The sequence below is a fragment of the Pleurodeles waltl genome, chromosome 1_2 (genome assembly GCF_031143425.1).
Source record: "Pleurodeles waltl isolate 20211129_DDA chromosome 1_2, aPleWal1.hap1.20221129, whole genome shotgun sequence".
Lineage (NCBI taxonomy): Eukaryota > Metazoa > Chordata > Amphibia > Caudata > Salamandridae > Pleurodeles > Pleurodeles waltl.
The window spans coordinates 763,664,602-763,736,690 of record NC_090437.1 but is presented as its reverse complement, the minus strand read 5'-3'; positions in this window follow the sequence as shown (position 1 = coordinate 763,736,690).

Sequence of the window (72,089 nt, the reverse complement as noted above, 5' to 3'; positions counted from 1 at the left end):
TATTTGTCATTTTTGCATTCGCAAGCGGACGATTTTTTGTGATTCGCACTGTTTGCGAATGCAAAAAAGTTTGATACATCTGGCCCTTTGTGTCTGAAAAGCAGATAGATCCCCAAATACTTCACTAAGTAGTTGCAGTGGACAACTCAGAGTGCCTGTGCAGAGTAGTGCTGGTTCCCTTTGAATGTGGGAGGGGTGTCAGGTTCCTTGGAAGTAGTTGTGAGTCCAACCATGCATGTAGATTGTTTGCTTGGCAATGACCTGGAGGATTCCCCTTGGAAGGAGGTGGAAAAGTTGGGTCTGCCTGGATGGGTATGCATATCTACATGGTCAATGGAAGCTTGTCAGGGTGGTCAGAAGCCCCTGGAGCCTGTAACAGTGGCCCAGAGGTACACCAGTAAGAGGAAGGGCAAGGGGTGTGGGAAACTGGCCCCAGAAGTTCCCACGGTCTGGGAGGAGGCTGAACCTGAGGGTGATTCCCCAGAGCCTACAGGGGAACAGGTGGCTGAGCTGGGGGAGGTCCCTGAACTGACACAGTGGCAGCAGAAAGGGGGCGCACCAGGGAGGCATTCTGTGAGGCACAGAAAGCATGCCCTACTGCGGTGGAATTGCGGCAGCAGGCTGCAGAGCTGGCAAAGATCCAGGATCACACCTAATCTATTGGGAGGATAGCCTCCTATATAGAGAGCCTAGGGCTGCTGAGCCTGTGTCAACCTGTGTGCTGGTGGTACCCTAGTGCTTCAGAGCCTTCTTACTCGGTCTGGCTTATGATGTGCCTTTAGCTGGACATTTGCGGCAGGACAAAATCTCTGAATGGCTTGTTACCCACTTTCACTGGCCCCTGATGTGAATGCACTCAGATGTCCATTGTAGGTCTGGCCAAACTTGTCAGGCAAGTAGCAAGAGCAGGGAGAATGCAAGGCTCCCTTCCAACCATTTCATGTGGTTAATATCCCCTTTCAAAGGGTTGGTATTAACATTGTGGGGCCTCTTGATCCCAAGAAAGCTATGGGCAACAGGTTTATCCTGGTCTTGGTGGACCATGCCACCCTGTACCCAGAAGCCATTCCTCTGAGGTCAATCACCTTCCCTGTGGTGGGGCATGCATTGATGGGGGTTTTACACACATGGGGCTCCCCAAGGAGGTGATATCTACCTATATGAAGTCTCTGTGGCAAGATTGTGGGGTAACGTGTAAGTTCATAACTCCTTACGACCCCCAAAGCAATGGTCTGGTTGAAAGGTTCAACAGCACCTTGAAAGGCTCTTACAATGCCTTCTGTTCGCCTGGAGAGAGCAGCCGCAAAAAGGACTTGGATTTAGTCCTTTTGAGATACTGTATGGCCACGCTGTCAGGGGACCTTCGACTGCCCGGTTCAGAGCTCTCGCACAAGACAACCTAGAAGCAAGCCAGGAAGACATGAAACAGTGGTATGACCAGAATGCCACTCTGGTCGAGTTTCAAGCTGGACAAAAAGTATGGGTGATGGAGCCTAGGATAAGTGGACTGGGTCATTTGAGGTAGTGGAGCGCACAATTGAAGTCACCTACCTGGTGAACTTGCGCACTCCCAGGAACCCCTTGAGGGTCTAGCATCTGAACCGCCTCAAGCCACACTTTGGCCCACATTTAGACTTTTTGACGCAAACCAGTGCCGGTGCTGGTTTGCGTCAAATATTTTACCTACGGCTAATGCCATTCCTGCGCGCCATGTGGGCGCCTTATTTAAGGAATGACGTTAGCCGGCGCTATGGACTGGTCAGAGTAAAAAGAAATGACTCAAACCAGGCAGGGCCAGTGTTGGGGAAAATAGGGGTTGTGAGTAAAAAAATGGTGCAAGTCAGGTTTGAGGCAAAAATCATGCCTCAAACCGGACTTGCGCCATTTTTTGATGCACAACCCCCATTGAAATGACTCTTGTCTTAGAAAAGACAGGTGTCATGCCCCCTTGCCCAATGGCCATGCCCAGGGGACTTCTGTCTCCTGGGCATGGTCATTGGGCACAGTGGCATGTAGGGCGGCCCAAATTAGGCCCCCCATGCCACTTAAAAAAAAAAATATATATACTTACCTCAACTTACCTGTACATACCTGGGATGGGTCCCCCCATCCATGGGTGTCCTCCATGGGTGGGTGAGGGTGGCAGGGGGTGTCCCTTGGGGCAGGGAAGGGCACCTCTGGACTCCTTCCATGGTCAGAGACCATGGAAGTGAGTCCACAGGTCCTTTAACGCCTGCCCTCACCCAGGCGTTAAAAAACGGTGCACATAAGGCTGTGTGACAGTTTTTGAGGCCCGCCCCCTCCTGTGCGTCAAAATGATGCAGGAGTATAAATAAGGCGCACAGGCCTTAAAGTCATTTTTAAGCGGGAACGCCTACCTTGCATGTCATTAACGCAAGGCAATTTCCTGCATCCAAAAAACTTTGACGTCCGCGGGCTCGGGTGTCAAAGTTTTAATATGGTGCACGGTTTGCGCTGAATGTGCGTCAAACGTTTTGACACACATTTGGCGCAAACAGAGTATAAATATGCCCCTTTGAGCGGACTGCATTGTCCATGCTCTTAGCAACAGGTGACATGGTGGAGGAAGAGAGTGAGTCTTTTCCTGACATTGAGAAAAGGATGGGTCTGTGGAGGGAGTGTACCTCTCCCCCTCCCTGACCTCAGAACAACAGAGGGACTGTCACCAGGTGTTGGGTCAGATCACCTCCCTGTTCTCCTTGATCCCAGGGGTCACACACTTTGGACACGTGATGTGAACACTGGGGACAGTCCACCTGTTAAATAGAAGGCTTACAGGGTGACTGATAAGGTCAGACCAAGCATCAAAGATGATGTATCAAAGATGTCAACTGTAGGAGGCTGGCCTGGCTTATAGTGGGTACCTGATGGTACTTACACCTTGTGCCAGGTCCAGCTATCCCTTATTAGTAGATTAGTAGTGTTCTAGCAGCTTAGGCTGATAGAGGTAGCTATAGCAGAGCAGCTTAGGCTGAACTAGGAGACATGGAAAGCTCCTACTATACCACTTATATCATATAGGTACTATATCATAAGAAACACAATTACTAAAAAGAAAGGTACTTTATTTTAGTGACAATGTGCCAAAAATATCTCAGAGCATATACTCCCTTTGGAGGTAAGTAAAATACACAAAATATATACACAAACCAAAATCAGGTAAGTAAAACAGTCAGGAAATAATGCAAACAGTGTAGAAAACAAAAAGATGCAATAGGCCTAGGGGTAACACAAGCCATATACTAAGAAAGTGGAATGCGAACCACGAATGGACCCCTAGGCTAGTGTAGTGTATAGAGGGTCACTGGGAGTGTAAGAAAACACTAAGGGTGTCCAAGATACCCCACCCCAAGACCCTGAAAAGTAGGAGTAAAGTGCTACTACATCCCCAGAAACACACTAAACTTGTGATAGAGGATTCTGCAAAGACTACAACAGACTGCAAAGCACTGAAGATGGATTCCTGGACCTGAGGACCTGGAAAGGAAGGGGACGAAGTCCAAGAGTCATGAAAGTGTCCAGGGGGTGCAGGAGCCCACTAAATACTGGATGAAGGTGCAAAATGGCTGCCTCTAGATGGAAGAAGCTGACGATTCTGCAACATCGAAAGGTGACAGGAACTTCTCCTTTCTGTAGAAATTATCCTAAGGAGAGCTGGAGAATGCAGAGTTTTATTGTCGGAGAAAGACTGCAAACAAGCCTTGCTAGCTGCAAAGGTTGTGGTTGAGGAAAAAGGGTGCTGCCCGGGCCCAGGAACGACCAGAAGGTCGCCACTTGGGAGAGAAGACAGAGGGGGCCCTCAGCAACATAGAGACCCCATGCACAAGAAGGCAGCACCTGCAGAAGTCCTTGAACACGGTTTCAAGAAGACTGAGCATGGCAGTTGTCTCAACACTACAAAGGAGGGACCCACGAAGCCGGTGGTCAACTCAGTGAGTTGAGCAATGCAGGACGGAGTGCTGGGGACCGGGGATAGGCTGGGCATGAAGGATTCCTTGCAAAAGTGCACAGAAGCCCTAGCAGCTGCAATTCACGCTGTGCACAGGATAACTGTCTGGAGAGGAGAGGCAAGGACTTGCCTCCTCCAAATTTAGACAGTTGGACAGCTGGACAGTCTGGGTCACTTGGGTCCACCACCTGTGTTCCAGGGGCCACTAAACCCCTGAAAATCAGATCACTAATGGAACCAAGAAGAACCTCTTCCAAGGAGAAGAGCTGAAGAGGTGAGGAGAAGTGCTGCCCCTGCCTTTGACTGTGCTTTGTTGGGATATCCTGCAGTTGCTGCTTCTGCCTGTGAAAGGGTACAAAGACTGGACTATGTTGTGCATTCCTGCTTGTGTAGAATCTCCAAGGGGTTGAGTTGAGCTTGCCTCCTTATTTGAAGTCTCAGGGCCATCAAAGACTTCCTTTGCAAACATCTGGACTCTCTGCTGAGACTCCTGCCCTGCCAAGTGGTGTCCTATCCAGTCTCTGGACCCTTGAAAGGTGAAGATGGCCGCCAAGAGCTGAAAATCTATGCACAGAACGCTGAGCGGGGAAATTTTCGATGCACGATCTGCAACGCGGCTGATAAACGATGCGCCATCAGCTTTACAGTTAAAATCAATGCTCCAACTGCATCGTGGCTGGGAGATTGATGTAATGTGGCTGGAGAAACGACACACAACACCCACTTGTGGCTGCTGATAGCGATGCAAACCCCACTTAGCTCGGTTTTCTGACACCAGATTTTCCACGCATCATCCCTGGGCGTCAAAGTCACCCCGACTCTGCGCTGATCTGAGGTGCCCAATCTGGAAATCAACGCATCGCTCTCTAGTGAGGGAATACACAATGCATCACTGACCTGACCTGAGAAGAAACAACGCACGACCTCCCTTGTGAGGAAGGAACCAACGTATTGCTGTATTTTCCAATGCACGCTTGCCCGTGCGGCTTTATTTTTTACGCTAACCAGGTACTTTTTGCAAAATCAACATTTCCATTGTTTTCAATAGAATAAAACTCTTATTTTTTTTTTATTCATATTTTAACGTGTGCATGTTGGATTTTTATCGTTTGGATCTTGTTTGATTTAAATAAATATTACCTAGTTTTCTAAACTTGTGTGGTGTCCATTTTTATAGTGTTTTCACTCTATTACTGTGTGTTGGTTCAAATACTTTATACATTGCTTCTGAAGTTAAGCCTGCTTGGTTGTGCCAAGCTACCAAGGGGGTGAGCGGGAGTTAACTGAGTGTGATTCTCCTTCACCCTGACTAGAGTGAGGGTCCTTGCTTGAACAGTGGGTAACCTGATTGCCCATCAAGACCCCAATTCCAACACAGTGTTCTCTATCTTCACCTGTACACACTTGATCAACTTTATGGTATTCGCTAACATTCCAAAGCGTACCCCAGGAAAGCTTTACCAGGTGCCGCTTTCAGGGTTTACAATTGGGAAGGTCATGTGGCTTTTTAAGCAGGGGCCTATTCTTACTGTACCGAGTTCTCCTGAGTCAAGAGTTATGTAAAGGGGAGAAATGAATTTCCTGTGCAAATATGTATTGCAAAATTTCTGCATGGAAAATATATACCTCCTTTGAAAGGCATACTAATCAAATCTAGGGATGATTCATTCCTCTTTCCAGCCTGGAAATGGACGTACGCCTGACAGTAGTAAACATCTTACCGTTCCAGGATCTTAAGGGGTATACGAAGAGTGTGTAATTTAACACAAAAGTTTGTGTTTGCGGCCATTCACAAACTTCCAAGCCTCAATACACATCGTAATGCCCTTTCTCTCACTCATTGAGTGAAATTTGAAGACATAGAAATTTCTGCACTTATGGTCGAGATCTCTGCCTACAAAAATTGACTTACGCCTGCTTGTTAAATTCCTCATAAACTTAAAAAGAATAGTTAAGTAATATGTTTGTTTACTACTGAATTTACCATTGTTAAAAGGCCATACCAGTTCTTGATCTTCCAACCTGTATTTCTTTCACACTCCTTTTGTTCTTCTTTGAAATTAACTAATGTTTCACCTCAATACAAACCTCAATCGTTATGTGAGTAAAACCTGCATCCGGTCAGCCATGGTGCTCTGAATTTGAAAGTATAATTTGCTCATTAAGCATGTGCCTAAGAAAAATCTGCCACCTGTAGCAAACAGGGGGACAAAAGTGTGTTATTTTCCGTGTTATTTTCCACATCGGATTTTTAAAATGTATTCATTACGCTTCAGTTGGCTGCTGTGTAAGGGTGCTGGTTCTTGGAATCATTGAGCACATACATATTTGCAAACTGGTGTTGTTGATAACTGATTAATTAGTATCAATGCGAGTTTTATGTCTCCTCCCTATCTGTAGCTGTATAGATCGATGGAATATCTAATTTCACATGGAAATTGCAAACTTTAAATTAGTTTGAAGAACTCTTATTTAAAATTCGTTTTTTCATCAACATTGATAAATTGCAATGTTAACTCAGTCAGACAACCAGGTCCATAAATATTCTATTTAAGGGGCAACCTAGAATTGTTGTACCCATGAGATTTCATTAAAACATGCCACACCCTGCAAATGACTGTTATCAAAAGAGATAAATACTGTCTTTTCGCTAAAAGATCAAGTCAGACCACTGTCTCTGAGTCCCCCGGTTTGGTAACCCAATTCCTTTTATGGGCCTGATTATGAGTAGGTCAGTTAATTCCAAACTGTGCGTAAACCCCTGTTTACACAAGAGTGGGAATTAAAATGTTATTTAACGCATCTAATAATCATCAGATGCGTTAAATAACTCAACCTTCATTACATTTAGGCAGGGTAAATCTGCTGAAATTTAACAGGGGATATTGTACGGTATTTACTGTACCATAAAGATTTTGGTGTTTTTAACCCTCAAAATCTGCACAATATTCCCCACAAAGTAATAATAGGTGTACCTGGTGCACGTGGTATTGATATTTATCATGTGCGATAAATAACACCTAAACCCGTAATCAGGCCCTCAGAGTCTCAGATTTTGCTTATTTTGATGAGGCAGTCGGGGTGGAATAAAAAATAGTGGTTGTTAACAAAGCAAAGAAGATAAATCTATGTTGTAAATTAGAAAAAAATATAGGTGGTCATTACAACCCTGGCGGTTGGTGTTAAAGTGGCGGTAAGACCGCCAACAGGCCGGCGGTAAAAAATTTGCAATTACGACCGTGGTGGAAACCGCCAACAAAGACAGCCACTTTAACACTCAGACCGCCACGGAGGTACAAACAAACAGCTTGGCGGTCACCGCCAACAGACAGGCGAGAGACAATGTACCGCCCACACTATTATGACAGGCCAATCCGCCACCTTTTCCGGGGCGGATTCACCGCGGATAAAAACACGGCGGAAACAGGAATCCCGAAAAGAAAACGCTCATCTCTACACACCCAATGAGGAACGAGGACGCCATGGACCCGGAAATCCAAATTCTACCTGCAATAGTCTTCCTGCTCCTCTACCAGGAGCACGAACGCCGGTGGCGAAGACCACAGTGAGTACTGCACCTACGACACATGGGAGGGGGGAGGCAAAAAACAGGGACACACACATGCAACACCCCCACCCTCACCCACTACAACACACACACTAATGCATTTCAATACATCACAGTTACACCACCCAGACCCCTGGAAGAATGCAAAGACAATAGAAAATGAGTGTAACCATTGTAGTATATTAAAAGCAAGTAGGCAGAAATATATATATACACCATGTACATAATATATACCAAGCATAGTAGTCCAGGTAGGGCTCTAAGAAAGTCCGTGGAACACTGGGACCACACGGTATGGGCGAGGCCCACACAAGATCCCCGACCATGACGGAGAGAACACTGCAGGGGCATCAGACAGCAACTAAACAGGCACCTCAGGGGGAGGGAAATGGGGGGCACCTCAGCCGGATGAGTGCACAACACCAAATCCACGAGGGGGCCACATGTCCACTGTTCCATCCTGGGGAGTGCAAAGCCACAGTCTATCAAATCCCAAAAGTGGGTGGTTTGCCCACTGTTCAATCCTGGGGAGTGCAAAGACACAGTCTCTCAAGTCTCTACAGTGGGTGGGTTGCCCACTGCCATATCCTGTGGAGTGCAAAGCCACGGTCTCACAAGTGGATAACAGTCTCCACTGGTTCTGGAGGGGGCATGGTGCCCAGAGTGCTTCATCCTGCTACGGACAGAGGTAGTGGATGCTATTCTCCACTGGTTCTGGAGGGGGCATGGTGCCCAGAGTGCTTCGTCCTGCTAAGGACAGAGGTAGTGGATGACAGTCTCCACTGGTTTTGGAGGGGGCATGGTGCCCAGAGTGCTTCATCCTGCTAAGGACAGAGGTACTGGATGTATTCTCCACTGGTTCTGGAGGGGGCATGGTGCCCAGAGTGCTTCATCCTGCTAAGGACAGAGGTAGTGGATGACAGTCTCCACTGGTTCTGAAGGGGGCATGGTGCCCAGAGTGCATCATTCACCCCATGACGGACTCAGTAGCGTCAGTGCCCTTGCCGCTCATGGACTAGCGGTGCTTGAGTTGGCATTGCCCTGTTCAGCGGTGCTTGAGTTGGCAGTGCCCTGTGCAGCTGTGCTTGAGACGGCAGTGCCCTGTGCAGCGGTGCTTGAGACGGCGGTGCCCTGTTCAGCGGTGCTTGAGTTGGCGGTGCCCTGTTCAGCGGTGCTTGAGTTGGCGGTGTGCTGTTCAGAGGTGCTTGAGTTGGCGGTGCCCTATGCAGTGGTACTTGAGTTGGCGGTGTCCTGTGCAGCGGTGCTTGAGACAGCGGTGCCCTGTTCAGCGGTGCTTGATTTGGCAGTGCCCTGTGCAGCGGTGCTTGAGTTGGCGGTGCCCTGTTCAGCGGTGCTTGAGTTGGCGGTGCCCTGTGCAGCTGTGCTTGAGTTGGCGGTGCCCTGTGCAACGGTGCTTGAGATGGCGGTCTCCATTGCAGGGTCTCAGCTGCTGGCGGTCCTTCATGGCCCAGCAGGGCTTGTGCTGGCGGTCCTTCATGGCCCAGCAGGGCTTTTGCTGGTGGTCCTTCATGGCCAAGCGGGGCTTGTGCTGGCAGTCCTTCATGGCCCAGCGGGGCTTTTGCTGGCGGTCCTTCATGGCCCAGAGGGGCTTGTGCTGGTGGTCCTTCATGGCCCAGCGGGGCTCGTGCTGGCGGTCCTTCATGGCCCAGCAGGGCTTTTGCTGGCGGTCATTCATGGCCCAGCTGGGCTGGTGCTGGTGGTGGCCTCCTGGGCAGGTGGGCTGGTGCTGGCGGTGGCCTCCTGGTGCAGCTGGGCTGGTGCTGGCGGTGGCCTCCTGGGCAGGTGGGCTGGTGCTGGGGGTGGCCTCCTGGGTGGCGGTGGCCTCCTGGGCAGGTGGGCTGGTGCTGGCGGTGGCCTCCTGGGCAGCTGGCCTGGTGCTGGCGGTGGCCTCCTGGGCAGCTGGGCTGGTGCTGGCAATGGCCTCTTGGGCAGCTGGGCTAGTGCCGGCGGTCCTGTCCTCGGCAGCTGGACTTGTGCTGGAGGTGGGCCCCTGGGCATCGGGGATGATGGCTGTCTTCTCCGCTGTGCTGCTCTTCCCAGACTTGCCGGGTTTCTTGTGGCCCTTCCCCACCTTGGAAGGTTTCACAGCTGACTCCACACTCCCACCAGGACCCCTGGGAGCAGCTTTGGTGGCTGGAGTCTTCCCCCTCTCCCGCCGGGCACTGGCCAACTTCTGATGCATTACAGGTGGGGGACCGTCTGTGCTGTTGCTCCATGCCACACTGGCTGCCCTGGTGGCCGGTGCACTCCAGATTCCGGTGACTACAGGCACCACTGGTCCCGGAGATGTTGTGGATGAGGTTCTAGTTCGGGACCTAGGAAACGGACGGGGTTTGGGGAGGTGTGGGAAAGAGGTCAAGGGTGGACAGGAAAGGTTTTTGGGACACCGTGGGACGGGTAGCTGGAGGGTGTTTGGGAGTTGAGGAAGAGGTGGTGGTTGTAGGAGGTGTATGTTTGGTGACTTTGGGTGAAAGTGCATGCGCTCGAGGCTGTCGTGAGGTGGATGGCTGTTGGGTGGGTGTGTGCCTGTGTTTGTGTATCTTGGGAGGGGGCGTCACAGACACACTGGGAGAGGATACAGGGGATGTGTGAATGGTAGTGGGGGTGGTGACTGCACATGAGCAGGGTGTGGTGGTGGGTGTGCTGGAGAGGAACGTAGTGGCTGTAGAGGTAGTGCATGCAGGTGTGAGTGTAGACAAGACTGGGAGGGAGGAGGGAGATGAGGAGGAGGGGGACACAGTGGAGCCAGTGTGGTGGGTGGTGTGTCTGCATGTGTGTGATGCTTGCGTGAGTGCCTGTGGGATATGTGGTGCTTATGTTTGCCAGAGCTTCCCTTGTGTGTTGAGGTGTGTGCATGCTGGTCTGTAGGTGTGCTTGGGATAGGCTGAGGTACAGGGGATTGGGTCTGGGTGGAGGAAGTTGGAGGGGGGAGCCTAGAGACGGGGACATTGGCTGCCATCAGTGCTGAGGCCAGAGTCTGAAAAGCTCACTGAAGGGCCGCCTGACCAGAATGAATGCCCTCCAGGAGTGCATTGGTCTGTTGCAACTGCCTCTCTACACCCTGGATGGCATTCAAACTGCCCAACAGTGAGGGACCTGAGGAGGTCAATGGCCTCCTCACTGAGGGCAGCAGGGGTGACTGGGGCAGGGCCTGAGGTGCCTGGGGCGAAGGTGATGCCCACCCTCCTGGGTGAGCGGGCACGGGGCAAAGGCTGAGGGGCTGCTGGGAGGGCGGTGCTGGTAGGGGGGGTGGCGGCTGTACCTGTAGATGCGGGGGCACAGATGTGCGTTCGCCACCACAAGGGAGCTCCCATCAGAGGACGAGTCCGTGTCGCTGGTGTCAGCTCCTGACTCCGCTGTGGAGCTCCCCTCGCCCTCCATCCCACTGGTGAACTCTGAGTCTGTAGTCTCACCCTCCAGGGCCATGTGGGATGCAGCTCCCTCGTGCTCCGGTGCCACTGCTCCTCCGCCTGATGATGCTAATGCACACAAGAAAAGGGAGACCACAAAAAGGGGGGCGACAGAAGAAAGACATGTTGAGTGCATGCATTACCGCTACCGTTGGCGGACACGACAGACACAGAAACCCCCCCTGCACTATGCCGCGCCCTTGGGCTCCACTGTTCAATTCCTGGGAAATGTCCTACAGGGCTATGGACGACATCTGCACACATAGATGACACAGGGGCATGACTAGGTGTACTTGGCACTCTACAGAGGTGGGGTGGGGTGCCACATGGCCTGCCTTATGGAGGGGCCTTGCCTACGGAACTCGCCCTGGCTTAGGGAAACCCACAGCTCACCTCCCCCACCCAGACACCTGCACTGCGCGCAAAGTCAGCAGAATCAGAGTGTACTCTCCCCCTTGTGTCTGCTGTGATGCCCTCAAGCGCCCATCCAACTCCGGGTAGGCCACCGCCACAATCCTGAACATCAGGGGGGTCATGGTGCGACGGGCACCCCTCCCACGTTGGGAGGCCATCCCCAGCTGAGCCTCCGCCGTCTTCTTGCTCCAGCGGCAAATGTCCTCCCATCTTTTCCAGCAGCGGGTGCTCTGTCTGTGGTAGACCCCAGAGTCCGTACGTCCTTGGCGATGGCACGCCAAATATCTTATTTCTGGTGGGCGCTGACCTACATGAAATGTACAGGGGAAAAAGATAAGTTTTTACCAACTGCACTGTCAAAGTGATTGGCCCCCATCCCTACCCTTGCCATGTGGCACATGCATTCACTGTCTTTCATGCATGCAGCACTCTCCCCCCTTCCTTCTTACATCCAGCCCTCTCCACACAGGCATAGCCCATACAACATGCTCCCTGTGTACTTACCTGTTTGTCTGGAGGACCATAGAGTAGCAGGTACTGGGGGAGGACCCCATCCACGAGCTTCTCCAACTCCTCCGATCTGAAGGCAGGGGCCCTTTCCCCAGACACTCGAGCCATTGTCTCTTCCAGACCGAGGTCACAGCAGCACTTGCAGTGTAGGTCATCTCCTGTCGAAGATCAGGTATCGAGTGATTGAACAGATAGAAAATGGCGGTCACGTCTGCGGCGGTGTGCAACGTCACCGCTGGCGTACACTGTCATTGGCTCCGGGGACCCATAGGGTCCAATGTTAACCAATGCAGTATTGCGCCGCGGTCTTCGACCGCCTACCGCGACGGTGTACAATGCCAGTGCAGTTACCTCACATCCAATTGTCCCACTTCAGAGGTCAGGCAGCTGCCATTTCAAGGGCCCACATGGTTTAATTTTTAACTGTGTCACACATACCTAGGCCTAGCCTCAACACACATACAGGCCACTTTTCGGATTATGATTTGTGTACTGTGTAAGCTGTGTGTGTACGTACCTCTAAGTTGTTTGACTCTGTGCTCGCTGTTGTCCTTCATAGGCACCGTCTGCTGGGACATGTGAGGAGATGGCGGCATCCTCCGGTGTACCGACCGTTGGTGGACCTGTTGACAATGGAGGAGCGACATGTGATTATCACATACAGGCTTGACCGTGCAACAATCCAGGAACTGTGTACCCAGTTGGAGACAGACCTGGTGTCAGCAATCCGCCATCCCACAGGAATCCCCTCTCAAGTGCCGGTGCTGTCAGTGCTCCATTTCCTTGCAAGTGGGTCTTTTCAAACTACAGTGGCCATAGCATCAGGGATGTCCCAGCCTACGTTTTCCAACGTATTGTCCAGAGTGTTGTCTGCCCTTCTGAAACACATGCGGAGCTACATCATTTTTCCTCAGGTGGAGGATTTGCCTACAGTGAAAGGTGATTTCTATGCCCAGGGACACATCCCCAACATCATAGGTGCCATTGATGGGACCCATGTGGCTTTGGTCCCCCCCCACAGGATTGAACAGGTGTACAGAAACCGGAAGAGTTATCATTCGATGAATGTACATCTCCCATGTGAATGCCATGTTCCCTGGTTCAGTGCATGACGCCTACATCCTGTGGAATAGCAGCATCCCTTATGTGAAGGTTACAACTCCAGAGGCACCGTGTGTGGCTATTAGGTGAGCACCTGGAAGCAAGAGAGTGGCAATGTTTGTCTGGGTCGGGGGATATCCCTCCAGGTTAGTGTGTGTCTAACAGTTGTCCCTCGCCATTTGCAGGTGACTCTGGTTACCCCAACCTGTCATGGCTACTGACCCCAGTGAGGAATCCCAGGACAAGGGCAGAGGAACGCTACAATGAGGCCCATGGGTGAACTAGGAGGGTGATCGAGCGGACCTTTGGCCTCCTGAAGACCAGGTTCCAGTGCCTCCATATGACAGGTGGATCCCTATTCTACTCACCAAAAAAGGTGCCAGATCATCGTGGCCTGCTGTATGCTTCAAAACTTGGCTTTGCGACAACAGTTGCCTTTTCTGCAGGACGATGGTCCAGATGGCGGTGTTGTGGCAGATGTGGAGCCTGTGGACAGTGAAGAGGAGGAAGCAGAGGAAGAAGATATGAACAACAGGGACTCAGTGATCCAGTAATATTTCCAGTGAGACACAGGTAAGAGTACAGACCTGCCTACTACATGTACTTTAACACTACTACCTCTCTACTGTCTGTCGTTTTCACCCAGTGTATGGTCACTGAGTTGTCACTTTCCCTTATGAATTCACAGCTGTGGGTTCCACTGTGTGACATCTGCTTAGATTCCTCATGTACTAGAGCTGTGTGACATAGGTATGTTGACATTACAATTGAAAGAGCATTTTGTCACTGTAATTGCTAATACACTATTTCGAAATCACACACAGACTCCAGATTGTTTTGTGCTTTAAGTGTGTTTATTTAAGTGCTCAATATTGGAGGGGGTAGTGAAATGGTGAGAGGTGATGGCGGAGGAATGTCCATGGCAGAGTCCAGTCTATTATTCTCACAGGTGCATTGCCCATATGGGCATAGGAAGTGGAGCTGGGGCAGTTTAAGGGGGTCATTCTGACTTCGGCGGGCGGCGGAGGCCGCCCGCCAAAGTTCCCCCGACAGAATACCGCAGCGCGGTCAAAACACCGCTGCAGTAATTCTAAGTTTCCCGCAGGGCCGGCGGGCGACCGCCAGAAGGCCGCCCGCCCGCCCAGCGGGAAACCCCCTTCCACGAGGATGCCGGCTCCGAATGGAGCAGGCGGAGTGGAAAGGGTGCGACGGGTGCAGTTGCACCCGTCGCGATTTTCAGTGTCTGCTATGCAGACACTGAAAATCTTTGTGGGGCCCTGTTAGGGGGCCCCTGCAGTGCCCATGCCATTGGCATGGGCACTGCAGGGGCCCCCAGGGGCCCCACGACACCCGTTCCCGCCAGCAAGGTTCTGGCAGTCAAAACCGCCAGAACCAGGCTGGCGGGAAGGGGGTCGGAATCCCCATGGTGGCGCTGCCTGCAGTGCCGCCATGGAGGATTCCTCAGGCCAGGGGAAAACCGGCGGGAAACCGCCGGTTTCCCTTTTCTGACCGCAGCTTCACCGCCGCGGTCAGAATTGGCCTGGATGCACCGCCAGCCTGTTGGCGGTGCATCCGCGGTGCATCCGCGGTCCCCGGCCCTGGCGGTCTATGACCGCCAGGGTCGGAATGACCCCCTAAGTATGCACAGGGTGACAAAGTGGGACAGTAGGATGACAATCAGGGTGGTCTCATTTCTTGGTGGGGGTCTTGGCATTGTTCTCTGTCTTTGTCCTGGATCTCAGGGACCGTTTGCCGGGTGGTTCTCCATCTGCAGGGGGTGGAGTGCTGGTGTGGTGGTCCTGTGGCGGGGCGTCCTGTCTACTAGTGCCAGCGGAGGTGGTGGGCAGTTCATCGTCCATGCTAGTGTAAGGGACCCCCTGTAGTGCCACAGTGTCCCTCCTGGTGTTGATTACTTCCTTCAGCACCCCTACGATGGTGCCCAGGGTGGAGCTGATGGTTCTGAGTTCCTCCCTGAAGCCCATATACTGTTCCTTCTGCAGGCGCTGAGTCTCTTGAAACTTGGCCAGTACCGTTGCCATCGTCTCCTGGAAGTGGTGGTAGGCTCCCATGATGGAGGAGATGGCCTTGTAGAGAGTGGGTTCCCTTGGCCTGTCTGTCCCCTGTCGCACAGCAGCCCTCCCAGTTCCCCTGTGTTCCTGGGCCTCCGTCCCCTGGACCGTGTGCCCACTGCCGCTGCCCCCAGGTCCCTGTTGTTGTTGGGGTGGTGGGTTATCCTGGGTTCCCTGTAGGGATGGACACACAGCTGATTGACGTGTCCTGGGGAAGGAGGTATGGGCCCGCTGGATGGTTGCTGTGCTGGTGTTTCCAGAGGGGGGAAGGTCTGTGGTGGCCTGTGACTGGGTGAGGGGATCCAACTGTCCCGAGGTCCCCAATGGGCCGGGCTGGTCATCTAGGTCCAGTTGGACAGAGCTGCTGTCATCACTGTGGGCCTCTTCTGTTGGTGGTGTGGACATGTGTGGACCCTCCTGTCCGGTGACGTTGGGTAGGGGTCCTGCAGGGGTATAAACGGATGGTTATTACATCTGTGTGTGCCATGGTGTGCAATGGGTGGGTGACCGTGTACCCCAGTGCTTGCATTCCTGTGTGGGACCTTGTGTGATGATGGTTTAGGGGGTTGTATGGGTATGTGCAGTGGGCATGCTTTAGTGATGGGTGTCCATGCTTTGTTGTTGCGCCGGTGGGTGGTTTGTGAAGTTGGGACATATGTGAGGAGTTGGGGTGCTGGGGTGAGGGTGGGGGTATGTGCTGGCATGCAGGTAGGGTGGGCGGTGTAATAATTAAGCTTTGTCTTACCAGAGTCCATTCCTCCACCTACTCCTGCGAGGCCCTCAGGATGCAGTATCGCCAAGACCTGCTCCTCCCATGTTGTTAGTTGTGGGTGAGGAGGTGGGGGTCCGCCGCCAGTCCGCTGAACCGCCTGGTGGTGTCTTGAAACCACGGAACGCACCTTCCCCCGTAGGTCGTTCCACCTCTTCCTGATGTCTTCCCGATTTCTTGGGTGCTGTCCTACTGCGTTGACCCTGTCCACTATTCTTCGCCATAGCTCCTACTTCCTTGCAATGGAGGTGTGCTGCACCTGTGCTCCGAATAGCTGTGGCTCTACCCGGACGATTTCCTCCACCATGACCCTGAGCTCCTCCTCCGAGAACCTAGGGTGTCTTTGCCGTGCCATGGGGTGGTGTAGGTGATGTGTGGGGTGTAGTGTGTGGTGATAAGTGTGCTGATATGTAGTGGTGTGTTGTGTGAGGTGCGTGGAAGTTCTGTGGGTGATGGTGTTGTGTGCCTGTGGATGCTATTGTTCTTGCTGGTGCTGTCTCTCTCTGGCCTTCTTTCTGAATTTTTTGTCATAGGGGTTTGTGGGTGATGTGGGTGTGTGTTTTATATTGTATTGGGTGTGTGGGAGTGGTGTGTGTATGTGTATCAGGTGTGTGTATTTGGAATTGTCCAATGTGGCTGTGTTTTGTAAGAGTGTGTGTATTTTGAGCACGGCGGTGTGTACCGCCAATGGAATACCGTGGTTGGAAGACCGCCGCATGGATTCGTGTGTCGTGATAGTGTGGGCATTTTTCTGTTGGCATGACGGTGGAGGTTTTGTTTTCGCCAGTTTATCACTGGCCTTTGGTGTGGCGGACTTGTGTGGGTGTCTGAATATTGGCGGATTCCGAAATGTGGGTCATAAAAGCTGTGGCGGAATTCCGCGGCCGCAGCGGTGTGTTGGCGGTCTTCTGCACGGCGGTAAACGGCTTTTACCACCAATGTTGTAATGACCGCCATAGTGTGCCATGATTTGGATGTGTCACTCTATAGTAAAAGTGAATATATGCATGAAAAGTGCAATAATGAAAATCAGAATTTACCTTATAAAATGTCAACCTTTTTTTACTGAAATTTGTAAATGTTTAGGATTCAAACATATTTCTGTCTTCCTGTACAAAGAGGCACTGGTGAGAGTTCCTCCTTTTCATTAACATTACCCCAGAATTGAAACTATCTACCAGAGCTGGAGGGGTAGCTTTTTAACATACCCTAGGGATGAAGTTCTACTCTGTATGATGTTGGCATCCAACCCACCTCCTTTAGAAGAATCTGGTCAAAGTAACATTTCTGTAGGTATAATGCCCAAGGACCGCAGATGATCCAGAGACCTACCGAAGTAATTATTTAAACATAGGAACCTGCCTCTCCCTTATTGTGTGAAAAATGACATATGATGTGATGGCTCCAAAATCTACAGATCCATGATTCTTGAATTCATGTGAGTGATTTCAGAAGACTACACACATCTTCATTGATAAATTTCTCAACAAAAAAACTTTTCAAGAGGAGCTGGTTATAGCTCCAGCACCTGTCCACAACAATTTATGATATAGTTGGCCTTTGCACAACTTCAACTTTGTTGGAGCATTTAATTTTTCACAAATCTTTTCCAACCATGATATCCTGCCCACTTTAACTGAACCCGCAAAGTTGTTCCTTGATGCAACCTTGACGAAAAAGGTAATGGAAGAGAGTAAGGGCCTGTTTTTTACTTTTTTAGCGCTGCATTTGCATCAATTTGTGATGCAAAAGTGGCTCAAACTTACAAAATATAATTGAATTTTGTACATTTGTGCTGCTTTTGCGTAAAAAAATTATGCAAATGCAGCGCTAAAAAAGCGTAAATCAAGCCCTAGGGGCCAGATGTATCAAACAATTTTGCATTCGCAAATGGTGTGAATCACAAAATTCGTCCATTTGCAACTGCAAAAATGCCTTTCAAGATGTATGAAAGGCATTCCAAATGCAATTTCAAGGAATCGCTAAAATAGCGATTCCCTGAAATTGCGACTCAATTTAGAGAATCAAAAATTACGGTTCTCTAAATAGGAAATCAAAAATAAGGAATTCCTATTTCCGATTTCCAAAGCACATGTATCAAGCATTTCCTACATGTGAATTGGGCATTTAGGAAATGCAATGAACACCAAATACAGGTTGGTGGTAAGCATGTGCAATTTTTAAAAAGGCATTATAAATGTGTTTTTTTTTAAATGACATGTAGCGCACACATGCCCTTAGGGCATTTGTGCCCTTTCATATGTCCACAAATATGTTTTGGGGTGCATCATAGGGGGTCTTAGGCCCCCAGCACCCTGGGGTTGCAATACCTAATTGCAAATATGGAAATGTAAAACCATTCACATATATTAGGCTACAGGCCCATGGGGATGAATGGAGTCCCATTCCCTAATTGCGATTCGGTAATACCGATTGCGAATTTTAAGAAATCGCTATTACAGAATCGCAATTTTCATACATCCCATTTTGCATTTCTTAAATAGTGATTTCTTAAAATTCGCTATTTAAGGAATGCAAACCGGGAGCTTGATACATCTATCCCTAAATGCCTTAACACGTCTAAAACAAATTTTTGTCTGACTAATCAGCTACTCTCTATTTGAAAAAGTGCACTTTTGCACTTTCCTTCCTTATGCCTATTTCTAGATAAATTAACCTGTGATAACAATGAGACATTGTCATGACATCATCACCACTTCCGACCGTAAAACACAAGTATTTTTTGGTACCTAATATGATTAATTTCCATTGAAATAGTTGAATTTATTTTTCTCTAGTTTTACTTTATTGATTTTAATTCAACTTTTTGGGCAATTTGTTAATACATTTTTTCCCAATATTAACTTGGTTTTATTGTGATGGTGGCGTTCATTTAAATAAACAGCTTTTTGAGCTGTTGATGCCATGTACTCTGCCCTTCTCTCAGAAAAGGTTATGAGCTTGGTTCAAGTTACTTGACAGTGAGAAAAGGATACCAACATTTATTAAATCTTGTGGTTTCTCGTCTAGCCATCCAGTTTGATTGATCTAGGAGTTCTGCTAGAGTGTATATATCGTCTTGCCCTCTCTGCAGGGTCACCCTATACTTTTTGTCTTTACCCCTTCTTTTTGGCTGAATTTGTTTTTGTTGACTTTAGAGCTCCATGAAGTTTGCTACTGCTAACCAGTGCTAAAGGGATGCTGCTCACTCCCTAAAAAATGGTGAGATTGTCTTACACCTGGGGATGTTGCCATGTTAGAGGACCCTTGATGGCCAGGGCCCTGGCTCTTGACACTGACAGCTGTCAGTGGCCTCTATTGGTTGCTGTCCTTATGGGCAGATTTGTTCTTGGGTTGTAAAAAGAAAGCTGATCCAAAAGGTGGAATGGCCGCATCACTTTATGTGCAATGGCGGTGCTGTCTGCCTACTGAGATGCATCTGTGAGCAGCTTAGGGTTCAGTGCTACACAGATAGGGTCCACAAGTGAGGATAAGAGTTCATAATGGGTCAGTTCAGTGGTTCAGGAGAGTGTAGACAGGAATCCAACTGAATTCAGAAAGGCAATGAATTAGCAAGGGCCTCTGTTATAAAGAGCCATTGTCCACGTTTATTGCCTGAGCTGGAAAGCCCATCACAGTACTGGTTAGTCTACCTTGCATTTAGGCTGGAAGGTGGTTGTGTTGGACCAGCCCCTTTCTGTAAGGTCACTCCTAAACCTTTTACCTTCACCCCTTCCTAATTCTACTGAATTAATTGTTGTTAGCCTTAGAGGTCTGTGCACTTTACTACTTCTAACCTGTGCTAAAGTGCTTGTGCTCACTCCCTAATACATGGTAAAATTGTCCTAAAACTAATTGACATATTTTATTTACTTTTAAGTCCCTAGTAGAGTGATGTGCCATACCCAGGGCTGGTAAATTAAATGCTACTTGTGGGCCTGTAGCACATATTGTGCCACTCACCTAAGTAGCACCTTAAATATGTCCCAAGTCTGCCATCACAGCTTGCATGCAGTTTTAAACTGCCAATTCGATTTGGGAATACAGCTGCCTTACTAAGCTATAAACTCCCATTTTATTTCATGTATCACCCCAAAGATAGGCCAAAGGTTGCCCATAGGGCAGGGTGCATTGTACCTAAGAAGGCGGACATGTGCATATAAGATTTACATGTCCTGGTAGTGAAAAACACCTAAATTAGCTTTGCACTATTGTGAGGCCTAGCTGTCCCACAGGATAACATTGGGTTGCCTTTTCACATTTAATAAGTGCTAATTTTTCATAGGGAGCAGGTAAGCAGTTCATGTTTGGTGTCTGAAAATGTGCAATGAAAAAACTTTTCAATGGTAAATTAAAATTTTTAGTTACTGTTTTGAAAATGCCACATTTTGAAAGTTGGCATTTATCGGCCCTCTTTGGTGCCTGCATCCTGTTCCTCAGCCACATGACTGGGTGGAGTACACAGTTTGACTTTCATTATTTCTCCCAGACAGTCATACAATAGAGAGTTTAGGTGTGTCCAGGTAGGCCATCAACTGCTTGGATGGGGTGCCGAGCTGGGCTCAGTCCCACTTGCAGCAGAATATCTATGCTCTGCCTTCGCACAAATGACTTGTCACCACTGTGTTATTCATGCAGCCAGCTTGGAACTAGGGCAGGGTAGGCAGGACACTTCAGGAACTGTAAAGGAAATTCTCTAGAACCTTCTTCTACATCTGACCTCCTGTTTTAAGCTACAGGGACATAACAAGCACAAGAGTCTCACTGGAACTACCCACCTAACCTGCTGCTTAGACCTGCAAGAAAATGTATCTGAGCTCTGCTGACCTATGCTGAAGTGAGTTTGTGATCCCCAAAAAGGTAAACCTCAGGTCCCGGACCCTTGATGTGGCATTAGTTGAGCTCTCCTCTCAGAAAAAGGAGAAATCCTGAAGTTTTGGGCTCTTTGTGAATAAGAGCGTGTCTATTCACACCCAGATCCTGCCGTCTGAGCCAACTGCCAATTAATAATTCTAGCAAGCCAACTCTTCATGCCATGGTGACAACTGACGATGCCCGATGGTGACCACCAGTGCAAAGCACCAGCAATGCCTGTCTCTGACACCCCACAGGATCTTTGAGCCTCACCAACAACCATCCATAATGCTCTCCCTTCTACCACAAATGGAACTCTTGTCCCTGAACTTTGAAGGTAACTCTTTCAGCAAGACTAACCTGATCCCTATATCCAGCCTGTACTCCATTAGAGTCAGCCTGAATTTGTGACATTCATCCGGTCTCGCACGACCGGGTAAGCGCAAGTGACCCTTTGTGCATTTAGGTGTTTTATTTACGTGAAATTTTTAAACATCCATAACTCTGATTATACTGATTGGATTTTCATAATTTATTTAAATGTACTTTATTTTTCTAACTTGGTGTGAGATCTTTCTGTGTTTTCACTTTATTACTGTTTGTGTGGTGCATAAATACTTTTCACATTGCCTCTAAATTAAGCCTCACTGCTTTTTTTGCAAGCTACCAGAAGGTTAAGCACAGCTTAATTGAGTGTAATCTGTAGTTCACACTCACAGGGATTGTGGCTGTCGCTTGAACAGGGGTCATCCGCATTTAACCAACAACCCAATTCCTCACCATGTACAAATTTCTAGACATTCATCAACCTCTTCCTTTTCAGGGGGACAAGGCAATGAGCTATTTTCATGGGCTCATCAGGAGACCACAATGTGAGGAGCACTTCTGCTGAAATTAGTTAATGGTTTTATTGACATCAACCATTAACAGGGTTTGAAATTACATTGTACTCTTTTTGAAAGTTAAGATAGTCTGTCTTTAGCATAAACAGGTATTAATGGATGCCTCTCATGATTAGTACTGTACTGTGAAAGTTATGAATCTGGCAAAAACAATCTTTCATATTTTTGATTTTACACTTCCCATGCTTTTGCTTGTGCTTTGGAAAAACAGACTCTTCTCCCTTACTAACACACATTAAGAAGACATGTAATAAATGAGGCATGTTAAAAACAAATCTATCTAACTATACACAATGCAAGAAAGCAATAGGCACATTTGGTCAGATCTAAAAAATATACTAAATTGTGGTAAACCAAAGGGAATTAATGATCCGCATTGAGCTTCATGCTCAGGTGCAATGGCATAGGTTGATTTTTGCCAGCAGACATACGCACAAGGTGGAAACATCCTGAGTGTGGATCTTAAAAGAGAAATGTAAAAATCCTGGTAGTAACTCTTCTGGTGTTAAATGTAGGTAGCTAATGCAAATGCTAGCAAGAGCCACTCACCCTTTCATCCTTCTGACATCTGTAATTTGCTTCTGTTAAATCAAGAAATAGTAACACTTGCTATTTATAACTTCACAAATTCAATCTAAAAGCAAATTATTAAGTTGGTCTTTTCAAAACCAGGACACAAGCAGAGGGGACATGCAGGTAGATGGGATCTTCCCCCTTTTTTTACAGGGTAAATGCTGTCTACCCTGCCAAGAAGTTAGCCCCCACAGAAATATTCTGAAATCATCCCGGTATCATTTAAAAATAGCAGACACATTCAAAAGCGCCTGCACATTATCTGCTTTCATTCCAAGCAGGAATGTGTAAGCAGGGAATGAGTCTTATCAGATTTCAGCTTGGCCACAAAAAAGGCCAAAGTTTAGGGGCCATCAGGCCTCCTTTTGTTCTAATATCCTGGTAGGGAGCTATCTGGAGCCTCACACGTAAAGGTAATGGTGGTAAAGCAAAGGCACAAAGCTTGTTATTAGTTCAAAAAGAACTTAAAAGCGGAAAGCTTTTGACATTGTTCAGTCCCTGAATATAGAAAATATGAATGCACTATAAGAATGTCAGATGAGCAGCTTAGTCACAATATTTACACAAATAACTTAAATACCACTATTTTGTTTTATTTCTTTTAAAGTGTTACTCATCCGGATGTAGGGTGTCAGAAAACTTTACATCACGGGTACACATTATACATTGACCATGGATCATGTGTGTAAATCAATGTATAGGATGTATTACATAACACAGTGAGGGTTGCAAGATCACATTTTCTTCATTGCTCAATGTGCCACATTAAATGGATTACAGTTTATGAACTGTAAGTAACAAAAGGATCTCAGTGTTCAATACAGTAACCCACTTACTAGCTACATAAAATAAAAATCTTTCATGCATATTGCATGATGTGATTTGTAGGTGACATATAAACCCTCTGTGTTACTTTAATTCATAACTGGAACTAGGTAAAACAAAGATCTCTCCTTCAAAAGCGCTGACCTCCAGAGTGATCTTTCCATTATTATTGTTCTCTGAGATTTTCTTGGTGCACAAATATCTCTACAGCAGGTGCCTTAACCCCATAAAATATGTTAGCATGCAGACTTCACAAACATTTGAGCAGAACAGATTAAGGGGGTCATTTTGACCTCGGCGGTCATTTTTAAAGACCGCTGAGGGACCGCCGTGCGGAAGACCGCCAGTCTTGGCTGTTTGCCGCTCAGCCTATTATGACCGTTGGCAGCTCTCCGTCCTTTTACGGACGGAGAGCCGCCAACAGCCATACTGGCGGAGGTGGGGAAGTGGAGGTTACTCCACCTCCACGCCAACAGAACACCGCCCAGCGAATCACGTACTGTGATTCGCCGTGGCGGTGTTCTGTTGGCGGTGTGGTGTCGGCGGAGCTGCCCCCATGGCTCTCGTCCCCTCCCGGAGGATCGACGGACAAGGTAAGTCGATCGTCCGTTAGGGGATGGGGGTAGGGGAGTGAGGGGGGTGTTGTGTGTTGTGTGGGTGCATGGGGGTGTGCGTGTGTGTATGTAGAGGGGGTGTGTGAGTGCGTGTATGCTTGCGGGTGTGATGTGTGTATGGGAATGAGTGCGTGTATGTCTGTGGGTATGTCTGTATGGATGTGTGCGTGTATGTTTGAATGTGGGTGTGCGTGTCTGACTGTGTGTGTGGATGTAGGCATGTATTTCGGCGTGTGTGCGTGTAAGTGTAAGTGTGTAGGTGGTGCCTGTGTGCGTGTCGTGTGGGTATGGGTGATGTGATGTTGGGGGTCGGGGTGGGGAGAGGGGCCCTGCCACCTTTGGGGGGTGGCAGGGGTGGTGGGGGAGTAGGGGAGGGAGTCGGGGTGGGGGGTGGGGGAGACCCCTATCAGTGCCAGGGAAGGAATTCCCTGGCACTGATAGTGCTTACCGCCATGGATTTCATGGCGGTTCAAACCACTGGAAATCCACGGCAGTAAGCCGGGTCAAAATACCGCCGGCGGTATAGTGACTGCCGCCCAGCCGCTCCAGCCCAGCGGTCGTCTCCGACCTGGCGGGCGGAACGGAGAACCGGCGGATGCATGGTCATAATTCCACCAAGTAAGACCGCCAGCCTGTTGGCGGTCTTACCGCCGGTTCTCCGCCTTCCGACAGGGTCATAATGACCCCCTAAATGCCATGTTTTTCCTTGTTGGCAATTTCTATGTGGCAGAGTTTTAAAAAAATGAATGTCTAAATTGAGGTCAAGATTTTGCACTGAGTTTGCATTCCTTTTCTGGCACAACCCCAACACAAAATATCATTTGTTATATCTCGTAGAGCTCTCAAGCATAGGTTGTGATGCCACTTACTGTTATGTCAAGCACTGTCATGTAATGTGCCATGATGTCACTTGCATACTGCCTAACTTGGTTAGTCACCCCACTTCTTTGTTTTAGGACTTGTGCCTTGTTCAAAATAAATTTATGCAACTGCACTCGTGGGCAAAAGCGCTGCTACCACGTGAGCTGCACAGCATGCATGTATTGGGATTGTTTTGAGATGGGGCCACTGCCTGATAAAGCAAAGCAACCCCAAATTCATGGGCTCTATGCCGGGTAGAACGTAGGAGTGGTGTGACTGTGAAATCTTGCAGTGACACTCCAAGAAGGAAAAACTCCTGTACACAACGGATGACCTGAAGACGGAATCACTGCCCCTCTCACCCAACCACAGCCACACCAGATGAAAAAGCAGGCATTTCTTGGGCTAACACGCACCTTTATGACTAATTTGCTCACCTTTGGGACTCGTTTTAGGCCAATTAATCTTTTGACCCTGATTGAAGACACCTCAGGACGAGATAGCTAATCAACATGTCAATCAATACGTCAATAACGTCATCAATGTTTGTTATAAAAATACAATTCACTTTAGTCAAAGACATTAATAAAACTCAAAACCCACCATGACCTTTCAGTCATGAATAACCACACCAGTTTAGTAAGATTATGTGATATTTATTCCCTATTGATTACAATTCTAATAGCAAATGTATTAATCTCAATAGCAAAAAGCTCATCAACATTGTCATAATTTGGCAACTCGAATAAGACTTCATCAAAGCAAGAATCACAATTATTAGAACATAACACGGCGTCAACATAGGTTAACTTCAGCAGAGTATCATTAACGCGTCGGTTCAACAAAGCATAGATTCAGTCATTTGTCAATTTGCGTCAGTTTTGTGAACCCTCTTAACTAACCTCGAATTAGCATTGGCATGTTGGGCTTCATGCAAAACAATTTAGTAACACTAATTTGGAAAAAACATCTAGCTATGGTCTCTGTCAAAAGAGAAGCAGTTGGTACTTAGAAAGGAAAAGCAAACAGACAATTACAATATCATTGTCATATAGTTACCCTCTGTATTTGGATCATCAGTCGATTCGCCATCAGTCAGGAACTCAGCTCAGCAGGAAGGACAAAGGCTACTTTCCTCATGAGGAGGTAAAGTATAAACGGGCAATCTAAGGGCAAGGAAGGTTCTAAGAACCAATCTAGCAAGTCACCAAGCAAAGTGACAAAGGGGGTTATTACAACTTTGGAGGAGGTGTTAATCCGTCCCAAAAGTGACGGCAAAGTGACGGATATACCACCAGCCGTATTACGAGTTCCATAGGATATAATGGACTCGTAAAACGGCTGGTGGTATATCCGTCACTTTACCGTCACTTTTGGGACGGATTAACACCTCCTCCAAAGTTGTAATAACCCCCAAAGTGTCTCGATCATAGCAAATCACATCAGCATCTCCCCATGTCTCTGGTCTCTGGTCTCTCTAGTTCTGATTTACTTCCTGGTGTCAAGGGTTTTTATCCCATTTTCGTTTGTACATTCCCCTAAAATCTGGTTGGACAAGGGGTTACACCCCACTATCTCTACCCAATTAACTTCAAATTAGCTCATCAAATTTGTCACCCCATAACAGTTCTCACGTGGTTTATTGGTCCATATGATTGACGTCTTCAGGGGGTAGAATGTCCAGTATGATTTCATCCTCTCGTGGTATTTTGCACATCTTCAGTCAGTGGCTCCATTGTCTGTACCGGTTCAGGCGACCTTGTACCTACGAGTAATCTACAGTGTTGCATTCGAATAAAATGTTTCTACAAGCAAGTCAAATCTCATGAGAACGGATCTACTACAGTTACGTTCAGCTTCTAGCTTTGGAAAAACAAGAGTTCATGTCCTTTAGCAAGTCGGCACACTGCATGTTAGAAAAACACATTCAATATGAGAGTCAGGCAGCTAGGCCTCAACTCATGCTAACTAAGGCCTAATGATTTATTAGCAGAAGTCTAGCATATACCCTTTCAATATTAGTGTAAAATCACATTTTAATAAAACATTTCAACATTATTAGTCAATTTCATTAGTCTCCGTATACATTAGTGGCCACTCCCCGTGGGCACATTTCAAGCACACATTATTGAAAAATACATATTAATACATTCTCTATGCTGCATTATTATACATTAGTTCATAAACATTTCATGTTAATATTAATTATATAAGCTACACTCTCTCGCTTGAATTAACATGCCACAACATAAGCTCATAGACTTGGTACCAGAAGCAGGCCCCTGCCTCACAGCCCACAATCCCAAGTTTTCACACAAGAGTGGGATGTCCGCCAAGGTCTGACAGAATACGTTGCTTGCTATGAGAAAATTGCTGAGAAGCAGGTACTAGCAAAACAAATTGTCATACTAATTCTCACCTTAAAAATGCAAAGAAACAACGTCCATTGTTCCAGGCAGGAAACCAAACAAAGGTGTTAATATAAGAATAGAACTGGGTCTATCAAGGAAGGAGCAGTACGATATAAAAAAATACATTTTTTCTTCATTGGAAATATGGTTAACATAGCCGTGTTTCTCCTGCTTTGGCAAATAATATTACGATTTCTGCGAAAGCCCACATTTTCACTTTCATAAACTCAAGGACGGACACTAAAAAGATAGGCCATTAAGTAATGTAGCTGCCTGCTTAGAACTTTTACTTGTTCCGACCTCGAGTTGAAGTTGTGGAAGCCATGTCAGTGGGAAAATGCATTCAGCCATAAGGGTGACTCTATGGCAGAGCCTGCTGAAAAAGCAGTCTTTCACAAATATTCAGAAATTCTCAGATTCCTCATTAGAAACGTGGTTATGTATACTTTGAGGCACACTGACCAATAGTCCTGTAAATCTAACATTTGTTCATTTATTTTGCATTAATGTAGTACAAATTGCATTTGCACTATCGCAAAATATGCTTCTCAATTTGAAATTCATTAAAGAATCGACACGAAAATGTTCAAAATGAGGTAGCAAATGAAAGCATATTGACACTCACAAAATTATTCAACGCGTTTATGATTTCTTAAAACCAATTGCAGTGTTATAACACTCGGCTAGAGCAGAAGAAAATTGTGCAGAGATAGTTACCAGAATTGTGAAACACGTTGCAGAATCAACAAATAAATAGCAGAAGCAATTGAACTACGTTATTCTCATATTCACATTCATAGTCAAACACAAAAACAAAGAACTGAAAATCAACAATTCAGGAATATTGCATAAGCAGGCATTTTTATATGACTGACCTAAAAGTCAGATCATGACCTTTTATTACTATTACTATTCAATAAATGACATTTGTTCGAAGCACTTGTCTGTTTCAAAGACAAATTCATCTTTTAAGAACAGGCATCTGTTCTAATCTGGTTCTACGATAGTCTCATAAGGATGCGGGAAATTAGGAAACCAGGAAATAATCTTTAGTGTGATTAGATCATTGTAAAGTCCTTGTCCATATGACTCGGCTCAACCCCGTGGTATTCCGGCGGGAAGCAGAGCTTGGCCTTTTGTGAAAGTTACAAATTAAAATATCTCAACAGCATGTTGTGACTGGCGGTTTGTAATGTCTGGGATCAATCTTGGTTTAAGCCACTGCTAATGAAATCCAGAAACAGACAATTAAACAAAAGAACTATTGCAAGCAGTTCGAGACGGAAATTTAATTTCAAGTTTTTTTATGCATGAAAATCTCACACTTTCTCCTTTAATAGTGCATGAGTAGATGCTCTTCAGAAGAATAATGCCTTCTTCCCCTAGAGCATCTGCTGAAGGAACAAATAACACAAATAATAAAAGATCAAGGCACTGTCTATCTTGGGAAATAAAAAATGTATTATCCCCTATGATCTTTCTTTTATTCTTTTCACCTTTGTGCCATATATATCAATCCACACTGACACTAAGGCAACATTACAAATAATAATCATGCCCGAGGTAATCAATCATTTCTGTACTCCTTATTAGCACTGGATTGAATGAAAACTTAAATTTTTGAACTATCATTGTAATCCAACCACATCTAACTCAATAAAACAATGTAATGAACTAGAAAATATTAGCATCCGCCTTCAATTTCTAACTGGGGACATAGTCAAAGTACATTTTATTAAACTTATTTCTTCAGTAAATGTATTTGGTGACTGTTGGAAATGGTCTTTCTGCAGGGTCACCCCCTAACTTTTTGCCTTCCTCCTTCTCTTTTTCTGACCTCATTTTTGCTGGCTTTAGGACTCTGTGCACTTTACCGCTGCTAATCAGTGCTAAAGTGCATATGCTCTCTCATTAAAACACGGTGACATTGGCTCATACCCAATCGGCTTATTTTATTTACTTGTAAGTCCCTAGTCAAGTGCATTACATGTGCCCAGGGCCTGTAAATTAAATTCTACTAGTGGGCTGCAGCACTGGTTGTGCCACCCACATAAGTAGCCCTCTAACCATGTCTCAGGCCTGCCATTGCAGTGCCTGTGTGTACAGTTTCACTGCCACTTCCACATGGCATTTAAAATTACTTGCCAAGCCTTAAACTCCCCTTTCTCTACATACAGTATAAGTCACCCCTAAGGTAGGCCCTAGGTAGCCCATGGGGCAGGGTGCTATGTAGGTGAAAGGCAGGACATGAACATGTGTGTTCTATATGTCCTGGTAGTGTAACTTACCCCAAACACAGGATGTTCAGTCACACTTGCATACACCTGCATATTGAATGGGTCTTCCTGGGCTGGGAGGGTGGAGTGCCTGACACTTACATGTCAAAGGACAGTAGCCTGCCCTCACACAAAGGACTGCCACACCCTCTACTGGGACCCTGGCAGACAAAATGGAACTGAAAGGAGACCTTGTGCACTTCTAAGCCACTCTTTGAAGTCTCCCCCACTTCAAAGGCACATTTGGGTATTCAAGCAGGGTCTCTGGCCCTACCAACTCAGACACTTCTGAGGTAGATACTTCTACTTCACAGGCACTTCCTGGAGAAGAAACCCTGAACCAGAACCTGCATCCTGCCAAGCAGAACTGCCTGGTTGCCTAAAGGACTACTGCCCTGCTGTTGACCTGCTGCCTTGCTGCTCTCTGGCTGTGCTGAGAAGTGCTCTCCAAGGGCCTGGATAGAGCTTGCCTCCTGTTCCCAGAAGTCTCAGGACCAAAAATACTTAATTCCTGCAAAAGAACTCCTTGTGCAGCGAAAATCGACACACAGCCTGCAAGAAACAACGCACAGCCTGCATCGCAGTGAGAAAATCACCGCACAGCGAACTAGAACAACGCAGCCTGACTTCACAAGGAGAAGATCGACACAGCGCCAGCGTTGCCACTGGAAATTCGACATACGGCCCACTGGATTGACGCAAAGCCAACCCGGAACGGCGCAGCCCAACTTCCTGAAAGGAATTAACACAGCGCCTGCCGTGCAGTAGAAATTTCCAAGCATCGCCCACAGGATCTATGCAGCCCCTGTGACTTCATCCTGCAAGTGCCAGATTTCAATGCATCATCCCCGGGGCATCAGAAGGCCCTGCAACCCGAAGAGGATCCAAGTCCGCGCACTGGAAAGCAAACGCAAAGCCTTCCCTGCGTGAAAAGTAAACAACGCATCACCTGTGTGCGCTGGAAAGATCGACGCACACCTCCCTGCTTTCCACGCATCTCGTCCTTCGCAGTCCCTTGCAGAGAATTTGAACGCAAACCAGGTACTTTGTGCTTGCAAAAGACATTTGTTGCTTTTTAAGAGACTAAAGACACTTTGGCCCTCATTCCGACCCTGGCGGTTTGAAACCGCCAGGGTGGAGGGCAGAGGAAGCACCGCCAACAGGCTGGCGGTGCTTCCTGGGCCATTCTGACCGCGGCGGTAAAGCCGCGGTCAGAAAAGGGGAACCAGCGGTTTCCCGCCGGTTTACCCCAGGCCCAGGGAATCCTCCATGGCGGCGCTGCTTGCAGCGCCGCCATGGGGATTCCGACCCCCTTCCCGCCAGCCTGTTTCTGGTGGTTTACACCGCCAGAACCAGGCTGGTGGGAATGGGTGTCGTGGGGCCCCTGGGGGCCCCTGCACTGCCCATGGCACTGGCATGGGCAGTGCAGGGGCCCCCTAACAGGGCCCCACAAAGATTTTTAGTGTCTGCTTTGCAGACACTGAAAATCACGACGGGTGCCACTGCACCCGTCGGACCCCTGCAAATCCGCCGGCTCCATTCGGAGCCGGCTTCCTCTTTGCAGGGGCTTTCCCGCTGGGCCGGCGGGCGATCTTTTGGAGATTGCCCGCTGGCCCAGCGGGAAAGTTAGAATGACCGCCGCGGTCATTTGACTGCAGTGCGGTATTTTGGCGGTTTCCGCCCGGCGGGCGGTGCCCGCCGCCCGCCGCCCGCCGGGGTCGGAATGACCCCCTTTATATCATTTTTTGCAGTGATTTCGCAAAATATACTTATTACATCTTGATCGTTTTGACCTGCATCTTATCAGATAAATATAATATATTTTTCTAAACACTGTGTGCTGTATTTTTATGGTGTTCTACTGTGTTATTGCATGATTTATTGCACACATACTTTACACATTGCCTTCTAATTTAAGCCTGACTGCTCAGTGCCAAGCTACTTGAGGGTGGGCACAGGATAATTTGGACTGTGTGTGACTTACCCTGACTGGAGTGAGAGTCCTTGCTTGGATGGGGTAATCTGACTGCCAACCAAAGACCCCATTTCTAACAGTGACGAATAAGGTAGCATACATACCTCTTTTTATGCGCATTTGGGTGCAGATTTAAATTGGTTTATTAGAATGTGCTGTGCCTCACGCATTTCCAAAAGCACAATGCAAACCATAGTTTTTACTGCAAAAACAGACTTGATTGTCATGGGGAAATGAATTCCAAGCAATCAAAAACTGACTTAGATATCATGTTATTCTCCAAAGAATTGACATTGTTTTCTAAAAAGAGATATTGTCATCACAATAGATGGGTATATGAAGAATGCTCGATTTCCACCTACTTTACATAAAAACATCCTGATTTTATTAAAAACATTGGGCTGATTCACCCGAGGTCATGATAAGTGGAGACCTGCGCTCGTGGTGGGGGCCCTGCAAAGAGTAACTGCAGTGCTGATGTCCCAATACAAGGCCATTTGTGAATCAGCCTCATGGAGGCTAATATTAGACTATTGTTCTTGGTGTATTTCAAAATGGAGCCAGAAAGAGTTAATCTGAACTAAATCAATAATTAATCAAAAAAACAAGAAACCTAAAGTGTGTTGGCCTTACAGCACATAACTAATATGTAAGCAAAAATGCGATGGGGTAGTACTCACTTCTGTGTATTTAATACAATCAGAGTCTTGCTGTATACATTACTTCGTGAATGCTGAAGGGCAGTTTGGACATGAGATTGGTGTTTTAATGAGGGACGAGAATGCAATATGAAGAAGGAGATCCAACGTCATCAAAAAGTTATCTTCAGGACTTTGGGGGTCATTCCTACCCGCCGCCCGCCAAGCGGGAACCGCCACTTGGCCGCTCCGCGGTCAAAAGACCGCGGAGGCCATTCAGACTTTCCCGCTGGGCCGGCGGGCGCCCGCCAAGGGAGCGCCCGCCGGCCTAGCGGGAAAGGCCCTGCAACATTGAAGCCGGCTCCGAATGGAGCCGGCGGTGTTGCAGGGTTGCGACGGGTGCAGTTGCACCCGTCGCGATTTTCACTGTCTGCTATGCAGACAGTGAAAATCATGCTGGGGCCCTGTTAGGGGGCCCCTGCACTGCCCATGCCAGTGGCATGGGCAGTGCAGGGGCCCCCAGGGGCCCCACGACACCCGTTCCCGCCATCCTGTTTCTGGTGGTGAAAACCGCCAGAAACAGGCTGGCGGGAAGGGGGTCGGAATCCCCATGGCGGCGCTGCTCCCAGCCGGGGGTAATCCGGCGGGAAACCGCCAGACCCGGCTGGGCGACCGCAGCTTTACAGCCGCGGTCGGAATGCCATATGAAGCACCGCCAGCCTGTTGGCAGTGCTTCCGGCGACCTCCACCCTGGCGGTCATAGACCGCCAGGGTTGGAATGAGGGCCTTTGTTTTTGATTTACATTTGTAAGTATGAGCTTCACTCTGTTTCGAATCCTGACAGCATTATTTAATGTTTCTTATTTAGCAGTTTTGTTTTATTGGTGGTCTTACCTGCTTGTTGTTAATTTATGAAGGCTGAAGTGTAATGTCTTCTCACAGGATGAGGATGCCATTTGCTGGACAATGAATCCTGCTTCATCGTACCTGCCTGACCTGTGTTGATTAAGAGGAGTGGATCACTTTTTCACATTAATCTTTATAAATATTTAGTTCTTCTTTAGATTGCTTAGCTGTCATAATTCAACATCATAAACACTGATAAATGTACAGCTAGGCTAAATTATTTGACAGCTTTGGGATGTTGAAAGACATGTCAACCACTGGCTTCCTGAACAAAGGGTCAGTTGACATATGTATGGGTCTGTCCACTAAGAAAACATTTGTACATAAACAGATAAAATGTGTTACTAGTTTAATGTTTGGGGAAAAGTATTAATTGTATTCCTTGCTGATGAAAAAGTGACAAATATTGTTCATAAATATGATTAAATATTTCACTTCTATCACTACACAAACTACTGTGAATGTTTATGATTTCAAATAAACTTTGGATGATGAGCCTAATCCTTACCATTCACAAGTGTAGGGCAGCATTCAGTTCTGGACAAAACCCAATCATCCTCCAAGCTACCATGTCTGCAATACCCACAGCTTAAGAGGAGTAAGAGAAAGAGGTAAAGGAACAGAAGGACGAGGAAGAAGAGGTGGACATTTTTGGAATTACACTTGAAAACACACCAGAAAACACCTAGAAAAAATCTAGAGGCTGGTCAGCAGTCACTTCATGATTGCTGTGGGGTAGGCTGTGGCTGTTGGTGGTTATAAGGAGTTGACCATGGGGCCTTCCAACCCCTGCCACATATGGCCAAAGGCTGTTGTGTAGCCATTTTAGCTATTGCTACATGCATGTTGTTTTTACACACTAGGCCGATGTGCACTTTAACCTAAATATATTTTATTCAGCTTGCTTTATTATTAGTACAATAACCATTTTTACGGTCTTGTTTTATTTGCATTTATCTAACTGTTTTTGCCTAAACCAACACTCAAAAAAGACATTCTTGCTCACTTTGGGGGTTATTACAACTTTGGAGGAGGTGTTAATGCGTCCCAAAAGTGACTGTAAAGTGACGGATATACCACCAGCCGTGTTACGATTTCCATAGGATATAATGGACTCGTAATACGGCTGGTGGTATATCCGTCACTTTACCGTCACTTTTGGGACGGATTAACACCTCTTCCAAAGTTGGAATAACCCCCCTAGTGCTTTACTCAAGACTGCAGTTCGGTACATTGGCGGTGAACGTGGTAGAAATTTAAGGGGTCATTACAACATTGGCGGTAAAAGCCGCTTACCGCTGTGCAGAAGTCCGCCAACACACCGCCACAGCTATTATGACCCACATCTTGAAATCCGACAAAATTCTAGACACCCATACAAGTCCGCCACACCAAAGGTCAGTGATAAACTGGCGAAAACAAAACCTCCACCGTCACGGCAACAGAAATACGCCCACGCTATCACGACCCATGAATCCACGCGGCGGTCTTTCAACCGCGGTATTCCATTGGCGGTACACACCACTGTGCTCAAAATACACACACTTCTACAAAACACCGCCACATTGGACAATTCGAAATACACACACCTGATACACATACACACACCACTCCCACACACCCATTACAATATAAAACACACACCCACATCACCCACAAACCCCTACGACCACTATTACAGAAAGGAGGCCAGAGAGAGACAACACCATCCACAAACTAGTATCCACAGGCACTCAACACCATCACCCACACAACTTCCACGCACAAAACACCACACACCACTACATATCACCACACTTATCACCACACACACCACCCCACACATCACCTACACTACCCCATGGCACAGCAAAGACACCCTAGGTTCTCGGAGGAGGAGCTCAGGGTCATGGTGGAGGAAATCGTCCGGGTAGAGCCACAGCTATTTGGAGCACAGGTGCAGCACACCTCAATTGCAAGGAAGATGGAGCTATGGCGAAGAATAGTCGACAGGGTCAATGCAGTGGGACAACACCCAAGAAATCAGGACGACATCAGGAAGAGGTGGAATGACCTTCGGGGGAAGGTGCATTCTGTGGTCTCCAGACACCACCTGGAGGTTCAGCAGACTGGCGGTGGACCCCCACCTCCTCACCCACAACTAACAACATAGGAGGAGCAGGTCTTGGCGATTTTGAATCCTGAGGGCCTCGCAGGAGTCGGTGGAGGAATGGACTCTGGTAAGTCAAACCTTTAACTACCATATCCCCCACCCTACCTGCATGCTATCACATCCCCCCACCCTCGCCCCCTCCCCTATCACTCCAACTCCTCACAAATGTACCAATATCACAAACCACACATTCCAACACCAAGCCCTGCATACAACACCAATGCATGGACACCCATCACTAAAGCATGCCCACTGCACATACCCATACACCCCCCTAAACCATCATCACACAAGCCCCCACATAGGAATGCAAGCACTGGGGTACACGGTCACCCACCCATTGCACACCATGACACACACAGATGCAATAATCATGCTTTTACACCCCTGCAGAACCACTACCCAACGTCACCAGAAAGGAGGGTCCAGACATCTCCACCCCACCCACAGAAGAGGCCCACAGTGATGACAGCAGCTCTGTCCAACTGGATCTAGATGACGAGCCCGGACCATCGTGGGCCTTGGGACAGTTGGTTCCCCACACACAGGCACAGGCCACCACAGACCTTCCACCCTCTGGTAACACCAGCACAGCACCCACCCAGCGGGCCCATACCTCCGTCCCCAGGACACGTCAATCAGCTGTGTGTCCACCACAGCAGGGAACCCAGGATAACCCACCACCCCAACAACAACAGGGACCTTGGGGCAGTGGTAGTAGGCACATGGTTCAGGGGACGGAGGCCCAGGAACACAGGGGAACTGGGAGGGCTGCTGTGCGACAGGGGGCAGACAGGCCAAGGGAACCCACTCTCCATGAGGCCCTCTCCTCCATCATGGGAGCATACCACCACTCCCAGAGTGGATGGCAACGGTCCTGGCCAAGTTTCAGGAGACCCAGCGCATGCAGTGCTGAGTAACTGTATTATGCAGCATAGCATAACATTCTACTATTTTTCAGGAAATCTCTAGTGCATATTGCAGTGATCTATTACTTGTATGCAAGCATCTGAATCGTCCTTTGAGTGGTCCAAATGTGCTCTCTATTATAGACCTTTTGTGTCTCTTGGCTCTATGATATCTTCACTGCTTGGCTGAATGTGGAGGTAGTTAGAGTGTCATAATCCATGGGTGAAGAGCATATGGACTGTCACCTAAAATTGTAATCATGTATGTATATATGATATACATATTTATTAGCATTGCAGGAGGAGCAGTATTTGGGGTTCAGGGAGGAGCTCAGGATCCTCAGCTCCGCCCTCGGCACCATCGTAGGGGTGCTGAAGGACATACAGTAGACCATGAGGGACACCATGGCACCCCATGGGGCCCCTGACACTAGCCTGGACGATGAACTGCCCACCACCTCCGCCGGCGCTATTGGACAGGACGCCCCGCCACAGGACCACCACACCAGAACCCCACCCCCTGCAGACGGACAACCACCACGCAAGCGGTCCCTGAGATATAGGAACAGGACAGAGCAAGATGGCAAGACCACCGCCAGGAAATGAGACCACCCTGATTGTCCCCCCACTGTCCCACTTTGTTACCCTGTCCATACTTAACCTGCCCCAGCTCCACTTCCTATGCCCATATGGGCAGTGCACCTGTGTGACCAATAGACTGGACTCTGCCATGGACATTCCTCCACCGTCCCCCATCACCATTTTCCAACCCCCCTCCATTTGTGAGCACTTAAATAAACACCCTTGAACCACAGAACAATCTGGAGTCAGTCTGTGATTTTGTAAATTTGTATTATCAATGACAGTGTCAAAATGCGTTCTCAATTGTAAAGCCAACATAACTATGTCACACATCACAAGTCCTTGAAGGATGCAAGCAGATGACACACGTTGGTAACCACACCTGTGAAACCGTAATGGAAAGGTACAACTCAGTGACCAAATACTGCTATTAAATGACAGACAGGATAGAGGTAGAAGTGTGAAAGTGAATGTAATGGTAAAAAAAAAAAATCTCACCTGTGTGTCATCGGAAATATTGCTGTATGACTGACTCCCTGTTGTCTATGTCTTCTTCCTCAGCTTCCTCCTCATCACTGTCCACAGGCTCCACAGCTGCCACAACACCGCCATCTGGACCATCCTCCTGCAGAAAAGGCACCTGGCGTCGCAAAGCAAGATTGTGAAGCATTGAGCAGGCGATGATGATCTGGCACACCTTCTTCGGTGAGTAGAATAGGGAACCACCTGTCATATGGAGGCACCTGAACCTGGCCTTCAGGAGGTCGAAGGTGCGTTCGATCACACTCCTAGCCCGCCCATGGGCTTCATTGTAGCGTTCCTCTGCCCTGGTCCTGGGATTCCTAACTGGGGTCATTAGCCATGACAAGTTGGGGTAACCAGAGTCCCCTAATAGCCACACACGGTGCCTCTGGAGTTGACCCATCATATCAGGGATGCTGCTACTCCACAGGATGTATGCGTCATGCACTGAGCCAGGGAACATAGCATTTACCTGGGAGATGTACTGGTCTGCCAAACAGACCATCTGTACATTCATCAAATGATAACTCTCCCGTTTCCTGTACACCTGTTCACTCCTGTGGTGGGGGTCCAGAGCTACATGGGTCCCATCAATAGCACCTATGATGTTGGGGATATGTCCAAGGGCATAGAAGTCACCTTTCACTGTGGGCAAATCCTCCACCTCAGGGAAAACGATGTAGCTCCTTACGTGTTTCAGCAGGGCAGACAACACTCTGGACAACACGTTGGAAAACACAGGCTGGGACATCCCTGATGCCATGGCCACTGTTGTCTGTAAAGACCCACTGGCAAGGAAATGGAGCACAGACAGCACCTGCACGTCAGGGGGGATTCCAGTGGGATGGCGGACTGGCTCCAACTGGGTACATAGTTCCTGGATAGTGGCACGGTCAAACCTGTAGGTGACGATTAAATGTCGCTCCTCCATTGTCAACAGGTCCACCAGCGGTCGGTACACCGGAGGATTCCGCCATCTTCTCAAATGTCCCAGCTGACGGTGCCTAGGAAGGACAACAGCGACCACAGAGTCAACAAATTCCCAAGTATGTACCCACAGATACACAGAACACGACACCAAACACAAAACCCTTCCTGTATGTGTGTTCAGTGTAGGCCTAGCTATGTGTGATGCAGTAGTAAATGAATCCATGTGGGCCCCTGAAATGGCGGCTGCCTGACCTCTAAACTGGGACAATGGGAATGTGAGGTCACTGCGCTGGCGTTGTACCCCGTCACGGTAGGCGGTCGTAGACCGCGGCGCAATGCTGCATTGGTTAACATTGGACCCTATGGGTCCCAGGAGCCAATGATGAAGTGCGCCGCCGGTGATGATACGCACCGCCGTGGACGTCACCGCCGCGGACGTGACTGCCATTTTCTATCTGTTTAATCACTCGATACCTGATCTTCGACAGGAGAGGACCTACACTGCAAGTGCTGCTGTGAACTCGGTCTGGAAGAGACAATGGGTGCTGCGTCTGGGGAAAGGGCCCCTGCCTTCACTGCTCAGGATTTGGAGAAGCTAGTAGACGGGGTCCTCCCCCAGTACACGCTACTCTACGGTCCTCCAGACCAACAGGTAAGTACACAGGGAGCACGTTGTATGGGCTATGCCTGGGTGGAGAGGGCTGGTTGGAAGAAGGAAGGGGGCAGAGTTCAGGGAAGATGAATGCATGGGCCACATGGCAAGCGTAGGGATGGGGGCCACTCACATCGGCGGTGCAGTTGGTAATGACTTCTCTTCTTCCCTTGTGCATGTCATGTAGGTCAGCGCCCACCAGAAGAAGGACATTTGGCGTGCCATCGCCAAGGAAGTCCGGACCCTGGGGGCCCACCAGAGACGGGGCACCCACTGCCGGAAAAAATGGGAGGACATTCGCTGCTGGAGCAAGAAGACGGCGGAGGCTCAGCTGGGGATGGCCTCCCAGCGTGGGAGGGGTGCCCGTCGCACCATGACACCCCTGATGTTCCGGATCCTGGCTGTGGCCTACCCGGAGTTGGAAGGGCGCTTGAGGGCATCACAGCAGACACAAGGGGGTGAGTACACTCTCATTCTGGGGACTTGGCGCGCAGTTGAGGTGTCTGGGTGGGGGAGGAGGGCTGTGGGTGTACCTAGGCCAGGCAGAAATACGTAGGCTAGGCCCCTCCGTAATGCAGGGCATGTGGCACTCCACCCCACTTTAGTAGTGGGCCAAGTACAGGTATAGATGCCCCTGTGGCATCCATGTGTGCAGAGGTCCACCATAGCCATGTAGGCCATATACGAGCAATTGCATCTGTAGAGGCCAAGAGCGCGGCGTAGTGCAGGGGGCTGCTGTGTCTGTATTGTCCACCAACGGTAGTGGTAAGCCATGCACTCAACCTGTCTTTCTTCTGTTGTCCCCTCCCCCTTTTTCTGCTCTCCCTGTTCTTTTGTGCATCAGCATCATCAGGCGGAGGTACAGTGGCACCGGGGCACAAGGGAGCTGCATCCCACATGACCATGGAGGGCCACACCATGGACTCAGAATGCACCAGTGGGACGGAGGGCGAGGGGAGCTACACGTCGGTCACCGGATCACCAACCAGCGACACGGACTCGTCCGTGGATGGGAGCTCCCTTGTGGTGGCGGCACCATCTGTGCCCCCCCACTTCTACAGGTACAGCCGCCACCTCCCCTACCAGCACTGCCCTCCCAGCAGCCCCTCAGCGTTCGCCCCGTGCCCGCTCACCCAGGAGGGTGGGCATCACCTTCGCCCCAGGCACCTCAGGCCTTGCCCCAGTCACCCCTGCTGCCCTCAGTGAGGAGGCCATTGACCTCCTCAGGTCACTCACTGTTGGGCAGTCTATCATTGGGAATGCCATCCAGGGTGTAGAAAGGGAGTTGCAACACAGTAATGCATTCCTGGAGGGCATTCATTCTGGTCAGGCTGCCCTTCATCGAACCCTGCAATCTCTGGCCTCAGCACTGATGACAGCCATTGTCCCTGTCTCTAGCCTCCCCCTTCCAACTTTCTCCACCCAGACCCAATCCCCTGTACCCCAGCCTGTCCCAAGCACACCAACAGACAAGCATGCATACACCTCAACACCCAAAAGTAGCTCAGGCAAACATAGGCACCACACAACCCACAGGCACTCACACAAGCATCACCCACATGCAGACACAACAACATCCACTGCCTCCACTGTGTCCCCCTCCTCGTCGTCTCCCTCCTCCCTCCCAGTATCGTCTATACTCTCACCTGCATGCACTACATCTACAGGTACTAGGACTCGCACCAGAACACCCAGCACCACACCCCGCTCACCTGCACTCACCACCCCCACTCCCATTTACATGTCCCCTGTGTCCTCTCCCAGTGTGTCTGTGACGCCCCCTCCCAAAGTACACAAACGCGGGCACCCACACACCCAACATCCATCCACCTCACGACAGCCTCCAGTACCTGCACCTGCACCCAAAACACCTACAGTGACACCTCCTACAACCACCTCCTCTTCCTCCAATCCCAGACCCTCTCCAGCTACCCATCCCAGTGTTCGTCAGAAACTGTCCCTCTGCAACGTTGATCTCTTTGACCCCACCCCACCCCTCCAATTCATCAGTCCTGTTGTAGCGCCTCAGCCAAAAAGACTCCAGTACCAGTGGTGCGTGTTACAGGTGTGTGGAGTGCACCGGCCACCAGGGCAGGCAGTGTGACACGGAGCCAAGGCACTGCCAGTCCACCCCGTGTAAAGCATCTCAAGTTGGAAAGTGGCCGACGGGACAGGGTGAAGACTCCTGGAGGCAAAACTACTCACAAGGGTCCCAGGGGGATTGCAGAGCCAGCTGTGACTCCTCCAAAGGTGGGGAAGGGCCAGAAGTCTGCACAGCCTTGTGTGAGCATCACGGCGGAGAAGGGCGGCATCCTTCCCGGCGGCCGGGACGCCACCGCCACCACCGTCGTCACTGGTCAGGAGACCACCGCCGGTGTCAGTGCCCAGGAGGGCACAAGTATCGGCACTGGTCAGGAGACCACCGCCAGAGTCATTGCCCAGGATAGCAAAAGTATCGTCACTGGTCAGGAGACCACCGCCGGAGTCAGTGCCCAGGAGGGCACCGGCTGCCACAGCCCCGCTGGGCAATGAGGGACTGTCATGCCACACACCAATGCACAGCCCAGAGACCGCCATGGCAAAGCACCGCTGAACAGGCAGAGACCGCCATGGCAAAGCACCGCTGAACAGGCCAGAGACCGCCATGGCAAAGCACCGCCGAACAGGGCAGAGCACCGCTGAACAGGCCAGAGACCGCCATGGCAGAGCACCGCTGAACAGGGCAGAGCACCGCTGAACAGGCCAGAGACCACCATGGCAGAGCACCGCTGAACAGGCCAGAGACCGCCATGGCAAAGCACTGCTGAACAGGCCAGAGACCGCCATGGCAAAGCACTGCTGAACAGGCCAGAGACCGCCATGGCAAAGCACCGCTGAACAGGGCAGAGACCGCCATGGCAAAGCACCGCTGAACAGGGCATAGCACCACTGAACAGGCCAGAGACCGCCATGGCAGAGCACCGCTGAACAGGGCAGAGCACCGCTGAACAGGCCAGAGACCGCCATGGCAGAGCAACGCTGAACAGGCCAGAGACCGCCATGGCAAAGCACAGCTGAACAGGCCAGAGACCGCCATGGCAAAGCACCGCTGAACAGGCCAGAGACCGCCATGGCAAAGCACCGCTGAACAGGCCAGAGACCGCCATGGCAAAGCACCGCTGAACAGGGCAGAGAACCGCTGAACAGCCCAGAGACCGCCATGGCAGAGCACCGCTGAACAGGGCAGAGCACCGCTGAACAGGCCAGAGACCGCCATGGCAGAGCACCGCTGAACAGGCCAAAGACCGCCATGGCAAAGCACCGCTGAACAGGCCAGAGACCGCCATGGCAAAGCACCGCTGAACAGGCCAGAGACCGCCATGGCAAAGCACCGCTGAACAGGGCAGAGCACCGCTGCAGAAGGAAAAGACCGCCACATCAAGCATCGTTATCCCATGTACAGCTGGGACAGTGATGGGACAGGAACTGTCACAGGGAGCCTAATCCAGTCTAGGCACCATTCCCCCTCGAGAACCAGCGGAGAGATCCATCCACTACCTCTTTCCTGAAAACAGGATGAAACACTCTGGGCACCAGTCCCCCTCCAGAACCAGTGGAGGCTGTTATCCACTTGAGAGACTGTGGCTTTGCACTCCCCAGGATGGTACAGTGGGCAACCCACCCACTGTAGAGACTTGAGAGACTGTGGCTTTGCACTCCCCAGGATGTATCAATGGGCATGGAGCCCCGTCGTAGACGTGGCATGGTGCTGTAATCCGGCTGAGGTGCCCCCCCTTCCCTTCCCCCTGAGGTGCCTGTTGTATTTCTCTCTGATGCCCCAGCAGTGTTCTCTCCGTTTGTGGACAGGTATCTTGTGTGGGCCTCGTCCATGCATTTTTGGCCCAGTGGTGCACGGACATTGATATGTGCATATCTGCACTACTTCTCGTAATGTATATACTTTTGAATGTATTTATATCTATCTGTACATATTTGGTACATGTATTTTGATACATTACAATGTTTGAACTGATTTAGTTTTGTCTTAGCATTCTTCTGGGGGGTTGTGGGTTGTTACTGTGCTGTTTGGAAATGCATTGGTGTGTGTGTTGTAATGTGCGAGGGTGGGGGTGGGGGTGTTGCGTGTGTGTCCCCCTGACTTTTGCCTCCCCCTCCCCTATGTTGTAGGTGCAGTACTCACAGTTGTCTTCGTCGCCGCAGGCGCTGGTGTTCGTAGATGAGTAGGAAGACAAAGGCAGGTAGGATTTGTAAATCCGGCTCCATGGTGTCCTCCTTCCTCGTGGGATGTGTTAAGGTGAGCGTTTTCCCATTGCAAAAGCTTTTGCCGCCGTGTTTTTATCCACGGTGAATCCGCCCCGGAAAAGGTGGCGGATTGGCGGGTTGTAATACTGTGGGGTTACATTGTCTTCCGCCTGTCTGTTGACGGTGACCGCCGCGCTGCTTGTCTGTACTGCTGTGGCGGGCGGTGTGTTAAAGTGGCTGTCTTTGTAGCCGGTTTCCGCCACGGTCATAATTCCCTTTTTTTGTCCGCCGGCCTGTTTGCGGTATTACCGCAGCTTTAACACCGACCGCCAGGGTTGTAATGACCACCTTTGTCTTTTCTTGCTATAGTATTTTGTTACACTCCCCTTTGTAAACTTAATTTGCAGTTCTTCCATGTGTCATTAATTCCATTCTGTCAATCACCATCAGTGTGTGGTGGGCCACATATAATGCTGCCAACATGTTTGAGGTTTTGCAGAGCCTAAACAATACCAAACTGAGAACATTAGGAAAATTCTTTCAGGAACCAAGACCACTGACATCACTCCTACACGACTAATAACATCTTCCACCTGTGACCACAACTCATTGCATCCGGCTGGACTCTACATTGGATCTAGCACCATATCACTATCTCTACTTTTCCCAATAACGTTTCACCAACTGTGATATTGGGGTATTAATTGAGGGGGGGGGTAGATGCCTCACTCAAATAATAAATATAGAGCTTGTCAAGGGGAACCACAAAAGTCACAAAATAAACCTGTGCTTCACCTTCAGCTAGCTTGGTACAAAAGCTGTCAGACTTAACTTAGAGGCAATGTATAAAGATGCTTCTCCAACGAGTAGCTCATGAGCTACTAGTAGCTCTCGAACTACCAGGAAGTAGATCTCCTTTGTGCAGCCCAACATATTAAATTTAAAGATTGATGCTTGGCTGAATTAATATATGTAAAATCAAAATTTAATATTGTGGGTACAAAGTTTGGGGTACCTAGGATCAAGGCAAGCAGGTCCAGCCTTCTTTCTTCAGACAATGGTACAGCTCTTCTGATTCTTCCATAGGACCAGGAATGTACGGTTGAGAGGTTCTCAGGTGCTACTTTTACACTCAGTGGCAGCATGTGGGTGGGGAGGCCAACTTTGTCTAACATTCCACCTTTCCTAGGTTTGTCTCCAAACTTTCTAGAGAAACAAAGCACAGGCAGGCCTAGGTGTGAGCAGAATTTGTCAGTGCCAGGGTGGGTAGCTCCTTGAAGTCAGGAATTGGTGGGTATGCCCTGAGGCTACACTGTATAGTTCCGGAGGGGAAGAGTAAACATCTTAGGGCATCCTGCTCAGGGGAACAACACCCTCCCCACCCCTAAGGCCTTTTTGCCACAATATCAGTAAGGAAAACACAAAACACCACAGGCGAGCTATTCACAGTCAGGTGACCTACTCAATAATATACAGACTCTTAGCTTCACCATATGACAAAAAGTCACATACACACATCGAGGAACACACTTACAGGTTTACTAAGATTTTGTACCATGTTAGTCCCACAAAAGAGGCACAAATCAGCGCAAAATCATTTTCCCCATTTACTCACGAGCACAAAAATTGTTTTGCGCTAGAAATTCACTTGAAAGTAGCACAGGGCAGTGTCTTGGAGCTGCTTTACCTTACTTGCCAAGTGGATATTCTACTCATGGGTTTTGATGCAAAAAACTATCAACTAAAAAAAGTAGAAGGGGTTTTCCAATTTGAAATAGGTGATATCAAGCAAGTTAGAAATGGGGTCTTTGGTTGGCAGTCAGGTTACCCCCTGTCCAAGCAAGGACCCTCACTCTAGTCAGGGTAAAAGAGAATCACCCTCGGCTAACCCCTGCTTACCCCCTTGGTAGTTTGGCACAAGCAGTTCTTAACTTCAGAGTGCTTGGTGTAAAGTATTTGTACCAGCACACACAGTAACATAATGAAAACACTACAAAATGACACAAAACAGGTTTAGAAAAATAGAGAATATTTATCTAAAGAAAACAAGACCAAAACGACAAAAATCTACACTACACAAGTCAAGTTATCAATTAAAAAGCAAAAAGAGTCTTCATGTAGTTTTAAACACACACTAACACTGTTAGCATGAAAATGTACCCCACACGGGCTAGTGTGCGTCAAAAATGCTTGTGATGCGTCGATTTCACTCACAAGCGAGACCTTGCTTTGTTTCTCCTTTTGTCGTGTTAGTCACAGAAATGGTATAAGCAAGAAAAGGCTCACTTTCTAAAAGTGCCATTTTCAAACACACAATCTTAAAATCAACTTTACTAAAAGATAAGTTTTTAAATTGTGAACTCATCGACCCCAAACACCACATGTCCATCCGCTCCCAAAGGGAATCTGCACTTTAGTCAGATTTAAAGATAGCCCCCATGTCAACCTATGAGAGGGACAGGCCTTGCAACAGTGAATAACGAATTGAGCAATATTTCACTGTAGGACACATTAAAGACATTACTATATGTCCTACCTTAACCGTACACTGTACCCTGCCCTTGGGGCTACCTAGGGCCTACCTTAGGTGTGTCTTACATGTAAGAAAAGGGAAGGTTTAGGCCTGGCAAGTGGGTACACTTGCCAAGTTGAATTTACAGTGAAAACTGCACACACAAACACACACACTACAGTGGTAGGTCTGAGACATGAGTGCAGAGCTACTTATGTGGGTGGCACAACCAGTGCTGCAGGCTGTAGGAGGCTGCCCTGGCTTATAGTGTGTACCTGATGGTACTTAGACCTTGTGCCAGGTCCAGGTATCCCTTATTAGTAGATTAGTAGTGTTCTAGCAGCTTAGGCTGATAGAGGTAGCTATAGCAGAGGAGCTTAGACTGAACTAGGAGACATGCAAAGCTCCTACTATACCACTTATATCACATAGCACTATATCATAAGAATCACAATACTCAGAGTTACTGAAAATAAAGGTACTTTATTTTAGTGACAATGTGTCAAAATTATCTCAGAGGATATACTCCCTTAGGAGCTATGTAAAATACACAAAATATATACACAAACCAAAATCAGGTAAGTAAACAGTTAGAAAAGTAGTGCAAACACTGTAGAATGTAGGATGCAATAGGCCTAGGGGCAACACAAACCATAATCTAAGAAAGTGGAATGCAAACCACTTAGGGACCCCAGGCCTAGTGTAGTGTGTAGAGAGTTGCTGGGAGTGTTAGAAAACACTAAGGATGTCCAAGATACCCCACCCAAGACCCTGAAAAGTAGGAGTAACGTTACCCTACTTCCCCAAAAACACACTAAAGTTGTGAAAGGAGATTCTGCAAAGACCACAACAGACTGCAAAGCACTGAAGGTGGATTCCTGGACCTGAGGACCTGTAAAGGAAGGGGACCAAGTACAAGAGTCACTAAAGTGTCCAGGGTGGGCAGGAGCCCACTAAACCCCAGAAGAAGGTGCAAAATGGCTGCCTCCGGGTGGAAGAAGCTGAAGGTTCTGCAACAACGGAAGATGCCAGGAACTTCTCCTTTGCACAGAAAATGTTGCACGGTGTGCTGAAGAATTGCGAGTTGTTTCCATGCAGAAAGACCACAAACAAACCTTGCTAGCTTCAAAGGTCATGGCTAAAGAAAATGGGTGCTGCCCGGACCCAGGAAGGACCAGGAGGTGGCCCCTTGGAGGAGGAGACAGAGGGGGCACTCAGCAGTACAGAGAGCCCATGCAGAAGCAGGCAGCACCCGCAGAAGCATTTGAACAGGGGTTCAAGAAAACTGAGCACGGCGATTGTCTCAACACTACAAAGGAGTGTCCCACGAAGCTGGCGGTCAACTCTGTGAGTTGAGCAATGCAGGACAGAGTGCTGGTGCCCTGGGCTATGCTGTGCATGAAGGATCCTTGCAAAAGTGCACAGAAGCCCTAGCAGCTGCAGTTCATTCGGTACAGAGGATTACTGTCTGGTGTGGGGAGGCAATGCCTTACCTCCACCAAATTAGGACAGATGGACCACTCGACTGTCGGGGTCACTTGGATCCAGCTCCTGTATTCCAAGGGACCACACTCGTCGAGATGAGAGGCGACCCAGAGGACCGGTGATGCAGAAGTTTGGTGCCTGCGTTAGTAGGGGGAAGATTGTGTCGACCCACAGGAGATTTCTTCTTGGCTTCCAGTGCAGGGTGAAGGCAGACAGCCCTCAGAGCATGCACCACCATGAAACAGTCGAGAAAGATAGAAGGATTAGGCACTACAATGTTGCTGGTAGTCTTCTTGCTACTTTGTTGCAGTTTTGCAGGCGTCCTGGAGAAGTCAGCGGTCGATCCTTGGCAGAAGTCAAAGAGGGAGATGCAGAGGAACTTTGGTGAGCTCTTGCATTTGTTTTCTGATGAGAAACCCACAGGAGAGACCCGAAATAGCCCTGGGAGGAGGATTGGCCATCTAGCCAGGTAAGCACCTATCAGGAAGGGTCTCTGACGTCACCTGCTGGCACTGGCAACTCAGAGGCCTCCATTGTGCCCTCACACCTCTGCATTCAAGATGGCAGAGGTCTGTGACACACTGTACGAACTCTGAACACCAACCCTGGGGTGGTGATGGACAGGGGAGTGGTCCCCTTTCCTATGTCCAGTTTCATGCCAGAGCAATGGCTGGGGGATACCTGAACCGGTGTAGACTGGTTTATGCAAGGAGGGCACCATCTGTGCCCTTCAAAGCATTCCCAGAGGCCAGGAGAGGGTACTCCTCTCAGGCCCTTAACACCTATTTTCAAAGGGAGAGGGTGTAACACCCTCTCTCAGAGGAAATCCTTTGTTCTGCCTTCCTGGGACTGGGCTGCCCAGATCCCAGGAGGGCAGAAGCCTGTCCGTGGGTTGGCAGCAGCGGCAGCTGCAGTGAAAACCCCAGAGAGCTGGTTTGGCAGTACTCGCGGTCCATGCTGGTTCCCCGGGGATGCATGGGATTGGAACCCCAATACCAGATTTGGCATGGGGGGACAATTCCATGACCTTAGGCATGCTACATGGCCATATTCAGAGTTACCATTGTGAAGCTACATATAGGTATTGACCAATGTTGAGTGCACACGTGTAATGGTGTCCCCGCACTCACAAAGTCTGGGGAAATTGCCCTGAACTATGTGGGGGAACCTTGGCTAGTGCCAGGGTGCCCGCACACATAGTAACTTTGCACCTAACCTTCACTAGGTGAGGGTTAGACATATAGGTGACTTATAAGTTACTTAAGTACAGTGTAAAATGGCTGTGAAATAACATGGACGTCATTTCACTCAGGCTGCAGTGGCAGTCCTGTGTAAGAATTGTCTGAGCTCCCTATGGGTGGCAAAAGAAACCCTACAGCCCATAGGGATCTCCTGCAACCCCAATACCCTGAGTACCTACGTATCATATACTAGGGAATTATAAGGGTGTTCCAGTGTGCCAATCAGAATTGGTAAAATTGGTCACTGGCCTGCAGTGACAATTTTAAAGACAGAGAGAGCATAAGCACTGAGGTTCTGATTAGCAGAGTCTCAGTGACACAGTTAGGCACCACACAGGGAACTCATTCAGGCCACAAACTATGAACACTGGGGTCCCGGCTAGCAGGGTCCCAGTGAGACATATAAGACACACTGACAAATAGGGTTTTCATAATGAGCACTGGGGTTCTGGCTAGCAGGGTCCCTGTGAGACAGTAAAAACACCCTGACATATACTCTCAAACAGCCCAAAAGTGGGGGTAACGAGGCTAGAAAGAGGCTACCTTCGTACACAGGCCCACTAGTAGCATTTGATTTACAGGCCTTGGGTACCTCTAGTGCACTTTACTAGGGACTTACCAGTAAATAAAGTATGCCAATCATGGATAAACCAATCATCAATACACTTTACACAGAGAGCATATGCACTTTAGCACTGGTTAGCAGTGGTAAAGTGCTCAGAGTTCAAAAGCCAACAGCAACAGGTCTTAAGAAATAGGAGGCAGGAGGCAAAAAGATTGGTAATGACCCTGCATAGGTCTAACAAAGGAGAAATGCTTTTTATTTCTCCTTTGCATGTGTGGTGCACTGTACAGCACATGTAAAATGTAGGAAAAGTTTGAACTTAGTGTAAGCAAAGAATTTGGTACTAGAAGGGTGCTCTTCCAGCATAAAACCTGTAACTCACACAGACAGCTTTGCACTATGGTGCAAAGTGTGTGCATGATGCTCGGCAGCCAGTTTGTATAACAGTGCTTGGGAGCGAGGAAGAGAGTGTCATATCTCTCTAGATATGGTGCTTTCATGTTCTCTCCGTCCCATGCAACACCATTGCAGCATTTTTTACTTCTGACCTGCATTGTGTGCAAATTTAATAATGAGACCGCTTAACCTCATTTTTATCAGCCTTAAAATCACTGACATAGATTTGCAGCCCAGGCATGCGTGACTCTATACTTCATCTCCACCTACCTCTCAGACCTAGCCCACAAATCCACCACATGCCACATGCCACAATCACATTTCTCCATCTACATCACACAACTTTACTACACTAAACATAGAGGTTCTCGCGTGAAACTACAGTGCGACCAAAATCAATTTACCTGCATCAATTGACTCAGAAAATCTTCTCTACCATCTGATACATAATAGTTTATCTGCTGTACACATTCCAGCCATAGCCAAACTCAGACAAATCGAACATTCCAAAACTGGCTGCAAGAGACACAAGAGGGGTTATCACAAAGTTACTAGCGATTTGAAAAGGCCTAGTAGGTGGAACTCATCTAGAAACTGTCAAATTATGCAAAATAAATATTCAGTATCTACCAGGAACTCTGCAACTGAGGCACCCTCACTATTGAATCATGCCCATCCCAGCAACATCTGTAACTCAAACTCAAACTTTCCAGAAGTGTACACTCCCCTTCATCTCCTCTCCCTCACTAAACTTCTCTGTTATCTGCTTCACTTCATTTGAAATTTGAGTTTCTGTGCGGAGCAGCCATAAAAAGCATACAAATCTCATATGGTGCCATGTTTATCATGTGCCTCAAATAATTATTTCCCCTAACCACAAAAATCACCCTAACTTCATCAGTGCTGGGGCACAGTTCCTGATCCCTTGAAGCACACAGTCTTTACTCCGTGTCTGAAATAACATCTTCTGACCCCAAAATCCTGACCAACTACAGAACATGCTCTAATATGTTCCTTAGCAAAATCTTGGTAATGGAGGAGGCAAGCCAACTTCAAGTCTAATAGCTAGGATGCCCACATTCATGGATAAGTGGTTAGTATAGGAGAAGACCTCCTCCATCCTAGATGAGGATTATAAAAACACCCTCATATTGTCTGATCTTTCTTCCTTCTATGACAGCCTAGACTATTCGGTCATGCTTGAAAGTCTCTGCAGTGAACAGAAATATTCATATTCACTCTGCAATTGGTCCACTAATTTCTTATGATGCACAGCTAAAAAGACAGTATTTTATCATTCAAATTATCAACATGTCCACTGTCTTGAAGCATGCCTCATGGTTTAATCCTCATATGCCTTCTCTTCAACATTGATGTACAACCATTGACCAGCACCTCAAGCAACACTATGGCCCTCATTACAACCCTGGCGGTAAATCCTGCTTATCGCCGTGCAGAAGACCACCAACATACCGCTGCAGCTGCAGAATTCCGCTACAGGTATTACAACCCACAGCCTGGAATCAGCCACAATACAGACACCCACACAAGTCCGCCACACCAACGGTCAGTGATAAACTGGTGATAACAAAACCGACACCGTCACGCCAACAAGACTATGCTGACACTATCATGACCCACGAATCAACGCGGCGGTCTTTCAACCGCGGTAATCCATTAGCGGTACACACCGCCGCGCTCAAAATGCACACACTCATACGAAACACAACCACATTGGCCAATTTGAAATACACACACCTGATGCACATACACACACCACACCCACAACACTATAAAACACACACCCACATTAACCACAAAACCTTACTACCAGAAATTTGAAAGCAGGCCAGAGAGAGAAACTACCTAAAACAACACTAGCATCCACAGACGCACAACACCATCACTTACACAACACCCACACACCTTAAACAACACACACCAACACACCCCCTCACACATCACAACAGACACCACCTCACACATCACCCACACCACCTCATGGCACCTCAACAACACCCCAGGTTTTCTGAGGAGGAGCTCAGGGTTATGGTGGAGGAAATCGTCTAGGTAGAACCACAGCTATTCGGATCACAGGTGCAGCAGACGTCCATTGCAAGGAAGATGGAGCTATGGCGCAGAAATGTCAACAGGGTCAACGCAGTGGGACAGCATCCAAGAACACGGGATGACATCAGAAAGAGGTGGAACGACCTACGGAGAAAGTACGTTCCGTGGTCTCCAGACACCAGATTGCTGTACAGAGGACTGGCGGTGGACCCCCACCTCCTCCCCCACAACTAACAACATGGGAGGAGCAAGTCTTGGCAATACTGCATCCTGAGGGCTTCACAGGAGTAGCAGGAGGACTGGACTCTGGTAAGTCAAATCTTTACTACCTTATCCCCCCACCCCACCTGCTTGCCATCACATACTCCTACCCTTACCCTCACACACATCACCCCAACAACTCACAGATACCCCACCTACACAACCCACACATCCCAAAACCAAGCCCTGCATGTAACACCAATGCAAGGACACCCATCACCCAAGTATGTCCAGTACAGAGACTCACTCATGCCCCAAAATCACCAATCACACAAGGACCAAGCCAATAATGCAAGCACTGGAGTAGAGGGTCAACCACCCATTGCACACAATGGCACACACAGATACAATAATCATGCCTTTACACCCCAACAGGCCCCCTACCCAAAGTCACCGGACAGGAGGTGCCAGACATATCCAGTCCACCCACAGAAGAGGCCCACAGTGATGACAGCAGCTCTGCACGCCTGGATCAAGATGACCAGCCCGGCCCATCTGGGACCTCAGGACAGTCGGTTCCCCTGACACTGTCACATGCCACCACAGAGCCTCCCACCTCAGGAAACACCACCACAGCACCCACCCAGCGGGCCCATCCCTCTGTCCCCAGGACACGTCAATCAGCAGTGTGTCCACCACTACAGGGAACCCAAGCAAACCCACCAACCCAAGAAAATCAGGGACCTGGGCGCAGTGGCAGTGTGCACACGGTTCAGGGGACAGAGGCACAGGATAACAGGGAAACTGGGAGGACTGCTGTGCAACAGGGGGAGGACAGGCCCAGGGAACCGACACTCACCGAGGCACTCTCCAACATCATGGGAGCTTACCATCATTCCCAGGAGACGATGGCAACGGTACTGGCCAAGTTTCAGGAGACCCAGTGGCTGCAGAAGGAACAGTACCTGGGGATCAGGGAGGACTTGAAGTCCATTAACACCAGCCTGGTCACCATTGCAGGGGTGCTGGCAGACCTTCTCAACACCAGGAGGTACACAGTGGCACAACAAGGGGCCCCTGACACTAGCCTGGACGATGAACAGCCCTCCACCTCCACCGGCACTACTGGACAGGAGGCACCACCACAGGAACAACAGAACACCAGCACCCCACCCCCTGCAGATGGAGAAACACCCGCAAACGGTCCCTGAGATCCAGGAACAAGACAGAGAACATTGCCAAGACCCCCGCCAAGAAATGAGACCCCCTTGAATGTCACCCTTCTGTCCCATTATGTCACCCTGTCCATCCTTAAACTGCTATTGCTCCACTTCCTATGCCCCTTTGGACAATGCACCTGTGAAACAAATGGACTGGACTCTGCCATGGACATTCCTCCACCATCCCCACAGCCCATTTTACAACCCCCTCCACTTAGTAGCACAGGAATAAACACACTTCAATCAAAAAACAATCTGGAGTCAGTCTGTGCTTTCACAAATGTGTAATTGCAATAACTATGGAATATAGCAATGTCATTTTACTTGTTCACATACCAATGTAACACAGCTGTAGGCCAGCATTAAACATAGCAGAGGGCACAAAGTGGGACCCGGATCTGTGAAATGGAAAGTCAAAGTGACAAGTCAGGGTCCATACACTAAATGAAAATGACAGACTTATGCTAGTTCCACCAATAGTATGAGATGTGGGAAGCAGTGACATCTTCTTACCTGTGTCTCAATGGAAGTATTGCATGATGATGTTGCTTTGGTTGTCGATATCTTCTTCTTCTGCCTCCTCTTCTTCACTGTCCACAGGCATCACATCTGCCACAAGACCACCATCTGGCCCATCCTCCTGCAGAAAAGGCCCCTGGCGTTGCAAAGCCAGGTTGTGCAGCATACAGCAGGCCACGATAATCTGGCACACCTTCTTTGGTGAGTAGTATAGGGAGCCACCTGTCAGATGGAGGCACCGGAATCTGGCCTTCAGGAGGCTGAAGGTGCGTTGGATCACCCTCCTAGTTCGCCCATGTGCCACATTGTAGCGTTCCTCTGCCCTTGTCCTCGGATTCCTCACTGGGGCCAGTAGCCATGACAGGTTGGGGTAACCAGAGTCACCTGCAAATGTCGAGGGACAACTGTTAGACATACACTAACCCTTAGGGACAGCCCCATTCCCAGACTGCAAATGAAACTGTGTGGGGACTTTAGGCTCACCTATTAGCCACACACGGTGCCTCTGGAGTTGCCCCATCACATAAGGGATACTGCTATTCCTCAAAATGTAAGCGTCATGGACTGAGCCAGGATACTTGGCATTCACATGGGAGATGTACTGGCTGCCAAACACACCATCTGCACTGGTAGCTCTTCCGGTTTTCTGTACACCTGTTCATTTCTGCTTGGGGGTACAAATGCCAGATGAGTACCATCAATTGCACCAATGATGTTGGGGATATGTCCCAGGGCATAAAAGTCACCTTTCACTGTGGGCAAATCCTCCACCTGAGGGAAAACGATGTAGCTGCGCATGTGTTTCAGCAGGGCAGACAACACTCTGGACAACACGTTAGAGCACATTGGCTGGGACATCCATGGCCACTGTTGTTTGAAAAGACCCACTGGCCAGGAAATGGAGTACAGACAGGACCTGCACTAGAGGGGGGGGTTCCTGTGGGATGGCGGATAGCTGCCATCAGGTCCGGCTCCAACTGGGCACACAGTTCCTGGATTGTTGCAGGATCAAGTCTGTATGTGACTAGGATGTGTCTCTCTTCCATTGTCGACAGGTCCACCAGGGGTCTGTTCACCGGAGGATGCCGCCATCTCATCACCTGCCCCAGCGGATGTGCCCTATGGATGAGAAGAGGGAGCAGAGAGTCCAACACTGAGGTATCACAACGTGTTATTTGCAGAAACGTTATTAATCCACAATGTGCCGGTATCTGTCTATATTCCCGGCCTAGATAGGTGTGACGCAGTTAACATCAATCCCTTGTGGCCTCCTGAAATGGCGGCTGCCTGACCTGTAAGGTGGGACAAGGGTATGTGAGGTAACCTACCTACCTATCTGGCGTTCTACACCGTTGCGGTATGCACCGCCGTGGACGTGACTGCCATTTTCTGTCTGTTCACTCACTTGATACCTGACCTTCAACAGGAGAGGACCTACACTGCAATTGCTGCTGTGACCTGTGTCTGCAAGCAACGATGGCTCATGTGTCTGGGGAAAGGGCTCCGGCCTTCACTTCGGAGGAGCTGGAGAAACTAGTGGATGGGGTCCTCCCCCAGTACACACAACTGTACGGTCCTCCAGGCGAGCTATGAGCATTCTGCATGGGCAATGCCTGTTTTGAGTGGTGTGGATGGAAGATACAGGGGGGGCTGAGGCCTGCATGTGTGGATGGGGAGTGCATGTGCGTCAGGGCAAGGGTGGGAACTGGGAGGCAATGAGTATGATGGTCTGGACGGGTAAGTAATTTCCTTTCCCCCTGTACCATTCCTTTAGTTCAGCGCCCACCAGAAGAAGGGTATTTGGCACACCATCGCCAAGGACGTCCGGACCCTGGGGGTCTACTACAGATGGAGCACCCACTGCCATAAAAGATGGGAGGACCTGCGCCGCTGGAGCAAGAAGACGGCGGAGGCCCAGCTGGGGATGGCCTCCCAACGTGGGAGGGGTGCCCGTCGCACCATGACCCCCCTGATGTTCCAGATCCTGGCGGTGGCCTATCCGGAGTTGGATGGGCACTTGAGGGCATCACAGCAGTCACAAGGGGGTGAGTACACTCTCATTCAGCTAACTCTGCGCACATTACGAGGTGTCTGGGTGGGGGAGGTGGGCAGTGGGTTCCCCTAGGCCAGGGCGAACTTGGTAGGCATGGTCCCTTGTGAGGCAGGCCATGTGGCACCCGAAACCCACCAATGGTAAGAGCCATCTACACCTAGTCAGGCTCCTGTGACTTCCAGGTGTGCAGCAATTGGTCTTAGGCCTCGTACCCCATGGTCAGCTGAAATTTCTAGGAACTGTCAGTGCATGGCGTAGTGCAGAGGGCTGCTTCCTGTGTGTTGTGTCCGCCAACGGTAGTGGTGTTGCATGCACTGAACATGTCTTTCTTCTGTCTTTCCCCCCCTTTTTGTGGTCTCCCTCTTCTTGTGTGCAATAGCATCATCAGGCATGGGAGCACTGGCACCGAAGCAGGAGGGAGCTGCAACCCACTTGGCCCTGGAGGGCGAAACAACGGAGTCTGAAGCCACCAGTGGGACGGAGGGCGAGGGGAGCTCCACGTCGAGGACAGGAGCAGACAGCAGTGACAGCGACTCCTCCTCTGATGGGAGCTCCCTTGCGGTCGAGGGAACCTCTATGCCCACCGCATCAACAGGTACAGCCGCCACCCCCCTACCAGCACTGCCCTCCCAACAGCTACTCAGCGTGTGTCCCGTGCCCACTCACCCAGGAGGGTGGGCATCTCCTTTGCCCCAAGCACCTCAGGCCCTGCCCCAGTCACCCCTGCTGCCCTCAGTGAGGAGGCTATTGACCTGCTGAGATCCCTCACTGTTGGGCAATCTACCATTGTGAATGCCATCCAGGGTGTAGAGAGGTATTTGCAACAAACAACAGAGCCCAACAGAGAGCATTTCAGGCTCTGGCCTCAGCACTGATGGCAGCCATTGTCCCTGTGTCCAGCCTCCCCCCTCCAACTTCCCCCACCCAGACCAAATCCCCTGTACCTCAGCCTATCCCAAGCACACCATCAGACCAGCATGCACACTCATCAACACACAAGAGTGGCTCAGGCAAACATGAGCACTACACATCCCACAGGCACTCACACAAGCACCATACCCATGCAGACACAGCAACATCCACTGCCTCTACTGTGTCCCCCTCCTCCAACATCCATCCACCTCACAAAAGCCTCCGGCCCATGCACCTTCACCCAAATTCAGCAGACGTACACCTCCTACAACCACTACCTCTACCTCCACTCCCAAACCCCCTCCATCTTCCCGTACCAGTGTGTCTAAAAAACTCTTCCTGGCTAACTTTGACCTCTTCCCTACACCTCCCCCCCCGTCCTTCCCCTAAGGCCAGGCTTTCCAGGTCCCAGCCCTGCACCTCAGCCACCACATCCCCAGGCACAGTGGTGCCAGCAACTGCGGGGTCATGGAGTGCGCCACCCATCAGGGCTGCCAGTGTGCCACGTACCGAGAGCAAGGACATTCCGCCACCTGCCAAGGTGAAAAAGGTGCCCACATCCCGGAGGGAGAAGCCGAAAGTACCAGCCACCAAGGGCTCAGCAAAAACCAAAGAGGATAGTAGCAATACAACTGCAGCAAGATCAATGCTGGGGAGGGGCCAAAAGCTGAAGAGCAGGTCAGGAGAGGGCATGGTGGCACCGACTGAGGGACCAGTGTCACACTTTCTGTCCATGACCATGCCAACCTGTATGGCGGTGAACACCACTAGCTGGCCCAGCACCACAACCGCCACCTGCACTGCCCTCGGCATGTCCACAGCCTCAAAAACAGTTCCCAGCCTCTTCCCCAGTGGGCAGCCGTCCAAGGCTGCAGGAGACGTCCTGCTGTGACCCTCAGCAGGTGCTGACCCATGCACGGCCGCCAGCACCGCCGCAAAAGACACCACCGCAAGCACCGCCATGACAGACACCGCTGCAAGCACCGCCACCTGCACTGCCCCGGCACGTCTACAGCCTCAGCGACAGTCCCCAGCCTCTTCCCCAGTGGGCAGCTGTCCAAGGCTGCAGGAGACTTTCTGCTGTGTCCCTCAGCAGGTGCTGACCCATGCACCGCCGCCAGCACCGGCGCAACAGACACCTCCGCAAGCACTGCCGCAACAGACACCGCCGCATGCACCGGCACTGGCCCCGCAGCGTCCTCCGACACAGGCACCACCGCTGACATGGCTACCATCCCCAGTGGTCAGCCGTCTGAGGCTGGAGGAGAGTTCCTGGACCCTGGGCAGCTTCCATGAGGCATTTCTTCCATCACTGTTTGCACCTGCAGGTGGAAGGGGCAGCTGTAGCAGTGTGGGGTATGTCACTGGCTCCATGGCGTATCATGCTACCTGAACCTCGCAATTCTCGCGGCACGCACACCCAGGTGAGGGAATTGTATCGCTACACTGCACGTGGGGCACGCTGGGCACCATGCCCCCTCCAGAACCAGTGGAGAGATACATCCAGTACCTCAGTCCTTGGCAGGATGAAGCACTCTGGGCACCAGGACCCCTCCAGAACCAGTGGAGAGATACATCCACTACCTCAGTCTTTGGCAGGATGAAGCACTCTGGGCACCAGGCCCCCTCCAGAACCAGTGGAGAGATACATCCACTACCTCAGTCCTTGGCAGGATAAAGCACTCTGGGCACCAGGCCCCCTCCAGAACCAGTGGAGTGTCACATCCACTTCCTCAGTCCTTGGCAGGATGAAGCACTCTGGGCACCAGGACCCCTCCAGAACCAGTGGAGTATCACATTCACTACCTCAGTCCTTGGCAGGATGAAGCACTCTGGGCACCAGGCCTCCTCCAGAACCAGTGGAGAGATACATCCACTACCTCAGTCCTTGGCAGGATGAAGCACTCTGGGCACCAGGCCCCCTCCAGTACCAGTGGAGAGATACATCCACTACCTCAGTCCTTGGCAGGATAAAGCACTCTGGGCACCAGGCCCCCTCCAGAACCCGTGGAGTATCACATTCACTACCTAAGTCCTTGGCAGGATGAAGCACTCTGGGCACCAGGCCCCCTCCAGAACCAGTGGAGAGATACATCCAGTACCTCAGTCCTTGGCAGGATGAAGCACTCTGGGCACCAGGCCCCCTCCAGAACCAGTGGAGTATCACATCCACTACCTTAGTCCTTGGCAGGATGAAGCACTCTGGGCACCAGGCCCCCTCCACAACCAGTGGAGTATCACATCCACTACCTAAGTCCTTGGCAGGATGAAGCTCTCTGGGCACCAGGCCCCTTCCAGAACCAGTGGAGTATCACTTTCACTACCTCAGTCCTTGGCAGGATGAAGCACTCTGGGCACCAGGCCCCCTCCAGAACCAGTGGAGAGATACATCCACTACCTCAGTCCTTGGCAGGATGAAGCACTCTGGGCACCAGGCCCCCTCCAGAACCAGTGGAGAGATACATCCACTACCTCATTCCTTGGCAGGATGAAGCACTCTGGGCACCAGGCCCCCTCCAGAACCAGTGGAGTATCACATCTACTACCTCAGTCCTTGGCAGGATGAAGCACTCTGGGCACCAGGCCGCCTATCCACTTGAGAGACTGTGGCTTTGCACTCCCCAGGATAAAGCAGTGGGCAAACCACCCACTGGAGAGACTTGAGAGACTGTGGCTTTGCACTCCCCAGGATACAGCAATGGGCATAGAGCCCCCTCGTGCAGCAGTGGCATCGTGCTTTCATCAGGATGAGGTGCCCCCCTCCCCCTGAGGTGCCTGTATATTTTCGATCTGATGCCCCAGCAGTGTATTCTCCGTTTCCAGTCAGGTATCATGTGTGGGCCTCGCCCATGCATTTTGGGCCCAGTGGTCCATGGACAATGATTAGTACACTATTCGGACTTGTGTAGTTGGTGTACATATTTGTATTTACAGAATTTTGAGTTTTGACTAACGGTTTTTTAATGATTACAATCGTTACAATCATTTCCTTTTGTCCTTGCGTTCTTCCAGGGGGTGGAGGGGTATATATGTAATGTTGCTGCATGTATTTGTGTGTATGTTGTTGTGGGTGAGGGTGAGGGTGGGAGTGTTGCGTGTTGTGAGCGTGTGTCACTCTCTTTCCTCCCCTCCTCCCCTGTGTTTTAGGTGCAGTACTCACCATGGTCGCCGCCGCCGCCGTTAGTACTCCTGGTAGAAGAGGAGGTAAACCAACATGGGTAACACCTGAAGTTTGGGCTCCAGGGCGTCCTGGTTCCTCGTTGGGTGTCGAGAGGTGAGTGTTTTCCCTTCTGTGTACTGTTTCCGCCGTGCTTTTGATAGCGTTGGTACCGCCCCGGAAAAGGTGGCAGATAGGCCACTTTTAATACAGTGGGTGGTACTTTGTCTTCCTCCTGTCTGTTGGCGGTGTCCGCCGCGCTGTTTGTTTCTACCGCCGTGGCGGTCGGAGTGTTAAAGTGTAGCAGTTTTGTCTCGTTCCCAGATCTATTACTTTTGGTCAGTTTGGGAAGGCATCGAAAATCCATGTGTGTTGCGTAGGAATACTCATGCAATACCCATGGAACACCTCCCTGAGGCAGAGTAATGCAACACATCGATTTGTGCTGCGTTGCATTACTCCTGATTTATCAAGCCACTCAGGGCCATGCTTGTGTGCCTTGCTAAATTGCATTTTGGTGTTGAATCATGCATACACCATGTTACATAGTGCAAGAGAAATGCAACTCCTTTAAAATATGGATTTAAGAGCTTCCTGTGTGTGAACAGAGGTCATAGTACTGTTGATACTAAATCTGATTCACTACCATTTAACAGTTCGTCACACTTGGAACCAAGCGCTTCACTTTGTTCAAAGTAAGGAACCAGGGGATTTCGATGTTGACCTCTCTTTAATTCCCCAGATCAATGAAGCAGCAAAGGGAGTAAACATCCAGCTCTATACTTTGCTAAAGACTACCACTCTTCTTTATGAATCACAAATGGAGATGACTGCAATCCTTATAATCAATTGGCTTGATTATTGAAATGTCATCTTTTAAGGACACTTAGAAAACACATTACCAAACTGTAAAGTCTTCAGAACCAGACAGCCGGGATTTCAAAGGTATGCTTATAGTACACTTCATTGATTAGAAATGAGGTTCCTGTGTATCAGTAAGCATCATTGTACTTGGTGTCACTGAACCTAACTCGATATCATGTCATAGATTTCCAGCCTTGAAACCATACCCTCTCTTCACCAAATGTAAGGAACCTGAAGATTTATTACAGTGCCAACTTATTTTAATTTCCCTAAGTCAATGTCACAGCAAACAATGTAAACATGCAACTCTGTATACTTTTGCAAAATTAGAGAGCATTAGAGTCCTCATTCTCAAGTGCCTTGTTTGATGTAGTATATTACAGTCACCCAAAACACAATGCCAGAGCATAAAGACTTCAGAACCAGGCAGCCAAATCCTTCAGGAAGGGGACAACAACAGCATAGCCCTGAAGCCTCTTTACTGGGCCCCTCTCAGTGTGAGGATAAATTGCAAGGTTTTGTTCACACTCCACTTTCCATGAAGCATACTGGAGCAAAGTCCACCTTAAGAACACAGAGGAACACATCAGCAGACATGCATGGATCTAAGCTCTGAATTACCTTTATTCTAAAGACACGATTTGAATCCAACTGCGTGTTGTTCAGAAAACACATGAAAATTGATATAATATATACTCAAAATGTGTACTACCAGAACATTGTTGTCAGAATATCATGTGACATAAATATTGTGTCCCAAATATCTGGCCACATTCACAAAGGTAACCTTGGACCAAAAGTCTAAGTTTAGACCAGAATTCTAAGTTTAGACCTGAAGTCTAACTTTACTCATAGTAAGGTTAGATTTTTGCCCTAGGTTTAGACTAGTACCATTTAATTTGCAGGTTAATTAAGTATGTGACACAATTGGTGCTGCAGGCATACTAGTATTATTTCATTTACAGGCCTTGGGCACATATAGTACCGCTTCACTAAGGACGTACAAGTAAATTAAATAGGCTGCTTTGGTGCGAGACACTTTTACCATGTTTACAGGAGGGAGTACAAGCAATTTAGCTCTGATAGCAGTGGTAAAGTGTGCAGATTCCTAAAAGCCTAAAAAAAACAGGTTCAGAAAACAGGAGGGTAAGGCAAAATATTTGGGGATGACCCTGCAGAAGTCCAAAACCAGATATTGCAACAGTACACTAAAATGTGTCCTAGTATTGAAATACTTGAATATCATCAACAAGGAAAGGTTATTGCACACAATATCATCACCAGAGCCCTGGTGGAAGCGGTCTATGCATCTCAGTTTTCAGTCGCCTTCTACTCAGATGGCATCTGAGAATGATTCTCAGGGTACCAGCTGCGACAGCAATCCTCTTGGATGGAGGGGTGCTGCTTGGAACACGAATGCATTCAAACTGTATGGCATCTAGGTGTTTAAATATACAGCTGTTCCCTTGCTGTGGTAATCTTTCTCATCCCAAAGTAGGGGAGGCATTTTAGAGCCTTTGAAGCATTCACAAATTAAAAGCAGCACCACACACATCACGGCATTGAATGGTAATAGGAATAATTTTACTTATTATTCTGCAGAATCATCACAATATTATGATGTATCCCTTGAAAGCTATCCTTTAAAAAAATCATCTTTAATTTGCATACATGTAAAACAAAACAATGCGTACAGATTAGCATTTGCACACTTGTTTGATCCCTGGTCCTTGGACTCAGGGATACACAATACAACACTCAGCATCACCTACTGAGCAGGTGACTCAACAAGTTTTGAGTATATCACTGTAAGAGGAGCCTACTAACTTGACCATTGTAAGAAAGTGCCACTTTGTATATGATAACCCCCAACCTTTTGCCCCAGTGCTGATGGTTATGACTTTGACTTACCATGTGTGGCACAGTCCAAGGCACAGCCTTACATATTTACCAAAGGGAAAGCCTTTTCGGGCCAGGAGGCAGGGTGCATTATATTTAAGGTATAGACATGTAAACACAAGCTTATATGTATCTATAGTGTCTTTACCGGTAAAGTACACAATGAGTGATAACCGGTCAAATGGATGACATGGGACTTTTATCCGGACAGACCCAGGTTGCAAGCTCCAATATGGTACCTCCTAGATATGTCGAGTTTGGTGACAAACAACATGCCTTCTTTCCCCTGACACAGATATGGTGTCAAAAGACAGCTGGCCTGCACCCAGATGGCACCTTACAGTTTACCTACCCATTCGCCCCAACTTCTTTGTGCTCTGGATGGTCAGTCCACGCTTTCCTGTACCTGCTGCCGCCAAGATAGGATTCTGACCTCCTGCCTGGTAGTGTGAATACTCCCAGGAGTAGGAGACAAAGGCTGAGGCAGAAAGGTGGTCACACCTTCCACACCCAGCCTGGCTAGTGAATTAATACTTCAGGGCAATAAGCTTCAAAAGCTTCACTGCCCATGATAGGCATCTGTGCTGTCCCCCAGAGAATGACACAGCGATTCCCCTGCTCCAAGCACGTCTGACCGTGGCAAGGTGGGAAATTAGCAATGCAGGGTAGTGCACAGTCCAGAAAGGCTGACCACAACTCTAGGTCTAGCCTGGTCTGTGCATTAAATTTTGATTTTTGCCACATTGGAAGTGGTGGAATAGAGGGTTCTGGGCAGTAAAAGGTGACCCACTCCAACGGATATAGTCACCTTAGGGATGGATAAGCTGCTGGAGCTAGCTGCCCATTGGCCACTATCCTCCACACCTCTAACTCCCATAAATCAAGGATTTAAGGGACTCCCCTGACACTAGAATCTCAGATATGTACAACTGACTTTAAGGAAGAACCAAGAGGAGCCCTGTGTGGCCGACAATAGGACTTTACCCATTGCAGCAAAAGAGGGATACTCTGCCCCTGTGGCAACAGACTTGTAACTGTTTTCATTCTGTGAATGACCTTTGTCATTGGCTTAAACTTGGCACTCCCAACCTGAGGGACACATGTGAACGACAGAAGCACTAGTCCCTGCAAACATCTGGTAAAACGCTCGCAGGATCTGAAGATTCACCAGCCATCGGTCCCTCCATGGGATTGCCCAAATCCAGGTACTCCAGTGTCTCCTGGGACTTGTAGTCTCACCTGCCCCCAAGTTTCAGGCTGCTACGTCACTCCCCCAGACCCTGTGAAGTTCTCAAAGATTTTTGTTGTGCTACTCTTATCTTCAGAACACACCATGCAGCCTGCATCTGACATCAACGACCCTGCCCCAGCTGTGTTTTTGCATCTTGTTTCTTGCAGCATCAAGTAATCAGTAAAATCAGCACCAGCGCAGGTCCCGTTCATCACCCCGGAGAGCCAGGACAACTCTGCACCCAGACTCTACAGACCAGGTAAAATTAAACTGACTGTTGTGGCCTGGTCCTAGCTTACCCCTACAAGGGTTCCACGTAACTAGACCTTGAAGTGGCCGATTGTCAATAGTGTGTTTTTCTCTATTGACTGCAATACTATGTCTAAATGCCCATTTTTGTTGTAGTTTAATTTTGATTTCTAAAATCTATAACTCCGGTTGTACTGATGCAATTCTGTTTGTTTTGATAACCAAAATAAGATAAAAATAAGTTATATTTGTATAAATTGGTGTTATATTTGTTTCCAGTTGGGTCAATTACTTATGGTCCATGTTGGTGCTCTGAAATGCTTAACACAAGTTGCGCTAGTAAAAGCCTGACTGCTCTTTGCCACACTACAAGGACCGAGATAAGGATTTATTAGTTTGAATCCAAGGACCATCTTTGGGGAATTGTGAGAGTATTACAAAGTGAGGATTAACCCACACACTGCAAAATACTCCACTTTCCTACAACTGCAATATTTCATAAACACTTGGAGGCCATACACAATCGTAAGACTTCAGGTTAGGAAGGTATGTTTTTAGCAGGGTATAAAATCAGTTGACAAATATTCTCTAGTTTGTAAAGACCTGTTTACATTTCTGTCCTTCCTAAACGTACACAATGGTTTGTCTTAAGTGTCTCTCCATTCAGTCATTTCATAATACAACAGAGTTTCTCCAGTGAGAATGCAATACCACAATCATTTTCTTAAACATGCCTCTCTCTGTTTTAGAAACAATCCCCATTAAAATATCTCATGTTCATGTGAGGTCTGTCTTCCCATGTTTGTTTTAAGCTTTTTGATTACCAAAGCTTAATTGTCTTTGAACATCATTTTATCAGAGTGGAAAAGCCTAAGGTAACTATAACTCATGCCCTTACCATCAACAGTTTTCTCAACAATATGTTTAATGCAAATATTACAATGATATTATCAATGATGTTATCAAAGATGTCATGAGTGGTGTAATGTGTGGGTAATTAGCAGGACATGGTGAGGGCATGAGTTATAGTTACCTTAGGGTGCAAGTTATAGTTACTTGAGATAAGTCTAACTATAACAGGTGAATTTCTATGGTTTTGTACATTTAAAATGTGAAACTAATTATAACGTCCCAGTAATCTTTGGTTTGTTTAAGTGATTTGTTTTATTCATTTCTATTTCCTAACTACAACTTCCTGGTAACCTTTGCTTTTTCAGTGAATTTCTATATTTTTTAATATAAAGTCATTTTTATTACTACACGTTAATCCAACCACTACCGCACACTGCCAATTTTAGAAAGGTAGCCTCTTTCTAGCCTTGTTAACCCCACATTTAGCCTGTTTGTGAGCATATGTCAGGGTGTTTTTACTGTCTCACTGGGATCCTGCTAGCCAGGGCCCAGTGCTCATAGTGAAAACCTATGTTGTCAGTATGTTTGATATGTGTCACTGGGATCCTGCTAGCCAGGACCCCAGTGCTCATACGTTTGTGGCCTATATGTGTTCCCTGTGTGGTGCCTAACTGTATCACTGAGGCTTTGCTAACCAGAACCTCAGTGTTAATGCTCTCTCTGCTTTTAAAATTGTCACTGCAGGCTAGTGACTAATTTTACCAATTCTCATTGGCACACTGGAACACCCTTTTTAATTCCCTAGTTTATCGTACCTAGGTACTCAGGGTATTGGGGTTCCAGGAGATCCCTATGGGCTGTAGGGTTTCTTTTGCCACCCATAGGGAGCTCAGACAATTCTTACACAGGACTGCCACTGCAGCCTGAGTGAAATAACGTCCACATTATTTCACAGCCATTGTTGACTGCACTTAATAACTTAGAAGTCACCTATATGTCTAACCCTCACTTAGTGAAGGTTAGGTGCAAAGTTACTTAGTGTGAGGGCACCCTGGCACTAGCCAAGGTGCCCCCACATTGTTCAGGTCAATTTCCCCAGACTTTGTGAGTGGGGGACACCATTACATGCGTGCACTACATATAGGTCAATACCTATATGTAGCGTCACCATGGTAACTCCGAACATGGCCATGTAACATGTCTAGGATCATGGAATTTTCACCCCAATACAATTCTGGTATTGGGGGGACAATTCCATGCATCCCCGGGTCTCCAGCATAGAGCCCGGGTACTGCCAAATTAACTTTCCGGGGTTTTCTCTGCAGCTACCGCTGCTGCCAACCCTCAGACAGTTTCTGCACCCCTGGGGCCTGGGCAGCACAGTCCCAGGAAGGCAGAACAAAGGATTTCCTCTGAGAGAGGGTGTTACACCCTCTCCCTTTGGAAATAGGTGTGAAGGGCCTGGGAGGGGTAGCCTCTCCGGCTTCTGGAAATGCTTTGAAGGGCACAGATGGTGCCCTCCTTGCATAAGCCAGTCTACACCCTGCTCTGGTGCGAAACTGGTCAAGGGGAGTGACCTATCCCCTGACCAGCACCTCCCAGGGGAGGTGCCCAGAGCTCCTCCAGTGTGTCCCAGACCTCTGCCATCTTGGATGCAGAGGTGTGAGGGCACAATGGACAGCTCTAAGTGGCCAGTGCCAGCAGGTGACGTCAGAGACCCCTCCTGATGGGTGCTTACCTTTCTCTGTAGCCAATCCTCTACTGAGGGCTATTTAGGGTCTCTCCTGTGGGTATCTCACCAGATAACTAATGCAAGAGCTCATCAGAGCTCCTCTGCACTTCCCTCTTTGACTTCTGCCAAGGATCGACCGCTGACTGTTCCAGGACGCCTACAAAATTGAAACAAAGTAGCAAGAAGACTACCAGCAACATTGTAGCGCCTCATCCTGCCGGCTTTCTCGACTGTTTCCTGGTGGTGCATGCTCTGAGGGCTGTCTGCCTTCACCCTGCACTGGAAGCCAAGAAGAAATCTCCCGTGGGTCGACGGAATCTTCCCCCTGTCAACGCAGGCACCAAACTTCTGTATCACTGGTCATCTGGGTCCCTGCTCATCTGGACGAGCGTGGACCCTGTAACACAGGAGTTTAATCCAAGTGTCCCCGACAGTCCATTGGCCCTTCTGTCCACATTTGGTGGAGGTAAGTCCTTTTCTCCCCACGCCAGACAGAAATCCTGTTTACTGAGTGAACTGCATCTGCTAGGGCTTCTTTGCACTTATGCAAGACTTCCTTTGTGCACAGCCTAGCCCAGGTCCCCAGCACTCCGTCCTGCATTGCCCAACTCACAGAGTTGGACTCCGACTTCGTGGGACTCCCTTTTGTTGTGCTGAGTTGACCATTGTACTCAGATCTTCTGAATGTCTATTCAGGTGCTTCTGCTTGTGCTGCCTGCTTCTGCGTGGCCTCTCCATGGTGCTGACTGCCCCATCTGTCCCCTCTTCCAAGGGGCGACCTCCTGGTGCTTCCTGGGCCCTGGCAGCACCCAAAATCCTCAACTGCGACTCTTGCAGCTAGCAAGGCTTGTTTGCAGTCTTTCTGCGTGGAAACAACTCTGCATCCTCCAGCACGCCGTGGGACATCTTTCGACCAAAGAAGGCACCTTCCTTTGTTGAAGAATCTTTGGCTTCTTCCACCTGGAGGCAGCCCTTTTGCACCTTCATCCAGGATTTAGTGGGCTCCTGCCCCCCCTGGACACTTGCGTGACTCTTGGACTTGGTGCCCTTTCTTTACAGGTCCTCAGGTCTAGGAATCCGTATTCAGTGCTTTGCAGACAGTTGTTGTCCTTGCAGAATCCCTTATCTCGACTTTATTGTCTTTCTGGGGTAGTAGGGTAACTTTACTCCTACTTTTCAGGATCTTGGGGTGGGGTATCTTGGACATCCTTAGTGTTTTCTTACACTCCCAGTGACCCTCTACACACTACACTAGGCCTGCGGTCTATTCATGGTTCTCATTCCACTTTTGGAGTATATGGTTTGTGTTGCCCCAGGCCTATTTCCTCCTATTGCATTCTATTGTGTTCTACAGTGTTTGCACTACTTTTCTAACTCTTTACTTACCTGATTTGGTTTGTGGGTGTATATTTTGTGTATATTACATACCTCCTAATGGAGTATATCCTCTGAGATACTTTTGGCATATTGTCACTAAAATAAAGTACCTTTATTTTTAGTAACTCTGAGTATTGTGTTTTCCTGTGATATGGTACTAAGTGATATAAGTGGTATAGTAGGAGCTTTGCATGTCTCCTAGTTCAGCCTAAGCTGCTCTGCTATAGCTACCTCTATCAGCCTAAGCTGGTAGAACACCTATAATCTGCTAATAAGGGCTAACTGGACCTGGCACAAGGTGTAAGTACCACAAGGTACCCACTATAAACCAGGCCAGCCTCCTACACCAATGCAGTGCACAGCGGGGGTTGCCTCCAAGGCCTGGCCTGCGGCTAGGCCCTGCAGCCAACCCTCTATAACTACCGAACCCCCTGTCGTTCACAGCCAGACCTTGCAGCCAACTCTCTAACCACACAATCCCATGCTGCACTTGGCCTTTGGCCGAGCAGTGTAGGAGTTGGTGGTGGCCTGTCTCTCCAAGTGTGAGAATAGGTGTGAAAGGGTATGTCTGGGTGTGAGAGTGGCTGTGAGAGTGTCTTTCTGTATGTGAGAGTGGGTGCATCAGTGTCTTAGTAGGTGTGTCAGGGTCTGTGTAGGTCTGTGAATGGTTGTGTGAGGGTTTCAGTACGTCTGCAAGTGGGTGTGTGAATTTCTGAGTAGGTGTGTGAGTGGGTGTGTGAGGGTGTGAATGGGGATGTGAGTGGATGCACAAGAGTCTGTGAATGAGTGCTTGAGTGTCTGGGTGAGTCTATTAGTGGGTGCGTAAGGGTATGAGTGAGTGTGTGAGTGATAGAAAGAGACTGCAAAAGAGAAATTGAGAGAGAGAGAAAGAGGTTGAGAGGGAGAGAGATAGAAAGTTTTTTAGGCTTTGAGGATTGATATACTTAGAATGAGATATTTCTGGACAAATTGAAAAGTAAAATGTATTTGTCAATTAAAAAGAGTGAGAACACTTTTCAGTATGAACCTTAAACTTTTGAAGTTTAAAAGAGATTAAAGAAGAAAAATGACCACAGACACACCTGGAGTAAAACACTTGTCTTTCAATGCGAGGGTCTATGACTGTCAAGCCATGCATGTGATTGGAATGAAACATGAATGTCCCATATATAGGAAGGTTTAACAGTCAAAACACTAGTAAATTAACAAACACACTGCCAAATGAAACTAGGATTTAAACCTTCGGCCTACTGAGTGACAGCACAAGACCTTGACCATTAGCCCTCTTTGCATCCAAATGTAAATATAACATCCGTACCAAACATCTTGCTACTCATACTCGTGGAGGTCATTGCATGGAGAGATCATGGCAATGACAATCCCTCGCTCTCTCTCTTCATTCCTACCTATACAGCCACTCACACACCCACTCACTCAACCAATGCAGCCACTCACAGACCCACTTGCTCACTCATACAGCTAATTACACATCCACTCCCTCTCCCACACAGCAACTCACTCATCCACTTCTCTCACCCATAGACCCACTCACACATCTATACAACTTACACTCACTGGATGATGTCATCAGTGATGTAATTACTAATGTCATTTGAGATGTCTTCAGTGATGTAATCAGTGATGTAACAGAGCATGTCATTAGTAATGTAATATGTGAGGTCATAATCAGTACATTACAAAGTGCAAGTTATAGTTAGATGAGGTAACTATAACTGCTGAATTTCAAAGATGTTGTATGTGTGAAATGTGAGCCTACATATAACGTCCCTGTAATCTTTGTTTTTGTTGTAAATTTCACGGTTGTTTATAATTCTATTCCCTAACTATATTGCCTCTGTAACCTTTGTTTGATAGATAGATAGTGTTAGAAATGGGGTCTTTGGTTGGTAGTCAGGTTACCCACTGCCCAAGCAAGGACCCTTACTCTAAGCAGGGTAAAAGAGAATCACTCTCAGCTAACCTCTGCTTACCACCTTGGTAACTTGGCACGAGCAGTAGGCTTAACTTCAGAGTGCTAGATGTAAAGTATTTGTACCAACACACACAGTAACTTAATGAATACACTACAATATGACACAACACCGGTTTAGGAAAATAGGAAATATTTATCTAAACAAAACAAGACCAAAACAGCAAAAACCCACAATACACAAGTCAAGTTATCAATTGAAAACCAAAAAGAGTCTTCATGCAATTTTAAACACACACTAACACTGTTAGCATGAAAATGTACCTTGGATGTGTCAAAAATGTCCCCGCACGGGCGAGTGTGAGTCAAAAAGTGCTTGCGATGTGTCTATTTCACTCACGAGTGAGACCTTGCGTTGTTTCTCCTTTCCTTGGGTCAGACGCATTGTTTCTTCTCTCCGCAGGAGAGCGATGAGTCGATCCGGTCAGCACTCTCGGGTCAGGGCAGGCCTTGAGTTGCTTTTACACGCTCAGCGGTGCTTGCGTCAGAAATCCAGCTGCACGATGATCCGAAAACCATGCAGCATGGGTTGCAATCTCCCAGCCTCCATCAGCAATGCTGCACATCGTTTCTCCAGCTCCGTGCGTTGATTTTTCGATAGCATTGCAGGCGAGCGTCTATTTTTGGCCTCAAAGCTGGTGGCATGTCAATTTTTCAGCTGCTGATCGGAGTTGCATTGATCTTTTCCCCGCATGGCGTTCTGTGCGTGGATTTCTTCATCTTAGGCTGCCAGCTTATCCTTTCAGGATCCCAGGAACTGGATGGGCACCACAGGGCAGAGTAGGAGTCTCTCCAGAGACTTCAGGTGCTGGCAGAGAGAAGTCTTTGCTGTACTTGAGACTTTAACAACAGGAGGCAAGCTCTAAATCAAGTCCTTGGAGATCTTCTCAAAGTCCAGTCTTTGCCCTCTTACTCTGGCAGAAGCAGCAACTGCAGGGTAGCTCCACAAAGCACAGTCACAGGCAGGGCAGCTCTTCTACCTCAGCTCTTCTCCAGGCAGAGGTTCCTCTTCGTTTTCAGAAGTGTTCTAAAGTCTGTAGTTTTGGGTGCCCTTTTATACCCAATTTCTCCTTTGAAGTAGGCCGAATTCAAAGTAAAGTCTCTTTTGAATGTGAAATCCTGCCTTGCCCAGGCCAGGCCCAGATACTCACCGGGGGTTGGAGACTGCATTGTGTGAGGGCAGGCACAGCCCTTTCAGGAGTGAGTGACCGCTCCTCTTCTCCCTCCTAGCACAGATGGCTCATCAGGAAATGCAGACTTCACCCCACCTCCGTTTGTGTCACTGTCTAGTGAGAGGTGCAACCAGCTCAACTGTCAAACTGACTCAGACAGGGAATCCACAAACAGGCAGACTCACAGAAATGGTATAAGCAAGAAAATGCTCACTTTCTAAAAGTGCCATTTTCAAACACACAATCTCAAAATTAACTTTACTAAAATATGTATTTCTAAAGTGTAAGCTCAGAGCCCTAAACTCCACATGTCCATCCGCTCCCAAAGGGAATCTACACTTTAATCAGATTTAAAGGTAGTCCCCATGTTAACCTATGAGAGGGACAGACCTTGCAACAGTGAAAAATGAATTTAGCAATATTTCACTGTCAGGGCATATAAAACACATTGCTATATGCTCTACCTTAACCATACACTGCACCCTTCCCTTGGGGCTACTTAGGGCCTACCATAGGGGTGTCTGACATGTATGAAAGGGGAAGGTTTAGGCCTGGCAAGTGGGTACACTTGCCAAGTCAAATTTGCAGTTAAAACTGCACACACAGACACTGCAGTGGCAGGTCTGAGACTGCACACACAGACACTGCAGTGGCAGGTTTGATGCACCCAAGGTACATTTTCACTCTAACAGTGTTAGTGTGTGTATAAAATTACATGAAGACTCTTTTTGGTTTTTAATTGATAACTTGACTTGTGTATTGTGGATTTTTGTCATTTTGGTCTTGTTTTGTTTAGATAAATATTTCCTATTTTTCTAAACTGGTGTTGTGTCATTTTGTAGTGTTTTCATTAAGTTACTGTGGGCCTGATTCTAACTTTGGAGGACGGTGTTAAACCGTCCCAAAAGTGGCAGATATACCACCTACCGTATTACGAGTTCCATAGGATATAATGGACTCGTAATACGGTAGGTGGTATATCCGCCACTTTTGGGACGGTTTAACACCGTCCTCCAAAGTTAGAATCAGGCCCTGTGTTTGTTGGTACAAATACTTTACACCTAGCACTCTGAAGTTAAGCCTACTGCTCGTGCCAAGCTACCAAGGGGGTAAGCAGGGGTTGGCTGAGGGTGATTCTCTTTTACCCTGACTAGATTGAGGGTCCTTGCTTGTACGGGGGTAACCTGACTTCCAACCAAAGACCCCATTTCTAACAGTGGTGATCAGCGAATGGGAATGGACTTGTATTTGCACTTGATATACAGTATTTAAGTGTACACTACTGTTTTGAGTTCAGACCTGACCACATATCACTTGTCTTGTGTTTTTTGCTTTTCTCTTTGGGACTTCTTTTTTTGTTCTATTTCTCGCTGATCCCTTGACTGACTTTTTTAAAATCTTCATTGGGTACTTGTTTTACTGCCTTTGGAACTTTGCACTTGTTTTTGAATTTTCATCATGTCTCAATCTGGAGATGCATCAGTTGGAGCTGACTTTGACCTAGAGGAATTGTAAAGTTACTTGAAAGTTCAATTGAAGCAGTTCTGTAAAAGTTTTGACTGTCCCATTAAGAGCTCATCCAAGAAGGAGGAGCTGCAAAAGGCACTGAGGGCCTGGGTGACAGCCAAGAGCACTGAAGGGCACACAGAGAACGAGGGAGATGAGGAGGAAGAGGAATATTGTTCCATACAGAATGGTATTGTGGGTGGGCCTCTTATGTCCAGGTAGAAGGTCTCC